The sequence below is a fragment of the Macaca fascicularis genome, chromosome 5, assembly GCF_037993035.2.
Source record: "Macaca fascicularis isolate 582-1 chromosome 5, T2T-MFA8v1.1".
NCBI lineage: Eukaryota > Metazoa > Chordata > Mammalia > Primates > Cercopithecidae > Macaca > Macaca fascicularis.
Window position 1 is genome coordinate 105,454,785 of NC_088379.1, and position 60,948 is coordinate 105,515,732.

Consider the following 60,948-nt stretch of genomic DNA (forward strand, 5'->3'; position numbering starts at 1 on the left):
GAATAACCAGAATTTGCAAAAAATGGGAATGAAATAGATACTAAAACACCAAATAAAGGGCTCTAGAAAGGGAACAGGAACTCTAGTGCACAGGCTGTTCCCCTGTCGCTGCTGTGTGCATATTCAGTATCTCCCTGGCCTGCACTGGCCTCTCTGTTTGAGTGGGCCCTGTCCTCCTCTGTGAACAAACTGTAGCCAAAAGAATTGTAAGTGCTCATTTAGTCAGTTACATATGTATTATCAGAGCTTAGTCTTCAGCAGACTCCTCTAGACACTCGGGAATTTCTCACTGGCAACCAGCGTTACCCAGGGTCTCACAGTGGTAATAGGGAGGAACATGAAGGATAGAACCGTGTGAGGTGAACAGCAGCCTCTTGCAATCATCTAGTCCTTTAGGAACAGCTCTGCTGTGCTGCTAGTCCTCAGGCCTCTGTAACTGTGAGAACAAGTTACAGAGCACCCTGGTGAGTGCTGAGTGAGTCAGGGAGTAGAGATAAGAAGAAATAGAGAGAAAGCGAGAGGGAGAGAGAGACCTGTAGGTACACAGAAAAGGCAGGAAGCAACGTATGTCCTTGACTCATTTGATACTGCACTTTGTCCTACTTCCCAAGGATTCAGTCACCGCCATTTACCTTTAGCATTGCAGGCAGATAGAATCCCCCTCTACATATGAATCTGGGCACAAAGCCATGCAGGTGTGAGTAAGCCCATGAAGAAAGTGGCGCTCAAAGACTCCAGGAGTTCAGGCCAGGCACAGTGGCTCATGCCTGTAAGCCCAGCACTTTGGGAGGGTGAGATGGGTGGATCACCTGAGGGTGAAACCCCATCTCTACAAAAATACAAAAATTAGCTGAGCATGATGGTGGGTGCCTGTAATCCCAGCTACTTGGGAGGCTGAGACAGGAGAATCACCTGAACCCCGGGAGGCGGAGGTTGTAGTGATCTCAGATCACGCCATTGCACTCCAGACTGGGTGACAGAGCGAGACTCTGTCTCAAAAAAAAAAAAAAAAAAAAAAAAAAGAAGAAAAAAAAGACTGCAAGAGTTCTAATATGCCCCATTAGGTGGGCACCAGAATGGCCCCTTGTAACTTTTTCCTACCTTCTTCTCTCCTAATTCTTCCATGGAGGAAACAATAATTATCTCTGAATCATCCCTATTCAGAGAATCGAGGATATATTAGAAGATCTGGGTAAACAAGCACAAATATTACAAAAGTACTAAAACAGCAAACTTCAGGGTTGAACTTGTGGTTTGCTTCTGTTTTTTCTACCCACTCTAAAGGTGTTCCTGATATAGAAGCTTCCTCAGTGTTCCCTGTGTTGGTGTGTAAGACAGAAAGAAGATTGGTAAAAGAGTGCACTCATCCTCCCCTACAAACCAGAGGCTGATCGCATTAGGGAAAAGCTAGGGTTTGGCCTCACACAAGCAGTTTGCACTGTTGTCCAATCCCAGGTGGGGTGACCGCCTCTTCATTTCCTTTGATAGCAACTGCCTGTTGCGTGATGCAGTGTGGGTGTCCTCAGAGGTAACTACCTAAGTTTGCATACTTCCTCACTGACAGAACACTCCTGCCAGTGCCTCCAGGCCAGGGTGGTGGTATTGGTGGGAGGAGTAAGTAACCAAGTTTCACTTCCTTGCCTTGGAGACTCAGAGCCACAGCGGGCTGCTGTCTCACAGAGGGAGAGGGTGGCAGGAGCAGCCGAGTTGTCTCTCTCTGCCTCTGTGAAGGGCGCGAATGGGCAGAGCAGAACTTCTAGAAGGGAAGATGAGCACCCAGGATCCCTCAGATCTGTGGAGCAGATCCGATGGAGAAGCTGAGCTGCTGCAGGACTTGGGGTAAGGGAGCAGATCTCCTTTCAAAGTGCCTAGTGGGTGGACATTGACTCCGCACTCCCACCTTCATGCTTTGGTTAATGACTATCTTCAGAGCCTTGTTGCCCTCTGCCACTTCAACTGTTTATTTTTTTCCACTTTATTCATTTGTATCTGTTAAGTATCTTCCTGTTTGGGGCTAATTCCATTGCAAAAGCCTGCATTATTTTTCTAGATGTGAAAACAAGTAGGTTGAGAAAATAGAGAAAAAAATCAAATGCTGGACATTCTTTGAGAAGAGGGACAGAATTGGGATATAGAGGTGACGTTGCCTGACTTCCTTGATGTTGCTCTGGTTTGTGAATAAATGTGTTGTTCAAGAGTTTCCAGCACTGACCCAGGGACAGTAAAAGGACCATGTTGCTGGTAAGATAAACAGAAAGCCTACCCTACTGTAAGGGAGGGGGACTTTTTCAAAATATAGAGAATGAGGAAGTTTCTGCAGTAGTCTCGCTTGTATGTTTCTTTCTCCTGATACTGCATTTGGGAGTTTTATATTTTATGTATGTCCAGAGGGCCAACTTTGAGCCTTTAAATACCAACAATCCACGAAGAGGATAAAATTTCTTCTTCAAACAGGTAAGCATAGGTAGGTGGAGTCATTGGAGCTCTGTCTTTGAGAAGTGACCCAGATGACAACTCATCCGGGTATTTAATAAAAGAAGCAAGTATTACACAAGAGAGGAATTGGGGGTTTCCTAGAGAAACTGAACCTTCTGCCTAATGCACTGGGAATATCCCAATGAGGGTGGCTTTGGCACCTGTGCATGAGGAGAGGTAAAACCTGTACCTTCTGCCTGAGTAAATAGCTCTAAATCTTCATAACAATCCAATGACATGGGAGCTGTTGTCATCTTCATCTTACAAAGGATGAAAACAAGCACCAAACAGGTTTGAATAACTTGCTTGCTAGTCACACATCAATTACATAGCAAAGCTGGGCATCCAACCTGCCACGGGTTATGTCCTAAACCGAAGAAAAACCAAAATAGAATTGAAACCTCTCTGTGTTAACGCTGCAGAGATTGTATCTTTTTATGTTGTATTGCTGTAAAAGTTTATCAGTAATTCCTGTCTTTAGATTATAAAACTGAGGTCTTGGAATTGAACTCTACTTTCATTTGGCGAATCAGATAAAACAACTGGAATTTTCATTAAAGAAAACTCCCCTTATTAGGAAGCCAGAGCTCTAGAATCTCTCTATCCCTCTAGAATGAATCCCCAAACAGAAGAGGCAAAGGGCCCTTCTGTGAGCATCCAGCACAGTTTTCACCAAGTCCAAATGCTGAGGCTGAACTGTGGCCCGCAGTGCCTTATTGAACCATTAAGCTACAACGCTTTACATGTTCTGTTAACTGATTCCCAGCCCACTGTAATAGAAAACCCCGAAGGAGGAGACAGAAGAATTTATTCAATTCTGATCGTTTAGTTAAACAAACAATCCTAGAACCCAGAGTCCGTGGTTGAGTACTGTGGGAACACGCTTAGATGACAAAGATGAATTAGATGCTGTCTCTGTGCCCCACCACGATGCCAATAGCAAGAAGCAACTACAGGTGAACCCCATGGGGGAAATAGGACTGTGGACTGTGTCTTTCTTCCATGTGCAAAGAATCGACATTGAATACAAAACCGAGTCACACCACTTCCCTGCAAAAAAAGGATATATTCATGTCCAGATTTCCCTATTTCAGAAGGCCTGAACAATTATTAAACATGAGGATGATTTCTATAGCAATGGGCAACCTGCAGGCATCTGGGAAAACTGCTCTACAGTCCAGGTTCTTGACCTTGGCTGTGCTCTGGAACAACCCAATGAGCTTTTTCTTTCTTTAAAAAAAAAAAAAAAAACAAAAACAAACAAACAAACAAAAAACACTCCTGACACCCAAACCACAGACTTGACAAATGATTTCAGTATCTCTGAGGGTGGGCGTTTTCTTGTCAAACTCTCCAAGTAATTCCAAAGTGAGACCCTAGGTTGATGATCACTGCATAGAATATGTATCCACCAAATGCATTAGGTAAATGTCTTATTTTTCGTTTTAAGTCTGTTGGGTATGTACTTGAATCTTAAAAGTACTAATAAATGTTGATATTTTGTTTATTGGCTTAGGGGCGTTTCGATTAGCAACTTTATTAAGGTGTATTTTACATATCATAAAATGTACCCGTTTCAAGTGTACAATTCAAGACTTTTGACTAACTTTACAGAGTGATACAACTGTCACCATAAATCAGTTTTGGTACATTTCCGTTCTCCCAAAAAGAACTCTCAGATGTAGGGCTTCTTTAAGCATACTCAATAGTGTGCTGGAAAAACACCTGGGGTGAGTTGAGGGGTGGAGAAAGCCCTGATTTCAAGAATTTGCCTAATTCCCTGGTATAAATACTCCCACTATAGAAAATTTCAAGCTGCCAACAAGTTAACATCATTGAACTGAATATTTAATAATCAACTTGTGCCAGTACTTGCCCCTGCAGCATCTCACTGATACACTTTTTATAGATAACAATTTGAGAACCCTTGACAATGACTTGTTGCCTCTGCTAGAATACTGAACGTAACTCAAACATAATACTGACTTTTTCTTTGAATCTTTAACCACTGGTGAGATAGAATCTCTACCAAACCTTCTGATTAATTTAGTTTCCAAAATCTCCTTAAAAACAAAATGATTTAATGTAACTGATAGATAAAATTTGGCTGGTTTTAATGACTTAATTTTTCAATTATTTTGAAGAGGTTATTTGAGTAGTTAGATAAATCCTTACGTCTATATTTTTGATAGACATAAACAGATAAGTTAGTGGTTAAATTACAGAAATATCAGAAGTCTTTGTTCTTGGGCATCTGTTTTTTTCAGGCTCTGGAATATGTAAATCCTGTAAATTGAGCCCTGAACTGCAGCAAATCCGTCACTTGCCTTCCTAGGACATATACAACTTGCTCAGAGTACAGGTTTATTATTTTCTAAAATACCTAAATCAAGCAACACCATTCTTTTCCATGTCTCATTTACACAGTGGCAGCCTAAAAACGTTAATTTTATTTCATCTAAAATACATTCATGTGTCCAGAAGCAAAGGAGAAATAAAACCATCTTAAATTGTTGCTCAGCTTCGCTTACACTTTGCAGGGGAGGGTACGGGCTTAGGGGGAAGAGGGGTGTGGGGAGGGCAAGAAGTGAGGGGCATGGAGAATCAGGGGAGAGGAGGGAGGTGGACCATGAACCAGGAGATGGGTCAGGCTGTTTGTTGCTTGCAAAATGAAGAGATGGCAAAATTAAACAAGTAACAAATACTGGAGATATCACCTAAGTAACAAACTGGTAAAGAATAACTGAAAATTCCAGCGATTCTTTGGGTTTAACAAAGGTTACTATACTATTTCTACATATAGCTCTATATAAGTATAAATACAAAAGAAATAACATAAAATGAAAATATTTTAGCATACTTTACAATTAAATATTCAAATGATCTAGTCAGTCGTAACTCCATGTGAGAAACATAATAAACATTCTCTTTTTTAGATATTTTCTCAAATTGGAAGTTGTATAAGAAAGTGCCAGTGTTTGGCTGGGTTGACCAGTGCCAAATAACTAGATTTCAAGCTCTGAATATTTAAATTAGTTGACAGCGAATTCTTCACATATGAGAGAAGGTTAGAGTAGATCATGGAGCAGCAAACCTTTTTTTATAAAGGTCTGCGTAGTGAACGTTTTAGGCTTTGCAGGCCTTACAGTCTCTACCTCAACTACTCACATCTGCTGTTGTGCAAAAACTACAAGAGAACACAGAAACAAATGACCGTGATGGTGTTCAAACAAAACGTTATTTATATACTGAAATGTAAATTTCATGTAATTTTTATGAGTCACAAAGTATTCTTCTATTTCCCCCAAGCATTTCAAAATGCACAGCCATTCTTGGCTCCCGGTCCACACTAAAACAGGTATCTGGCAGGAATTGACCCTCAGCTGGTGATTTGCTGACCCAAGGAATAAATTATAACAAATAAAATGAGTCCCTATTATAAGGCAGGCATTTTGTAGACACTAGCTCTCATCTTCAAAAGGCACTGGTATTCCAGTTTTACATAGGAAGTGACTCAAGAGCAGGAAAATCAGGTTGCCTACAGTCTCGGAGAGTCTGTGTTCAAAACCCATGCTGACTTCACAAACCAGGTTGTTTCCCTGCTGTGATAGTCCTGATTTAGTGACCACCTACTATGCACCAGCACCATGCCATTCACATGCATAATGCCATTCACAAGAACACTTTCAATACGATATCACCATACTCATTTCATAGATGCAAAAGGTGACTTCAATAAGCTAAGTATACAATCCAGATCACAGACTTTGTAAGTAGTGGAGCTGAGAGACACACCTAGCAACTTACCCCAGAGCTTTCCACTGCGTGGTGCTGCTTTGTAGAGCCCACTGGTCAAAGGTATATATTCTAATCATGACAATTCGTAATTATTGGATGCTTGCCATGTGCCAAGCACTAGTTTAAGCCCTTTGCCCAGATGAACTTGTGTAATTCACATATTGCTGTGAGGTGGGTATTATTACTAATGTCATCCCCATTTACAGATAAGAAAAGTAAAGAACTGAGTTTTAATCACATGCACAAGTTTCCATTCTAATATACCTTCAAATCCAAGCGTTTTGCTCCAGAGCCTTCATGCTTGATGTAAACTAATGTAACCATTAATGTAAACTGGTTTTCATCAAATTTCTCTCATCTTATTATACAAGTACATGTTCGTAGTGCTTATTATAAACTGAGAGAAGCAAAGAAAGTTCTGTGACTATAACAAAGTTTACTGTAAAAGACATTATTCTTTCTATTCCTCACATAATATACATACACATGTACACAAAGCCAGGCCAGTATCCTAGTTAATCAGATGTTATTGAATTTTGTGTAGATTTCATTTTCAGGACTAGAAAAATTTATTCAGCTAAGAAACATATAGTAAAGTCAAAATTTCAGTGGAACCTGTTTACAGAGGTGTGACACCAACTACAGCAATACAGCTTGTTCCTCTTCTGTGCACAACTTTGTAATCTTGGATTCTAAAAACGGAAGGTGGTTCTTCTGTGGTTGTATAATTAGTACGTAACTAGTGTGCAGTTCCATCTCTTCTTAACTCAAATGAATTTCCTCTTCAGTTGTGGTGTTTTTCTGTTCCTCCGAAAGGTGACTTACTTCTACTTACAAGTGGAAATCTGTCCCACAGATTGTCCATGTTGGGTGGAGTAACTTTGTTTCATTCATTCACTCTTCTACTGGGTCATAGATCTATCTGTTGAATGATGACGCCAGGCAAGGCAGCATAGTGGAGACCACAATAAAGAAGGCATGGCTGTGCAGAGATGGAGGATTCATGTGCGTGTAGAGTTAGAATGCAGTGTTGTGCGGGCTGAGGGCTGTGACAGTGTCTAGATAAAACAACCTCCTATGGAAGGCTATTTCTCCACAGTGGAAGTGGAGAAGATGGCCTTGGAGCTGATATTATTTTTGTCAGTTGAAGTTAGAAAATGTGACATTTTCTACAGAGAAAACGGTATGAGTAAAGGAGTGATGGTAGCAAAATATGCAAGGATTCGGAATCGAAAAAGCTCACATGAACTCAAACCCGCCCAGTCCCCAGGACCCATCTGGTTTGTCAGCATTCAGGTGGTCTGGTTCTGGTCTCTACCTCCATCAGTCTCGTCCTATGAGAAGCTTCCACTTGACTTTTCTCTGGTAATTCTGCTTTCATGACCATACTCTTACACATTTCGTTAAAGCCTGCATTAATTTCTGGCTCCTACCAACTCCCCTAGAGGATAAATTCCTATTCTGAGCCCACAGACTTCTGGTTTCTACTCCCTGATAGAGGCCTGCCTCTACCAGGAGCACAGTGCCCACTGCTGGGCCTTATTGGTGTTCCTTGCTCACCACCTGCTTCTCTATGCTCATGCTCCCCCTGACCCTGACCACTAGCACCTGCCCCCATTATCTGTTGTTAGACCTTCTTTGTTTAAAAAATGTTTATAACTTTAAAAAGCATAAGAGTAATCCCTTGTTTTGATAACAGTATGATGGTTATGTAAAAGAATGTAACTTTTTTAGAAATGCATGTTGAATTATTTAGGGTTAAAGTGTCAAGATATCTGTAATTTAAAACTGCTCATCAAAAGACTCAAAATTAAATGTTGTATTAAAAATGTGGCAAAAGGTTAAAAATTCTTCTGCCTAAAATATGGGTATTATTTAAATGCAGTAACATTCATGCTATTTTTCTATTTTCCAGTATATCTGAAATTATTTATAATAAATAGTTGAAAATAATAGTTATATATTAATTATTAAAAATTAGAGAAATAAAGAGAAGCATCAAAATATAAAGAAAAGCATTTAAATGTCAGTCATGTACTACCACCTAAAATAACATTGTTCATCTCGATTCCAGTTTTTAAAAAATGTTTTACTGTACACACATGCACACATATACAGAGATTAAATTGTAATCATATAATATGTATAATTTTGCTTTTGTTTTTTGGTAGGATATTTTTCCATCATCTCCTTGATCTGTCTCCAAGTAGGCTCTTGTTTCCCTCTGAAAGCATGGATATTTGGGTTGATCTAGATTCCAGAGGGCCTAAAATAGATTTGGTCAGTGAACAATGTGGACGTACTGAAGGTTTGTAGGAATGTGGAAGTACATAGTCACCATGTTTTGGTTTTAGGTAGATTAATCTGGTAGTTCAGCATGATGGGTGGCAAGGGGCTAGAGCCAAGACAATGAGTTAGTGAGGAAGTTTGCAGATTGGTGAGTAGGAAACTAGAGTGCCGACCTGGGAATAGTCAGGAAGGAACAAGGGTAGAATCCAGTCATTCCATTGAGCTAAGCAAAATAAGCGATTCATGTCCAAACAAAACTAATTCTACTGCTTTTGTGTACATTTTCAAAATGGTATCAGAGAAATTTTGAAAACCTTAATGTCTCACAAATATAACTCATTGTTTGCTTTATCATTATAAATTTCTAAATTTTCCTGGATTTCATGTTACTGCTCCTAGAGTTCTGACTTATACAAGTTGATGGTATGTTTTGGGTTGATTCACCAGATAATCTTGAAACCATTTTGCAGATGTCGGTCCTGAGGTACTAAGAGGTTTGGCCACCTGCTTTAGGCTAGAGCACAGTAAACTCCTTTTAATGGTGAACTCCTTAGGAGCAGGACAGTGGGTTATTCATCTTTGCCTTCTCCACCCGAGCATACCACTTGATAAAGAGCAGATGTTTAAATGTTTGTTGAATTGCCCCAAGTTGAGTCAAGGCCAAGACCAGAACTCAAGCCTCCTGACTTAAGCCAGTGAGCTTTCCATTGCACCAACGCTGATGATGTACTTGCATCCATCACTTTCAGACTCAGTCCTCTTATGTCCGGCGGTTTTTACTAATGGAATAAACTGACATTGGTTAGAGGTATTGCCTGAACCATGGAATAGAGAAGAGATAACTAATGAAACAAGAATCTGCCTGTATTTTTTACAGACCCCTACAAGCTCTTTCTTGTAGCTGAAGCTTCCAGAAAGTGACCCTCTCTGTCTCCTATACTAGCCCACAATGGTAGGTTGTCAATGGCAACCACAGTTCGAAGACAATTACCCTGAACCAGCACTTTATGAGGTATAAGTTACAAGAGTAACCATAGTAAGCCCAGAGTCAAGCTTGATTTTACTTGAAGGTGAGCCCTCTTAAGAGAACCTCTGATTTTAATTCCCTGCCTAGTCATTCTAGACCTTTTCAAGGTTTTTTCCAGTCCAAATAAAATGGTCCCTGAGCCTCATTTACTGGGGAGCAGTGGTGCTCTTTTGGTCTTGCAGCCATTCCTGCACTGTGAAGGCTTCCCTGGGGACCGAACAGAAGGATCTCAGCACAATGAGATGCGGTTTTCACTCCTCCCCCAAGTTGTGGCTCTGTTCCTCAGGTCTGTCCATCTGACTTCCCTGGGTATGTTGGTCCATCTCTGAGTCAGGCTCTGTGGATTTTTCTTTATCTTTAAAGACACATCTTTGTCTTTCATTGTTTTCTCTGCCCCTGTCTCCTGGATCATTCTTTGGGTCTGCATGTGTGTTCCCTAAGTCTCTGTCTCCATGTGCTTCTGGCTATCTGTGTGAGCTGGCGGGTCTATCTTGATCTCAGTTTTGTGTCTCTATCTTTCTATCTGTCTGTATGCAGCTCTTTGACTTTTTTGTCTCTGAGTCTTTGTGCCACTCTGTCTCTGAACCTCTGAGTCTCCATCTCTGTCTGTCTCTGTGTTTTCGTCTTCCAGAGCTTCTTGCCTCATTCCTCAGACTTCTTCACAAACAGGTTCATCCTGATCCCAAACTACTACAGAATTCTCTCCTCCCTTTCAGTTTTGATTTCCATTAGCTGAGCCTTGACTCCCACCAAAAAACTTGGGACCTGCCTTTAACTCACAGATCAATGAGATATTTACATGCTCTGCCTCCATCATCACTCAGTTCTGTTTTCTAAAGGCTGGGGCAGCTGATCTCACCATTTAGCTCTGCTCTTAGCTCATGTGAACATGGGCATTTAGAAAAGTAATTTTGAAAGATACAGCCCTGCTGGTTCCATCACAGAAACCTCCCTATTGGAGAGACTCTGAAGAATCTCTTTGGCCTCCCCTGTATATAACACTACACCTGTATGAAACCATGTAAGAACTTCCAAAATCCTTTATAAGGCCTCTGCTTGATTCTCTCTATTTGAACAGGTCCATTGCTATTATCAATGGAAAAATAAGCCCACACTTGTGAACATGTGACTTAACGGGCTTGTGTGAGCAACACCATCTTTCTTATATATGTCACGACCCAATTCTAATAGAAATTACAGCACTGGTAGCTCTTGAGTTACATAAGACACCCTAAACCCATGATTTCTAATGGCATAGAGGGCCAAATGCTTTACCTTCCACAAAATCAAAGTATCTAGCACCGACCCTATGAACAAATGAGCACGAATGAAATCAGCAGCCAAGCAATCCCATGGAATAGTTCAAGTGGTAAGAACAGATTAACCCTTAGAGTGTGAATACTTAACAGATTCATCTTATGTTCTACCACCATTGTGTTCAGAAAGATTGTGAGGCTAAGTATAGGCTCAGGAAGAAAGACACATCAATTAGCTGTGCCATGTATCACCTTAGAGAAGGGGTGTGGCACATATGTTATGCATTTGTCATCTTTGGTCTAGATAGTTCAGAGGGGTGTCAGTGTCATATAAAAGTGAGAACAACTTTGAAAATGAAGAAATAAGAGAAAATTTTCTAAAGAAGAATGCTTTTGTTGGCTGTTCAATTCCAGAGCATTTTGGCTGCTTTCCCAGAATCAGGAATTTTTGTTCCCACTTTGGGTTGAAATGTATGTCCTCTTTATAACTCTGATGAAACAGAATTGAGGTTCTATTTCATGTATCTTTTCCAGGCAGGGAAAAATATATCAATAAATATGTGAATAATCTATAGACATGAGTTACTAAGAAATTTTGTCATCAAGAAATGTACTATCTAAATGGATGTGTGGCATATGTTTTAAAGTGCAAGATTGCTTTCTGTGTCCACCAGTTCTTTCAGAGTTATTTTTCATCACTCCCCAGCAGGGACTCTGTGCTCCAGTTAGGCATTTGGTTGCCCGTATACACCAAGCACATGTCAACTCCGGTGCCTTTGCTTATGTCATTTCTCCTCTCAGAATGCCTCTCACTGCCTAATGAAACCTATATTCATTCTTCAAACTGCAGTTAATCATCTTCCTGCTCCATGAAGTTTTCCCTGATCATTCCAGCCCACTGTGAGCTCCCGTTCCTATGCTATAATATCTACTGTCCACATCACTAAGATAGCAGCTATTTGGTGATTCTTATACGTTAACCTGCAGATCCTTCTCTTTTCCATTCTGTTGGTACTGAAAAGTCACTTAGTACTTTGCTTTGCCCTTCTCTTCAGAGGCCAAATTCTGTGAACTTGAACTGTTCACATTATTGAAGTGAATTAAAGTTTTGAGGCCCAAGAGTCCTTCCCATGCATGCTCCTCAAACTCTAAACTGCATAGCAATCACATGAGACTTAGCAAATTGAGGGAGGGGCCTGAGGTTGTGTGTGGTCCAGGTTGGCTGCTCATTAGCATCTCTTTTCACTTGGCATTTCCCAGTAGTAAAAAGTTTCTTATTACACTTGATTTTAAAACCATCACTCTTATAAGTGCAGATGAGGAAAATGACCTAATTGGAAGTTTTAATCATCAGTAAGTCCAGTGTGAATCAGCTGCATGATGCAATTGTGAAGAAACTAATGCAATCTCAGGCTGCTTTATGTGTGCCCAGCAGCCAGAATAAGGGAGCTCCTGTGCTGCTTTGTTTTGCAGGTTAGAGCTTAATGTTAAGGTAGGTTTTTTAAGTTTGAAAGGTTTTCAGAGGAGATGAGGTCTCTGGGTGATAAGGTCCCTGGATGATAAAGGAACTGAAAGCATGTCATAAAAGGAAAAGTTGAAGATGATGGAAAGAGAAGAATGTGCATTCTAAATGCTTTCAACTCTTTCTACATGTGTCATCTATGTAACTCCAAGGAGTAGCTCTGAAACCATCTGCTGAAAGCCATACAGCAAAAAAAATGGCAATTCAATGTAGCCCAAGAGTTTTCTAACCATGAATCATGAACATATGGACTGAGCTTGCCTATACAAGTACTGAGTTCCCCATCATTAGCAATATGTAGGCAAAGATTGGATGAGTCCTAACGAGTTTAGAAATTATTCAAACACTGTGGTTGTGCATTTCTGACAAGATCCCAGGTGATGCTGATGCTGTTGGTCCATACTTTGAGTAGCAAAGCTTTGCATTGTTGTTCAAACACTAGGTACAACCCGTTAGTAGGCTTAAAGTGAATTTAATGGGTCACATGAATATTTGTTCAAAATAAAGAGAAAAGAAAATTTTCAAGTTAATAGCCTATAGAAAGATAGGTGTTATGTCCTGTAACTTTTTGTTTTGTGTGTGTGCGTTTGTGACATATGTATGTTTATATATACACAGAGTGATATAAAATGTATTTTATACTGTGAGTCAATTCAAAAAATTTAAAAGCCTCTCCTTTAAAGAACAGAACAAATGAGGTATAAAGTTAGATTAGTAAATTAAAACAATAAAACCCAATGGGATAAGAAACTATGAAAGTTCCACTATTCTGGAGGAATTTTCCAGAAGATTCTAGCTCAAAGAGGCCCCAGAATGAAAGGAAAGGAAGCTGAACTGAGGACCAGCTTTCCGGATCCAGCCTGTCTGCATTTTCTGTGGCTGAGTTTATTTTCTATATCTTACTAAAAGGCAGCTATGAAAATTCTTTGGTGGGTGGGTGTTTCCTAGTTTTTTATTGTATCATGGAAAGGATAATATCACTGTTTCCTTCAAGTTGAATTGCTGGTTTTCATAATCTTATAAACCCAGTACAAATATTCCTTTGGAGCTTGACTAGTCTTTTCTCTGTTGACTCTATCAGCCCTAGACATAATTATGGCAATGTGTGGGCCTTGGGGAAAATGGAGACTATAACATTCTTTCTAATAGTTTCTTGCTCTTTTTTGCTTCTTCAGGGAAAATGAGACTAGAAGAATTTTTTTTTTTTTTTTAGTTTCAAAAAATGAACCTATTCCCAACTTCATAACAGTGTGTTCCTACCACTTTGCACAATGTCTGGCATATTCATAATACATTGTTTAATTTAGCAAATCTAGCTCATTTTTTTTCTGTAAAAGTTAAAGAATTGCATAAAAAGTTTATAAAAGAAGAAAATTGTTCCAATACATGAAAATAAGAAGGTTTGCTGGCCAGCCGCAGAGACTCACAATTGTAATCCCAACACTTTGGGAGGCTGAGGTTGGCGGGTCACCTGAGGTCAGCAGTTTGAGACCAGCCTGGCCAATATGGTGAAACCCTGTCTCTACTAAAAATACAAAAATTAGCCAGGTGTGGTGATGCACACCTGTAGTCCCACCTACTCAGAAGGCTGAGGCAGGAGAATTGCTTGAACCTGGGAGGTGGAGGTTGCAGTGAGCCGAGATGGCACCATTGCACTCCAGCCTGGGTGACAAGAGCGAAACTTCATCTCGAAAAAAAAAAGGAAAGTTTTTTTCCTACGCATTCTTACTAGTCACCTTGATGGATGAGAAAACTCAGGTTGCTGCTTGCCAGGGGGTCACATAGTGAATAAGTTAAAAATTGTTGGAGCAGATGGACTACCTGAGGGAACGACCAGAGACAAAGGCATGGCCTCTCCTCACCAACAACTATAAAAATTTCATTACCAATCACATTGAGAAGCTGAAAATAGTTTTTCTATACTATCGAGAATTTTTTTTTAAAGTGTTCTAGATGAAAGACTTAATTATCATTCCATTCCCTCTATAGGAAATTATATTATTAAATTATTACATGAAGAGACAATCAAAGACCAGACAGCAAAACTATAGAGAAAAAAATTATAAGGTTTGATTCAACAGTTAATTAATAAAAATAAGTTATTTTCTCTGTGTTGTGATGTTTGTGATATTTTTCAGTTTTTAAAATTTGTAATCTGTGATTTCTCGTTTTAAATAAATATTCCTTTCTTTTTTGTAATTTTGTGTAATTTTTCTTAAAGAGACCTCTAGATTTTATAAGCTTCAAGACCATTCAAATCTGCCTCTTATCTCTAATAATTGGAATATTAAATTTTTTTTTAATTGAATATAGTTCTGGACCAGCACAGTGGCTCACACTTGTAATCCCAGCACTTTGGGAGGCCAAGGCGGGCAGATGACCTGAGGTGAGGAGTTCGAGACCAGCCTGGCCAACATGGTGAAACCCCATTTCTACTAAAAATACAAAAATTACCCAGGCATGGTGGCACATGCCTGTAGTCTCAGCTACTAGGGAAGCTGAGGCATGAGAACTGCTTGAACCCAGGAGGCAGAGGTTGCAGTGAGCCGAGATTGTGCCACTGCACTCCAGCCTGGGCGACAGAGCAAGAATCCATCTAGGAAAAAAAAAAAAATCTAATATAGATCTAATTATAGAAACTTTAAGGTTCATGCAATTAGATTTTATGTAATGAGCTATTGAACATGCATATTAAGCCACAGGTGGCTCTATAAACATCAAACAAGGAACTGTCAGTATCCAGTGCCACATATACAGCCTCAATGTCCTCCAGCTTCATCTCTCACCATGCCCGACTGTTGTCCTTCATCACTCACTTTGAATTCTCACATGACTGCATGATATTCTGATTCTCACATGACTGTCTGGCATTCTCTCACTTCTAGGTCTTTGCTGCTGCTATTCCCTCCCACGTTATATCTCCTTGAACAACTACTACTCCAAACCCCACCAGACTCCTAATGGGAAAAAGCCAAACTCTCTCTTCCTCTCTCTTTCTCTCTCTCAATCTTCACCTAAGTGCCTAGGCCAGTCCAAGTACTCAATAAGCAGTAGTTGAATAAATGAAGGAAAAAGACAAATTATTAACAAGGTTATCTCTGGAAGTTGGATTAAGGAAAAAATTAGCTATTTTCTTTTTTTCTAATTAAATTTGTAGTTACTCAATATAGAAATCTTTTTTTTTTTCATTAGAATAAGCTAAATTAGAAAAATCTGATCAAGCTAAAGTCCCCTTTGAACCAATTCTGGTTTCTTCTACAAAGAAAATCATACTTATGAATTTGGTATATATTTTTTTAAACTCTTATTTTATGTTTTTATATATCTTAATATGCAAGTGCATTTTTGTTGTTGATTTTTTATAGGGGAACGTGTTAAAACTAAGTGGTAGCATTTGGTGCCTGCAACTAGTTCTTCTAGCTTTACAATATATGTTGGGATCTATCAACTTTGGTGTGTGTGTGTATACACGCACATCTTCAGTGATTCTCAGTGGAAGGAGGGGGTTGTGATTGACATCATGAACAAGATAATTCTTGGTTCTTCAAGACTGTATCATTTGTAGGATGTTAAGCATCCCTGACACCCTCTCACAAAATAACAATAGCACCCCACCTCCCTGCCCTCATTGTCTGGCAACCAAAAATATGCTCACGCCTTTTCAAACACTTCTGATTAACTTTTTACATAATCTCATCCTTTTAGCACTCAGCTTTATTTATCATCTCCATGTTGATGGACATTTAGGATGACTCTAGATTTTTTACTCTTACAAACAATTCTGCAGTGAACACCCTTGTTCATATTTTCTTCTGCTCACGTGTGGGTGTTTCACTAGGTGGAAACTAGAAGAGGAATCACTGGTCATATGTGCAGGTTCAGTTACACCCTATGTGCTAAATTCCCCTCCAACTTAGACCCTTATCAACAATGGACAATAATAGCCATTGCCCAAATTCTCCAATACTTAATACTATCTAACCCTTTCATTATAACTGATCTGGTGGATAGAGAAAAATATCACATTATTCTTTTAATCTGCATTTCTCTGATTAACAGTGAGATTATTTATTTGAAACACATCTTTCCTCTTCTGAAAAACACATATACTTTCTCTTCTTTACATGTGTATGTTTTGATCTTTACTATATATCCTTTATAATCAGAATAAAAGGTAATACACACTTAAAAAAAAAACAAACAGGTTATCTTTCAAGACCTATACAGATGTTGGCTCATTCATGGAATCTGATTTTGATCCTTCTTCTCAGAACATCCCTTGGGTACTTTATTCTCTCTTGAATATCGTTTGCAATATGCTTGTCTTATCCTCCTGACTAGATTAATGGTTACTTGTCACCCAGTATGTGGCTTTTTCATTTTTGTTCCCTTTGACCTGCTTAGCACAATGCCTTGCATGGATTTGAAGCAATGATTGAAGGCAGAAAAGGTTGATTATGCGAAAACTACCAACTTAACTCTATTTTTAACTTTTATGGACACAGTCTTGAGTCATCCTTATCAAAACTGGACATATTTCTACAAAGGATACACAATGTCATTAGGATATATATTCACTCCCCTGGAAGAAATGCTCATCAGAATGTTCCTGGAAAGGAACGCTTAACTCAATTAAAAGGGGAAGTTTAGGTTTTTATGGAAAAGCTATTTGGGGAATGAAGATCCTTATTGCACCGTTGACATCATGGAATGTAGGTGGCTGCCTGGAAAGCTCTATACTGGGCTTGCCCAGGCCCTGGAGTCTGTAGAATCCTGAAAAGGCAATATTGACTCAAGCAAAGCTGCCACCAAGGAATTGCAGTCTCCAAGATTTTTCCAGACTGCAGCATAGTGTGATTCTTCCTGCATTATATTCAAGTATTTCTTATGTATTTATGGTATATAGTTATTGTTTTTTAAGTTATCATTAAAACATTATTAGTAAAAACTGTTATCAGGCTATAATTAGATGTTAGAAGAATTCTATAAATGCTTTAAACACAAGCTTCCAATTCTATTGAAAATAATCCAAAGGAATGTCCAAATCCTTTAAATGTTTTGGAATTTTACGAATCAAATATTGCTTTAAATAAACAACTGTTATCAGGCTATATAACTAGATGTCAGAAGAATTCTATAAATGCTTTAAACAAAAACTTCCAATTCTATTGAAAAGAATCCAAAGGAATGTCCAAATTCTTTAAATGTTTTGGAATTTTGCGAATCAAATATTGCTTTAAATAAACAATCTACTGGCTCAAACTGAAACATATGCTGAAATGTTTATTATAAAATTAATTATTGGCAAAATATATCTAAGTTTTAATAACTTTGTAGAAACTCCACCTATCAAAAAGAATTAGAATTTTGGCTTCAGTTGAACTTGAAGTTTATTATTGCTTCACTTACAATTCTTCCAATTGTTCTTTGAAAGCATTTTGTGGTGAACAGATTTGAACTTGTCTGGGAATCAGTTCAATGAATGGAGCTGCTTTGGGTAAATAGCTCTGTGATTATTCTTATAAAATGTGTTTCATGCCATTGCTTTCAGCTAGCAAGTATATTTCTAATATAGGATGAAAGCATCTCTGCCCCAAAGATAAAATATGCTAAGAAACATGCATTAGGAAATACAGATTTAGAAAATAGGTATCCTGGAGACTTATATAGAAACTTCCTTCCACAGATGCACTTACGTTTACTCTTTATTACTCAGGCTAAAATTTTATGCCACAGGGATGTCACAGTGGATGCCAGTGTGGTTCGTGACAGCAAGATCCCTTAATGCCAGAACAGGGCTATTCCTCAAAGCGTTTTTACACTATACATACCTCTTTAATAGCATTTAGTTCATCACACTGACACTTGTATAATTGCCTGTCTCTTTCATCTTCACTGACCTAAACTGTGGTCCCTAGCAGTCAGCAACTACCCCTGCTATCTAGCTTTCTGTTATCTAATCTAAATAAAAAGTAACAAAAATTATATTTGAGCAATAAGAAAATCATGCCACAGAGAGTAAACTGAAAGCTACGGCTTTGTGGATCTCAATGGCTTCCTGGTAGCAATTAATGCATACTAAGCACAGGCTTTATGGAGCACATCACCCGTGTTAATGTGTGCAGGACTCACAACTGGCCTATGCGGTATGCCTACTTGTCATACTATTTTATTTATTTATTTATTTATTATTATTTTTTTGAGACGGAGTCTCGCTCTGTCTCCCAGGCTGGAGTGCAGTGGCCTGATCTCGGCTCACTACAACCTCCACCTCCCAGGTTCAAGCGACTCTCCTGCCTCAGCCTCCTGAGTAGCTGGGACTACAGGCATCCGCCACCACTCCCGGCTAATTTTTGTATTTTTAGTGGAGACGGGGTTTCACCATATTGGCCAGGCTGGTCTCGAACTCCTGACCTTGTGATCTGCCCACCTCGGCCTCCCAAAGTGCTGGGATTACAGGCTTGAGCCACTGCGCCCGGCCTTGTCATACTATTTTAAACATGAGGAATCAAAGCTCAGATTTGTTAAGTAACATGTCCAAGGCCATACAGCTAGTAAGAGGTACCAACTGGATTGGAATCCAGGCAAAGCAACCCCCGGGGCCACAATCCTAATCATCACATTGCATGCCTCTATGACATCGTTTAAAAGAATGTGAATGACCTGTTATTGGAGAAAAGAAAGATGGTGCAGAGCAATATGCCTAGAAAATAAAAAGAATAAATAATGCTCTTATGTTTGTAGAATCAGGAGTGGGGGTACACACCCAATGCCTCTAGATATGTAGACAATCTTTTTTTTTTTTTTTTTTTTTGAGATAGAGTCTCACTCTGTCACCCAGGCTGGAGTGCAGGGGCGCGATCTCGGCTCACTGCAAGCTCCGCCTCCTGGGTTCATGCCATTCTCCTGCCTCAGCCTCCTGAGTAGCTGGGACTACAGGCACCTGCCACCATGCCTGGCTAAATTTTTGGTAATTTTAGTAGAGATGGGGTTTCACTGTGTTAACCAGGATAGTCTCAATCTCCTGACCTTGTGATCCTCCCACCATGTGTAGACTATCTCTTAAGAGGAAGCACAGGAAAATGGTTACCATAGTGTCCTCTAGGAAAGGAGCAGAGAGCCTGAAGGCCAAGGGTGAGGAAAACATGTTTTGCTATGTCTCCTTTTGGACAAGTTGGACTTTTTTTTTTTTTTTTTTTTTTTTTTTTTTTTTTTTTTTTTTTTACCATAGATATATATTACCTTTTCTAAAACACAAAGATCAATTTGAATCTCCTTGTGGCATTCCCTAGCTCTTCAGATGTTTGTCAGGCTGAAACAGTACTTGATGGCATTTATTTCATACTATAATTGCTTCCATCCAGCTTCGTTTCACTCATGACAATAGACTTTAGTATTATAGCTCAGAGGTTAAGCCATGAAAAAGTACCACACTTGAAAAAGAGTGTGAGAAAACAAAAAAGAAAAAAGGAAGAGGCAATTTGTCAAAGCCTATTTTGACTTGGACTTTAAACCAATTCTGATTACAAAGCAACACTGTATTAGTTTGTGAGGGCTGCTATAACGAAGAACCACAGCCTGGGCAGCTGACTATAAGAAATCCATTGCCTCATAGTTCTGAAGGCTCAAAGTTGGAAATCAAGGTGTCAACAGGATTGGTTCCTTCCAAGGGTCATGAGGGAGAATCTATTCCAGGTCTCTTCCCGTGGCTTGCAAGTGACTGTCATGTTCATGTGGTGGTCTCCCCATAGGCAAGTCTGTCTCCTGATTTTCCCTTTTACAAGAGGAAACCAATCATATTGAATTAGGGTTCACTCTAATGACCTCTTTTTTTTTTTTTTTTTGAGATGGAATTTCACTCTGTTGCCCAGGCTGGCGTGCAATGGCATGATCTTGGCTCATTGCAACCTCCGTCCGCCAGGTTCAAGTGATTCTGCTGCCTCAGCCTCCCGAGTAGCTGGGATTACAGGCGCCTGCCACCATGTCAGGCTAATTTTTGTGTTTTTAATGGAGACGGAGTGTCACCATGTTGGCCAGGCTGGTCTCAAACCCCTGACCTTAAGTGATCTGCCTGCCTCGGCCTCCCAAAGTGCTGGAATTACAGGCGTGAGCCGCCACACCCAGCCATGGCCTCATTTTAACTTGGTAAAGACCCTGTCTCCAAACAAGGTCACATTTTGAGGTACTGGGAGGTTAGCCCTTCAACATAAGAACCTTCAGGACACAATTCAACCCATGTCACACTACTACTAGTCAACTCCGTGCTCTCCTTTCAACCCCACCCAGCAATTTCCTTGTCCTGATGTTGAGAGCTGAATCTCTGGGCTACTTATCTTGAAGAATGTTGCTAGCTAATCTTTGCGAGGAAAAGCCAGTGCAGGGGAGTCATGCCATGGTTTGGCCTGAGTGAAAGCGCTGTTCCCTCTTTTCTAGGTGGTATCACGGCAACCTCACGCGCCATGCTGCCGAAGCTCTTCTCCTCTCAAATGGGTGTGACGGCAGCTACCTTCTGCGGGACAGCAATGAGACCACTGGGCTGTACTCTCTCTCCGTTAGGTAAGGTGCTTCAGGGCTCTATGACTTCAGCATGGGCTCCTCTGTCACTTACTGACTTTATCATCACTCAAACTGTCAGATAGCAAAACTTCCCAATTCCTGTTAGACCACCAAGTTAAAGGATTCCAAACTCTAAATGATAAAGGTAAAAAAAAATTCCTGCTCCATTCATTAGCAGGAAAAAAATTGTTAGAGCTGGAGGAGACATGAGGAATTATTTGATACAAACCTTTCATGGGGCTGTTGAAGAATCTGAAACCCAAAGCGGTGGAATGTCTGGTACTCCAAAAATCAACAATAGAAACAGTGCCAGAATCCAGATTCCTGACACCTGGCTGAGTGCCCTTTTCACTATTCCCTGATTTATCTGTAAATGCAGAATGGATTTATGACTGTACAGCTTTCATAGTCACAACCTCAAGCAGGTAATATGCAACTTTACAATTTTTCCTATAGTGTGCTAACTTTTCTTTTTTTTTTTTAAATTTATTTATTATTATTATACTTTAAGTTGTAGGGTACATGTGCATAACGTGCAGGTTTGTTACATATGTATACTTGTGCCATGTTGGTGTGCTGCACCCATCAACTCGTCATTTACATCAGGTATAACTCCCAATGCAATCCCTCCCCCCTCCCCACTCCCCCCTCCCCATGATAGGCCCCGGTGTGTGATGTTCCCCTTCCTGAGTCCAAGTGATCTCATTGTTCAGTTCCCACCTATGAGTGAGAACATGTGGTGTTTGGTTTTCTGTTCTTGTGATAGTTTGCTAAGAATGATGGTTTCCAGCTGCATCCATGTCCCTACAAAGGACACAAACTCATCCTTTTTTATGGCTGCATAGTATTCCATGGTGTATATGTGCCACATTTTCTTAAACCAGTCTGTCACTGATGGACATTTGGGTTGATTCCAAGTCTTTGCTATTGTGAATAGTGCTGCAATAAACATACGTGTGCATGTGTCTTTATAGCAGCATAATTTATAATCCTTTGGGTATATACCCAGTAATGGGATGGCTGGGTCATATGGTACATCTAGTTCTAGATCCTTGAGGAATCGCCATACTAAGCAACTTCAGCAAAGTCTCAGGATACAAAATTAATGTGCAAAAATCACAAGCATTCTTATACACCAGTAACAGACAAACAGAGAGCCAAATCAGGAATGAACTTCCATTCACAATTGCTTCAAAGAGAATAAAATACCTAGGAATCCAACTGACAAGGGATGTAAAGGACCTCTTCAAGGAGAACTACAAACCACTGCTCAGTGAAATCAAAGAGGACACAAACAAATGGAAGAACATACCATGCTCATGGATGGGAAGAATCAATATCATGAAAATGGCCATACTGCCCAAGGTAATTTATAGATTCAATGCCATCCCCATCAAGCTACCAATGAGTTTCTTCACAGAATTGGAAAAAACTGCTTTAAAGTTCATATGGAACCAAAAAAGAGCCCGCATCTCTAAGACAATCCTAAGTCAAAAGAACAAAGCTGGAGGCATCACGCTACCTGACTTCAAACTATACTACAAGGCTACAGTAACCAAAACAGCATGGTACTGGTACCAAAACAGAGATATAGACCAATGGAACAGAACAGAGTCCTCAGAAATAATACCACACATCTACAGCCATTTGATCTTTGACAAACCTGAGAGAAACAAGAAATGGGGAAAGGATTCCCTATTTAATAAATGGTGCTGGGAAAATTGGCTAGCCATAAGTAGAAAGCTGGAACTGGATCCTTTCCTTACTCCTTATACGAAAATTAATTCAAGATGGATTAGAGACTTAAATGTTAGACCTAATACCATAAAAATCCTAGAGGAAAACCTAGGTAGTACCATTCAGGACATAGGCATGGGCAAAGACTTCATGTCTAAAACACCAAAAGCAACGGCAGCAAAAGCCAAAATTGACAAATGGGATCTCATTAAACTAAAGAGCTTCTGCACAGCAAAAGAAACTACCATCAGAGTGAACAGGCAACCTACAGAATGGGAGAAAATTTTTGCAATCTACTCGTCTGACAAAGGGTTAATATCCAGAACCTACAAAGAACTCAAACAAATTTACAAGAAAAAAACAAACAACCCCATCAAAAAGTGGGCAAAGGATATGAACAGACATTTCTCAAAAGAAGACATTCATACAGCCAACAGACACATGAAAAAATGCTCATCATCACTGGCCATCAGAGAAATGCAAATCAAAACCACAATGAGATACCATCTCACACCAGTTAGAATGGCGATCATTAAAAAGTCAGGAAACAACAGGTGCTGGAGAGGATGTGGAGAAATAGGAACACTTTTACACTGTTGGTGGGCTAACTTTTCTTATTGAGTCTCCATTTCTCCCAAATGGTAAGAAAGTTAATCCAGTCCCCACCAGGTTCACCCAGGCAATTGCAATCATTGTCCAGACCTTTCAGGTCCTCCCCACCCCACACCCGCTTCTTCCTGGCTGGCACCCCAGATCAGAGAGGCTGACCGAGCTTCTGGTAGTCAGGGGAGGTGGCTGGTTCTCAGCCAGGATCTGACACTCTGCCTTCCACTGACATGTAGCACGTTTTCTTGGGTTCTTAGGCACTTCTCCATGGATTAGGCAGCGGATATGAGGACTCCATGAAATTTCCCTCAGCCACCCACCCATTAAGCTCAAACTGTTATTGTGTTACCGTTCTGATGGCACTTCCATATCCCATGGAGAGTCACTCTTCCCTTCATAGTGCAGTCCCTCAAGCTAATCTGGCCTCAGAGGCTCTCTCACTTCTTTTCCACTCTGCACGGTCACTACTTGTCACTAACTCAGTAGCAGCCTTCACACTCTGTCTTTGGGCTCCGGGCCTTGCCTCTATATTCATTTTCTATGCTACATAACAAATTATCAAAAACTTAGGCACTTAAAGTAACACAACTTGATTATCTCAGTTTCTGGCTGGATTCTCTGTCCAGGTCCTGCCAGGCTGGAATAAAGGTGTTGGAGAAGGTTCTGGCTCTGATCTGGCATTCAGTGTCTTCTTCCTTCATTTTCTCCTTTCCTCTTCATTCTTCTTCATCCATTCCCTTGCTGCCGTAGAACTGAGGTCCTCATTTTCCTTTTAGCTGTCAGCCAGAGGGGCATTCTTAACTCCGAGAGGCCACCCACAGTTCTTTGCCACATAGCCCCATGGCTGTTTACCACATTGGTGTTTGCTTTCTTGCATGCCAGCCAGAAAACATCTCCCTGACTTTTTCTTCGATGAGCAGTCAGAGAAAACTCTCTGTTTTACAGGGCTCATGTGATTAGTTTCAGGCCCACTCAGATAATGTCCATATCTTAACATCAACTGACTTAGGACTTTAAGGACCTGCAAAATCCCTTCCCAGTAGCATATAGACTAGCTTTTGATTGAATAATTGGCATAAAGTGTGTACTCCATGGGCTGGGACTTGGGGTCATCTTAAAATGCTGCCTGCCACAGCTCCCATTCCTGGAACAGTGAAAATCTACAGGCCTACTTGAAGTGGGTGTGCGAAACAGGTAGAGGGTGATGGGGTAAGTAGGGGTCACAGAGGAGAAAAAAGCATATTCATTAACATGTCACCCTGTTATATTTTATTTATACATTTTCTGAATAACATAGATGAAAAAATTATTAATCCAAGATGGAATTCTGTTTGAGTGGCAACAAGAATTGTGCTTTCTCTGCTCAACAGCAAATGTCGAAAGTCCATCTAATGGTTAAGTTGTAGATGCTTTATTGCATACACCAGAGGTCCCCAACATTTTTGGCACCTGGGACAATTTTTTCACAGACCGGGGCAGCAGCAGATGGTTTTGGGATGATTCAAGTGCATTACATTTATTGTGTGTTTTATTTCTGTTATTATTACACTGTAATGTATAATGAAATAATTATACAACTCACCGTCATTCAGTATCAGTGGCAGCCCTGAGCTTGTTTTCCTGAAACTAGATTGTCCCATCTGGGGGTGATGGGAGTCAGTAACAGTTCGTCAGGCATTAGATTAACATAGAGGCACACAGCCTAGATCGCTTGCATGTGCAGTTCACAACAGGGTTTGCGCTCCTATGAGAATCTATTGCCTCTACTGATCTGACAGGAGGTGGAGCTCAGTGAGAATGCAAACAATGGGGAGCAACTATAAATACAAATGAAGCTTCACTAGTTCACCCATCACTCATTTTCTTGCTGTGTGGCTGGCAGGGGGATGGATGGGGACCCCTGGCATGAATCTTCCAAAAATGAAAAGTTAATTAACTTTTCACCTATGTATGTCTCATCTGAGCAATTAGACCATAAGCTATTTATAAATCGATGACATATATTTCATATACATAAAGAATAAATTATTGATTTTCATTACAAGCACTAGAGAATGCTTATATTAAAAAAATGACCAGCAAAGGTGACAAAAACCACAGACTAATTCAGGAGAATGACTATTTTTGTTTTATGAACAAATATTCACTTATTTGTTCATTCTTTTACTGATGAATATTTGAAAGCATTGATTCTGCACCAGCCACGTTGGTAAGTGCTGTAGAACAGTGGTCCCCAACCTTTTTGGCACCATGGACTGGTTTTGTGGGAAATGGGGGTTCAGGATGAAACTGTTCCACCTCAGATCATCAGGCATTAGATTCTCATGAGGAGTGTGCAGCCTAGATCCCTCACATGTGTTCACAATAGGGTTCAGGCTCCTGAGACTCTCATGCCTGATCTGACAGGAGGCAGAGCTCAGGCGGTAATGCTCACTCACTGCTCACCTCCTGCTGTGCAGCCTCGTTCCTAACAGGTACGCGGTCTGCAGTCCCAGGATGGGGGACCCCTGCTGTAGAAGATTCAAATACCTTATTTTGGGGAATTATAGCTTCACAGAGCCAAAAAGACCACATACAAGTAACATACTACAAAGTAGAGGTTGAGAAATAACATACAAGAAAGCAAGATAAGTGTTTAGGTGGTTCAGAAGAGAAAAAGCAATTAACTTTAAGCTGGAATTATCATGTAATACTTGACAGAGGAGGTAGTACTTGAACTGCAACTTAATGAGTGGCTAGGATTTCTACCAGCAGAGACAAAGAGAAACACTGTTTCCTGAAAAAGGAACAGTGTGAACTAAGGGACAGAAGTGGAAACTCCTTGAAGAGCAGTAGGTCCAGTTGGACTAGGGCAGCAGTTCTAAAGGTGTGGTCCCCAGACCAGGTGTGTCACCTAAGAACATGCTAGGAATGCACAGTCTCAGGCCCCACCTTGGATCTACCAAATCTGAATCTGCAGGGGTGGAGGTGGAGGTGGCAGCAAGCTGGGTTCTCACAAGCCCGTCAGATGATTCTGATGCATGCTAACGTTGTAGCATGGGCTGCACTGAGAGGAATAGCAGGAAGTGAGGCTAGAAAGATAGAATGGGGTCAAATAAAGTGGAGAGGCAGATATATATATATATATATTATTTAATACTCTGCTCATTTCAAAAATGAAGTGGAAAATGACAACGTAGGAAATTTGATATTTTATTCAGGAGGCAGTGGAACATGCATGGGAGGAAAAGAGCTGGGCTCACATAACTAATCAAGCGACAGAGCTGAATTCTGATTGACTCCCAGACAAGCAAGGGAGAAAAGCCCAAGATGGAGGAGAGTGTGGTGAGGGTGTCATACGTCATTTCTGTCATTCCTATTCTCTGCCCTTCTTAAACTCATGCCCCATTAGCAGCATAATGTTCAAGGACTCTTTTGGTAAGTCTAGGAGTAGATAGGGAGAACAGTCTCTTGTCTTCCATTAGAGTAAAAAGTTGAGGCAGGGCGTGGTGGCTAACACCTGTAATCTCAGCTCTTTGGGAAGCCGAGGCGGGAGGATCACCTGAGGTCAGGAGTTCAAGACAAGCTGGGCCAACATGGCAAAACCCAGTCTTTACTAAATATGCAAAAATTAGCTGGACATCAAGGCAGACACCTCTAATCCCAGCTACTCAGGAGGCTGAGGCCAGAGAATCACTTGAATCCAGGAGGCGGAGGTTGCAGTGAGCTGAGATCATGCCACTGCACTCCAGCCTGGGCGACAGAGCAAGACTCTGTCTCAAAATAATAAATAAATAAATAAAACTCGAAAAGAGCACACTCTGCCAAAAGAAACTGGTGATGCTCTTTAAAATTGTCAGTGGTTTCAATGATTGTCTAATTCTCAGCTCTTAGAAAGGGTTAATAGTGATGCTAACATCTAAGATCATATTTCCCTTCAACAAGGTATTTATTTGTTAAATAACATTAATTACTTATTTTTCCCTTTTAGGGCCAAAGATTCTGTTAAACACTTTCACGTTGAATATACTGGATATTCATTTAAATTTGGCTTTAATGAATTCTCATCTTTGAAGGATTTTGTCAAGCATTTTGCAAATCAGCCTTTGATTGGAAGCGAGACAGGTAAGCTATGAGCAGACATTTGACCTATGAAATATTGTTTCGGGATGGAGGAGAAACAAGGCAGATTTCAGTTGAAGAATGTCATAGTTGTCATTTATATTTCAACATTATCTTGAGGAGAAAACAATGTACTTTGTATAAAGTAGATATTTTCTCAGAATGTGTTACTTAATGGATTGATTAAAAGCATTTCTTTTTTTTTAAATTTATTTATTATTATTATACTTTAAGTTGTAGGGTACATGTGCATAACGTGCAGGTTTGTTACATATGTATACTTGTGCCTTGTTGGTGTGCTGCACCCATCAACTCGTCATTTACATCAGGTATAACTCCCAATGCAATCCCTCCCCCCTCCCCACTCCCCCCTCCCCATGATAGGCCCCGGTGTGTGATGTTCCCCTTCCTGAGTCCAAGTGATCTCATTGTTCAGTTCCCACCTATGAGTGAGAACATGCGGTGTTTGGTTTTCTGTTCTTGTGATAGTTTGCTAAGAATGATGGTTTCCAGCTGCATCCATGTCCCTACAAAGGACACAAACTCATCCTTTTTTATGGCTGCATAGTATTCCATGGTGTATATGTGCCACATTTTCTTAATCCAATCTGTCACTGATGGACATTGGGGTTGATTCCAAGTCTTTGCTATTGTGAATAGTGCCGCAATAAACATACGTGTGCATGTGTCTTTATAGCTGCATAATTTATAATCCTTTGGGTATATACCCAGTAATGGGATGGCTGGGTCATATGGTACATCTAGTTCTAGATCCTTGAGGAATCGCCATACTGTTTTCTCAAAAGAAGACATTCATACAGCCAAGAGACACATGAAAAAATGCTCATCATCACTGGCCATCAGAGAAATGCAAATCAAAACCACAATGAGATACCATCTCACACCCGTTAGAATGGCAATCATTAAAAAGTCAGGAAACAACAGGTGCTGGAGAGGATGTGGAGAAATAGGAACACTTTTACACTGTTGGTGGGATTGTAAACTAGTTCAACCATTATGGAAAAGCATTTCTTTAAAATGGGCTGTCCATTTAAAAATAACATACACAATACACACAAAAAGAAGAAAGGTAAAAATGACGTTTTGATTACCCATAATTTCACGTATGGGCAGTTTGCACATGAGTGAGACCCACAGAAGTAAATTTTAAGCATTTTAAAAAGTGAAAATTCCCACTTAAATGTTCACAGGGATCGCTGAATATTGAAAATATTGACTAGGAAGTGCTCTCCTGAGTTATAAAATTCTGTTTCTATTGTCACAGTTTTTTAAATAAGATTTTAAGCTAGACTTAATTATGGCTGGAAAAGTTTGAATTGTCCTGTTTGAATGGTAAGAGAATTAAAGCAGAAAATTCGTGTTTAAAGAATAAACACAAAAAACAGTCTATCTTGGCACTTGAATTATCTAAGATTGAATATCTTGTTTATTTATATTATTTTAAAGAAGTAAATGTCATACCTGTATTTGTGATATAGAATCACAACACTTTTGTCCTAAATAATGATAAATCTCAGTTAATCAAAGACTAGGAAATTCCAAGAACCTGTGGCACAAGAGGAACTGAAGACTTAATAACACAACCGGTTACCATGAGTTTGAACATATGTGTTTTCTTGGCAAACTTGCCAGTGGGCTTTCTGTTAACTTCAGTGTGGTGGGAAGAGGGGGCATCATTGGCTTCTGTCTTTTCTGCTATTTATATGGCATGGATAGTCTCTGATGTGACTCAGACAGTGTCTAGTATACATGAAGTGCACAGTGGAAAACTGGAAAATCGTTGCTCTGCTTTATACTGACCACACCAAGCCTAAGACAGAATAATCCAAACTACAAACTGAAGCTATAACCTTTTTTCCCTTCTTTCTTCTGGTATATATTCTCCCAATCAACCTTGAAAATTACTTCACCATTTAACAAGCAGTTGTTCTCATGAACAAATGGCCAGTGGAGGTATATTTATTTCCATTGCTACCTTGGCCTTGGCAAGCATTTCAGTTTCTCAAATCCCTTCACTTCAGTCTCCTTTCCTACTTGCATCCAATTCTATACTGGATTTTGTTCAGTTATTGGTCACAGGCAATGGAGAGGAGATTTTTAAAGCCAGGGCTTTGTTTTGTGTACCTCTAATTTTTGTCTTTCATATCTGCCAGGTCCTGGCCCATTGCAGGGCATTTTGGGTAAATAAATAAATGAATAAATGGATAACTCTAAGTAAGAACTCTTTGTAGCCTTCGAAGCCACTAGCGTTGCCATTTTTCTGCTTTCTCTTTTTCCTCCAACCAAAGACAGCTCCCTTCTTTTAAACGCTTCTCCTAGGCTCTATTTTCAACTTCTTTGATCATTCCCTGTGCTCCTTCCTGACCCTCTCCAAGTTAGGGAAAAGATACATATTCTGCCTATTGGCAGATTTCAAAACATTTAAGATCAAAGTGAATGCAATGTTTTCTGGTTGAACCTTTCTGGCACTGATCCAATCACTAGGCAAGAGGATCACCTAAGGATGCTCCAAAATAAAGATGTTTTGATATTGCATTTGGGACAATGATAAGCTTCCTTGTAACTAACATGTTCTGAGTAAAGAAGCCTTATGATTAATGCATTAGGGATTGTAAGGATTTGTAATCCAGACTTCTACAGTAATTACTCTAAAACTCAAACTTGCTATATTATTATCTTGACTATAATTATCATTTTATTTATTACAATATAACTCAGGAACCTAATATTTTTATCCTCTCCACTGCCTCTCCTCTGTTCTACTCATTACCCAATGAAGAATTTGCTGCTGTTTGAATTCCTGCTTCCAGCCCCTGGTGCTGATGGATATGCACTTGACTTGCTAGCTTCCTGCCCTTGAGTTAGAGTCCGCTAGCTTTATTCCTCTTATCTGTCCCAGCCAGATGAAGGGAAAGCCATCAGGGCTAGGAACAACAGGCAAAACCCATGACAGATAAGTGTTCAAATCTTGCCCCTCTGGGAGTAATAGGCCTTGGGAAACAAGATAATGTGTTCAAGTCATGATGACTTGTAAGCCCAGAAAGTCCTCGAGGTTACAGAGTCAGCATTGCAGACTATAAAGAATGGTGAATGGAACCTGAGATGCCACCTTCTAAAAATAGGCCTTTTCTTCTTGTTCCTTTAAGCATGGGCTCCTAGTATTGGCTCCCAGTGATCAGCAGATCTTCAGGCTAATGATTTCATGTTCACCATTAGATGAAGTACGAATACTTCTTATAGTTTATGTTTGATTAACATCACCAGGAAAAGCATTTGTCCACACAATGGACAAGCCCCTCCCAGGGCTCTCAACTTCAGATTACCAGAATGAGAAGGACTAGAATTGGATATTTCAGGCCACTCCTGTCAGTCAGACCCCATGCAGGCCCAGCCTCACCCTGCAGGGCCTAGAGGGTAAGTTTATTAAAGAGAGACTTTCTTATAATACATTTATCTACTGGCACAAGTGGCATTACCTTTGAGGGCAACATAAATGATATCCAAATAACCAAAACTTTACACTTTTGCCTTGCAGTTATATATAATGCCTTCAGTAGAGTGAAACCCAGAATATTTGATTCTGGGTCATAAGAAAATCTTTGCACTCAAAATAGATAAAAGTGTTGACCTAAGGGGATTAATGCTATTTTAAGATATCTTTTTTTTCCTATTCCCTACTCTTTACACTTTTAGGATTTCTGTTTGCTAATCTGAAAAGCAAGGATTTCCTAAGCAACATCTAAGCCTCTTGCCAACTTTAAGAGTATGTTATGATAATTTCCCTTTCCCTTGTCATAATCTCTATTTCATCTCTCTAATCTCCATTAAAGTTTCTGTTCACTCTAATTTATTTTTATCAATACTCATAAACACTCTTAAGATACTTCCAATTGTCAAAACCTAATAATTTCCTGAGTACATGATAGAGATATACAATGTACTCTCTTGCTTTATTTTTCTCAATGGCCCTTTTACCTTCTGACGTATATAATTCGCTTATTTTTAAAAAAATACTTTTTTTTCCACACTAGTCTGGAAACTCCATGAAGAAAGGGATTTTTGTCAGCTTTGCTTCCTACTGTGTCCCAGGACCTGAAAAAATAAATACTAATCATTTCCACAATATGTCAGATGCCCCATTTCCAATGCCTGCATTGCAGTTTTTTATGGCAACACCAAAACTAGCAAACTTGTTACAATTTTAACTTTCAAAGTTTATAAAAGCATAATTTGAAATGATGTTTTGTGTTGCATGTATGCTCAGTGATGATTAAATTCAGAATTTGCCTTTCATTTGTGATAGTGTTGCAGGACTTTTCCTTAGTTCAGCTAAAGATTGGGTCCCTCTCCATCCCCCAGACACAAAAATTTAGGCTTGCAGATGGTTTGAAGGGTGAGTGAAGCAGGGTTTTATTGGATGAAAAGAAAGAAAAGAGGGCCTAGCCAGGGTCCCTGCTAGAGCGCTGCCTGCCGAACAGTTTGAATTCTATGTTCCTCACAGGAAGAGGAAGGGCCAGGCTCCTCCCCGCTGCAAAGGGCACGGACTTCCTAAGGCTCCACCTCAGTGGGCAGGCAGGTTGGAGTTTTTCTGTCTTAATAGTAGGATATCAAATAAAACATATTCATGTCTGTGCACGAACTCTAAACTAAACTCAAATAGATTTGAAAATTTGAGAAACTTTTTTATTAGTATAAATATGTTTGGTCTATTGTTAATTTTGTCATATCCTCTTATAATTAGCTAAGTTTCATATATATAGTCTTGAAAATGTGGATGGCATTTATCTTTATGCTTAAATGTCTAAATATGATTAGAACAAAAAAATTACTTTTACCATTACCTTTTGTTTATATTTCAATAATTCTTAACATGAAATTGCCATGTACAATTTATTATATTGTGTTGTGACTGTAATCACCTAACTGGCATGCAAAAGTATAATACAAGTTAGGTTCTATGTTTGTGCTTATCCTTTATAATAATTGGTTCTCAGTGTTAAAGATGTCATCTTATTTTTTTTGTAAATGTCAACTCTCCATTTCTCTTTTTGTTTTGATATGGGGATTCCCAATCTTTTGACGACTGCTACTGCTATTATTATTTAATTTTGTGACACTACCCAGGTGGCATTTTAAAATAATGCGGTTAAAATTAATTTTAATTTGAGAACTGGGTGATTCTTCAGAAAACAACTAGTGACAGCTTAGAATTTTGCCAAACTTCTTTAGTTTATGTTTGCCAAAAATACAAAATGTTCTCAGTTGATAGATGAGTTTTGTTTGAAAAAGGAAAAAGCAGCTGAGAAGGGAATTAAGGCCAACATTTTTAGTGTTTGCTAGTTTCCAGGCATTCACCTACATCAACTTATTTCATCTCAACCACCCACAATAATGCATACAACGGTCTATTTGCAGATGAGGAAATGAAAACTCAGAGGTTATAAGTTACTTGCCCAAGTTTTTACTGCTGGTAAACATTAGGGCTGAGATTGGAATCTGGGCTAATCTGGTTCTAAAGCATAGATGCTTTCCATGCACCTTGCTATCTTCTGAAACTGGTCCCACAGTAGCAGTACATTGTTGCCATGGTACAGCATGGCCTTAAATGGATTTAGAAGAATTCAGAGCTGATATTGGAATCTGGGCTAACCTGGTCCTGAAGCATAGATGCTTTCCACGCACCTTGCTATCTCTTGAAACTCGTCCCACAGTGGCACTGCAATACATTGCTGCCATGGCACAGCGTGGCCTTAAATGAATTTAGAAGAAGTCTTGCCACAATAATATAATAGAATGATTGTAGGATATGGTCGGGCTATAACACGTGTCTTAGCCCTATCCCTCAGTTTCTTCTTTATCTCTTCTTTAAAGTCTATAATAATGTGTTTGGTACATGAAGTCAACCTATTGTTCTAAAGAGTGTGAATCAACTTTAACCTCTGCCTTTGTATTTATTGTTATTCCCATTTTATTTACGCTAATTGCTATTTCAGAAATTATACTAGAGGAAATTTTAAAACATAAAAAGGCTGACAAGAAAATATCCCCCCAAATATTCAGGTTCATCTTAGTCATGTCTCTCCGGCAAGGATATCAAACAGCCTATCTAAGTATAACAAGGTAAAATAAAAGTTAAAGTTTGAATGAGAAACTGAAAGAAAGGGAAAACGAGAGGTAAGATCAAATGACAGCAGGAACAAAGTATTTCAAATGAATATTGTACATTTACAGGAAGCAGTACAAGCATTTGGTAACTAAGCTTCTCGATGTTTTTTTCCCCTTATTTGGGCCTGTCTGCTTAACTAGATTTACAGGATGTTAGAGTTGAAAGGAAGCTCAGGGACTTTTGCATTTTTCCTTTATAAATGAAGAAACTGAGGCCTGGTTAGAAATGGGGAAGCAAAAACTCACATCTCCTTTCCTCAAGCTGCCTCCTAAAGAACCCATTTCTTCAAACTTTGATTTATACGTGTCAACTCTTGCCCACAAGAGAGCACAGTAGTTCACATGCCCTAGAGGTTTCCATGGTGACTACATTGAGCCTGAGAATAATTATGGTATAATGAGTAAACACACGAATTCTAAGTTTCAACTCCAGCCTCTGCCATTTGCCGGCTCTGCGTGTCTCCTCAGGCAAGTTATATAATCTCTCTGAGCTTCAGTTTCATCATCTTACGAAACTGATTTGGTGGTCGTAGCTCATACTTTTATGACTTATTGTGAAGATTGAGTGAAATTAGGCACATAGGATATTTGGAATGATTCTTAGCATAGTATAAGTATTTAATAATTATTATTTATATTTAATAAAACCCTTTTATGGTTTTTAATTCCATCAGATTCTATGCAAAAGCTGTACGTTCTTTGATAAATCATGAAGAGTTAGTTTAGGGACAATTGAATTTGCATTTGTCAAATATTTGTGATGTTCTCTTCAAACTTTAATCCAGTTCCATAGTGGACTTACATAAGTGGTAGAATCAAGTGAGCACTCCAGAAAGAGTGACTTGACTTGGATATTTGAACAGAATTTTCTCCTACACTGACTAACTGCTATGCCTCTCCTAGTTCAATGCACTTCACCCTATTAGAGTGGAAATTAAATATTAAAGCCGCTTCACATGTAAATGAACATGGCTTAAAGTCCATTTGCAAAGCAGGTGGCAAAGAAGGAAGGAAAAAGATCTTGAATAACCCTATTCTCTCCTGCCAACCCCAAGAAATCTACTTCTTATTGGAAGGAGAGGAGAGAGGAACTCATTATGCCCGTTTCAGAGCTTGTTTTCTGAACCTGAGGGCAGTAATGAAACATGAATGGACATGATCTGATTTTAATTTAATTCAACAAAGTGTTTTGAGTGAAATGGCACTGTGAGCCACTGATAATATAGAAAGATAAATCAGATATTATTCTTGCCTTCAAACACCTTACAGGATAGCTGGGGTACCTGATGAATAAGCACTGACCTCCTTGCATAAAATAAATACTCTAAACAAAAGTCTTTCTTTAAGAGTTTTGTGTGCCCTGTGCTACACTCTATTTCAGATACCAAACCAATGCCTAAGAATTGAGACTGTTTTTACTCTCTTTCTGAATTTCTGCTGGAATACAAGATAAAGGGTCCTTCAATGTAATTTCATATTATTGCATATAGTTATGTATGTAACTCTTACACAGAGTTACCATTCAGTCAAAGTAAACGGAAATGCCTGCTGCGGTCCAGCTCTGATCATCTCAAAAATGTACCTCCACTAAGCATGGCTGAAACCAGGTTTCATGTCAAAGGCAGGAAAAAATAGTCACCTTTACGTAGTTCAGAAACTGAAGTGAAACTTACAGCCAAGTTTCCAAGGCCTGTGGTTACTGGTCTTCCTCCCTCTTCTTGCTCTGCTACCCCTGCCTCCTGTTGCCTTTTTCTAAATCTCCCAGTTGAGTCCTGGAGTTCATTTGGTCTGAATCTCAGTAAATCAGAGTCCCTTTCATCCCAAGCTGAGACACTATCTTGGACCTTGGATGCAGAGTATTAAGAGTCTGTGGTAGCCACAGTAGTTAAGTTTGTTTGTTTGTAGTTTGTTTGTAGTAGTTAAGTTTGTTTGTTTGTTTTGAGACAGAGTCTCACTCTGTTGCCACGCTGCAGTGCAGTGGTGCCATCTCGGCTCACTGCAACCTCTGACTCCCTGGTTCAAGCGATTCTCCTGCCTCAGCCTCCCAAGTAGCTGGGATACAGGCACGCGCCACCATTGTCCAGCTAATTTTTGTATTTGTAGTAGAGATGGGGTTTCATCATGTTGGCCGGGATGGTCTTGATCTCCTGACCTCGTGATCCGCCTCCCTCGTCCTCCGAAAGTGCTGGGATTACAGGCATGAGCCATCGCACCCGGCTAAGTTTCTTTTGATTGGAAATGACAGAAATCAACTCTGGCTAGCTGGTTTTTTTTTTTTTTTTTTTGTCTTTTGTCTTGTTTTTGATTTTGTTTTTAAGTGAGTAGGGTACAAGAACAGGAGAACAGGAGCAGAATTTTTTTTCTTTTTGTGATAGAGTCTCACTCTGTCGCCCAGGCTGGAGTGCAGTGGCATGATTTTGGCTCACTGCAACCTCTGCCTTCCAGGTTCAAGCAATTCTCCTGCCTCAGCCTCCCGAGTAGCTGGGACTACAGATGTGTGCCTCCACGCCCGACTAATTTTTTATATTTTCTTTTTTAGTAAAGACGGGGTTTCACCATGTTAGTCAGGATGGTCTCGATCTCCTGAACTTGTGATCCGCCCGCCTTGGCCTCCCAAAGTGCTGGGATTACAGGCGTGAGCCACTGTGCCTGGCCCAGAAGCAGAATTTTTGAAAAGAATATTAACAATATACCCTCCCAGAATTTAAGGGCAAGTTGAACAACCAAGAGACAACAAGGAATCTGCTTAGTAATCATGGCAACTCTGAGGCTTTCAGTCAATTGATATGTCAGTCTTAATTCAGCTGTGATCGTCTCAGAAGTGTACCTCCACCCAGTCTTTCTGAAATCAGGTTTCATGTCAAAGGCAGGAAACAATAGTCTACTTCGTGTAGTTCAGAAACTGAAGTTGGTGGACCTTCTCTCTAGAGAAGTAATTAAGTGGATACCCAAGAATTGAATCCAGTTAGTGTGACCAGATCAGGTGTTCGAAGGCAGGGCCAGGTCTGGGGGTATTACATGGTTGTAGGGAATCTATCTCTGTACACTGGGAGGTATAATCTCTGCAGAAGGGGAAATCATTAAGCCTCACAGCCATGCCAAGAAGTCTGTATATTGGCTTTTCCTTGGGCAAGAATAGTCAGCTAAGGAGAACTGTCTTTTAGGACACCAGATTTGTATCCATATAAGTTGCTATTTTATAAGTACATTGTCATCTTCTTCATCTCACAATTTAGTTTAGCCTCATTTGTGGGGTTACTAGTTAAAATCAATCTACAGTCAGATCTACTCTCCTGGTTGACTCAATACCATTTTCCTTTGTTTTACTCTTGTTGAATTAAACTTTAGAGGAGATTTTCAAAATAGAATTTGGGTTCCTCCACTAGAGATTTGAAGAGCTGTGCCTGCGATTGTTGTCCTTTCTTGCCCTAGGTCTGGAGAATTGTGGACCTGGGAGGCTGGTTCATCCTAGGCTCTTTCCTGGCTCAAGTCTGCATTACTGTAACGTTCATTCATTAATTCATTTACTCATCTGCCTTCATTATGTCAGAAACTGTATCAGGTGGTATGGATACAAAGATAAATTTGACCCATATGTGGGCTGAAGAGGCTCACAGAGGTTGAAAATGCACACATTGGAAAGGCAGTGGCTCTCTAATACCAAGAGGTAACAGCACTGCAGGCTCAGGCAGTAGCCCAGCCCAGAGATCCTTACCCTGCAGCACAACTGGCCCCGGCAGCCATTTCTCCTACAGGGACTGATACTGTGGTAGCAGAATAATGCCCCCACAAAGATGTGCACATGTCTCCCTGGACCTGTAATATATTGTTACATGGCAAGAGGGAATTAAGTTTGCAGATGGTATAAAAGCAGCTGATCAGATAACTTTGGGGTGGGGAGATTATCCTAGATTGTCTAAGTGAGACCATTGTAATTGACAGGGTCCTTATAAGTAGTAGGGAGCCAGAAGAGGGAGAACCAGAAAGATGGCAGCAGGAGAAGGATCTGACTGGCTGTTACTGATTTTGAAGACAGAGGAATATGGCCATAAGTCAAGACATGAGGGCACCTTTCAAAGCTGGAAAATGCAAAGGAATGAATCCTCCCTAGAGCCTCCACTAGGAAAGCAGCCTTGCCAGTTTTAGACTAGTGAGACCCATTTCAAACTTCTGACTTCCAGAACTGTAAGATGATAAATTTGAGTTGTTTTAAGCTATTATGTTTGTGGGAATTTGCTACAATAGCAATAAAAAATTAGGCCAGGCACGGTGGCTCACGCCTGTAATCCCAACACTTTGGGAGGCCGAGGTGGGTGGATCACCTGAGGTCAGGAGTTCGAGACCAGTCTGGCCAAAACATGGCGAAACCCCATCTCTACTGAAAATACAAAAATTAGCCAGGTGTGGTGGTAGATGCCTGTAATACCAGCTACTCGGGAGGCAGAGGCAGGAGAATTGCTTGAAGCCAGGAGGCAGAGGTTGCAGTGAGCCGAGATCGTGACACTGCACTCCAGCCTGGGTGACAGAGCAAGATTCCACCTCAAAAAAAAAAAAAAAAAAAAAAAAAAAAATTAACACAGGTATTATTATGTGAAGTGTGTGTCTGGTCATATCAAGTGAGTACATCTTTCTGGAGTGTCATTTAAAGCATTGTTTTCATATTAAGTATTAAATATATGAAGTAGAATGAAAATTAAGCATCAACTTTGAAGATAAAGCATATGAGTTCAAAATGTATCTAATTTGGGAGCTGCTTTGATCCCTAGGCTTCAATTCCCCTCTCCTCTTCTGCAGGGTGAAAGTGTTTAAGAGGCACCAATTTAACTCTAGTAATCACAAGTAGTGATTACTGACTACCACCATTTTTATTCCTAGTAGAATGTTGCATCTAGGTCTTTTTTAAGATTTCAAAATTCATGTCCCCAAAGATGCGATCATTCAAATTTTATTTAAGGATTTAAAAATATTCTGTCAAAGAATAATAATATCTAATATGTTATAATTTTCCCACCAACATTTATTTGGTGCCTTCTGAAAGAAGCATAGTTATTCTCACTAGTCAGAAAAGGAGCAGAAGCTTGTAATGGTTGTCCAAGGCCAATAGGTACTGAATGGCAGTAGTGACAATTGAACCCTGTTCCTCTGCCTGTGCATCCAGTGCTCTTTCCAAGGGTCCAGAGTGACTATGAGGCACATCACTGGGAGTGTTTCTTAGGGGTAGGAGCCAGCGCTGAATTTACCATGCATCTGCAATGTGAGCACTGTGTTCACAGAGCCCCTGAGTCTGCACAGCGGCTACTCTTGATATAGGTACTGCTTTTTTCATTCTGACTGTAAAACTGTAGTCCACCCCTTCTCTTCATATGACTGGCTCTGTTCTTATGGGAAGATCACATCGACAAAAGAGAGCACAGACACTGTACAAGAATGGGACCGTTCTGATAATGGCGAAATCCATTTTTCATTGTGATCCCCATGCTGCAATGCCAATGAGAGGCAGAAAGAGGAAGGGCCGGAGGCTTTCATTCTTCTCTGAGGTCGAGATCAGACACCCTCTTCTGGCTTTTCTCAACAGCTTTTCATTTTACAGCAGCACCTTATCTGGGCCCAAGTGTCAAAAGCCACAGTTCTGTGTTTGCAGTTAGATATTGCATGTACTCAAGTATCACAGAAGGATTTTGTTTTGTGTAGATTTTTCTTTTTTTTTTTGAGACAGAGTCTCTCTGTCGCCCAGGCTGGAGTGTAGTGCTGTGATCTCGGCTCACTGCAACCCCCGCCTCCCAGGTTCAAGCAGTTTCCCTGCCTCAGCCTCCCGAGTAGCTGAGACTACAGGTGCCTGCCACCACGCCCAACTCTTTCTTTCTTTCTTTCTTTCTTTCTTTCTTTCTTTCTTTCTTTCTTTCTTTCTTTCTTTCTTTCTTTCTTTCTTTCTTTCTTTCTTTCTTTATTTTGTATTTTAGTAGAGAGAGGGTTTCACTACATTAGCTAGGATGCTCTCGATCTCCTGACCTCGTGATACACCCGCCTTTGTCTTCCAAGGTGCTGGGATTACAGGCCTGAGCCACTGTGCCCGGCCTGTTTTGTGTAGATTTATCATTAACATTAGGGTGTTTTTTAACCACAGAGGAGATATTTTTCATTTTCTTTCTCTTACTCTAATTCAGGTTCTCTACTTTCCAGAATCTTTCAAATATTTTCAGACGCCCTTCCTTATGACTCTTGGAAAATGTCACCCTCTCCCAACCCCACCTTTTTTATTCTCTATCCCTTTACCATGCCCTATTCATTTTTTCCATAGCACTTCTCACACATAAAATATTTTTTTAAATTTTTTTCTGTCTCCTCTACCTAGAACATAAGCTCCATAAGAGCATTTAAACTCCTTTGTTTGCTGTTGTATTCCCAGTACCTAGACAAGTGCCTGGCACAGTGCAAAGCTCTGTAAATATTCGTTGAATGAATTGCTGAATTCTTTACATCTCTTCCATCTCTGGTACAATCTTAGGACTGCTGTAGAAAAGACCCTAGTAAAATTAAAAGCAAGAAACCATAGCAAGGAAGAAAAAAAAAATCCCCTTAAGTTGCCTCTTTTTGTAGTTAGTTTCTGATTGACTGATTGATTGAGGGAAGGATTTCAAGAAGGAAATGTCAGAAGCATAGACTCAGAACTGCTCTGAGCCCTTGGAACAAAGTTCCCCAGCCCCCTATTCCTGGCCCCCTGGGCTGAGCCCTTTTTCTGCCTGAAGGCTCCCCCTCCAGGTGGAAGGGGAGGCAATCACTTGTGAGCACCAGCTTGTTCAGGTCATGTTCACTTAGTAATGCGAAGACTTTGCTTGGTTACTCTCATTAATTGGGTAGTATCAGAGAGTAGGGAGAATGCTCACTTTTTTGAAATCCACTAATTTGTTACAAGTTTATTCTGAAACTGGCAAAAATAAGGGCAATAGAATAGATCTTCCTCTATCCCAGTGCATTTGTTTAGTCTTGTTTTCATGGCTTTCATAAAGCCTTCCTGGGAAACTTCCAGTTACTACTTAAGATCTAAGTCAAACGTCACCTCCTTTATGAAAGCTGTCCTGAATCCTTTCATGGAAAGGTTCTTCAGGCAGTCTGGGGACCATCATCATGCTTCACTCACATGGCTGCCATTGGTCTCATCACCCTGTTCATTTAAACGACCATATCTGTTACCAGTTCTGAGCACCAGGAGGCCAAGGAGCATCTCCATCAAGCTTTATATCTCAGTGTCCAGCTTAAGTGCCTGACACCTAATTGATGTTTGATAATGTTGAGAAAATGAGTGAGGGAATACATGAAGAAAATAAAAGACTTTCCAATCGAGCCACAGTTATCCAATTAGCGTTTGGACCTTCCTTCTGAGAACACTGTTCGATTATATACTTTTTGTCTTCATTCAGGCACTCTGATGGTTCTAAAACATCCCTACCCAAGAAAAGTGGAAGAACCCTCCATTTATGAGTCTGTTCGGGTTCACACAGCAATGCAGACAGGAAGAACAGAAAATGACCTTGTGCCCACAGCACCTTCTGTAAGTGACCTTCAATGTCACCACAAGCTCTCTCACTGTCTAAAATCAATCGAGTTCAATAAAAGTTAATAAGAGTGTATTTGTTCACATAAAAATTCTAGCTTGGAATATAAAACTTGGAAAGGAATGTAAGATTTGAAGCCTATGACTCAGATCATCTGGTCCTGGGTAGATCATAAAAATTACAATGCAGCTGGACATGGTGGTTCATGCCTATAAACCCAACACTTTGAGAGGCTGAGGTAAGAGAATTGCTTCAGCCCAGGTGTTGGAGACCAGCCTGAGCAACATAAACATCTCTACAACAAACTTTTAAAAATATTAACTGGGCATGGTGGCATGAACCTGTAGTCCCAGCTACTCAGGAGGCTAAGGTGGAAGGATTACTTGAGTCAAGGAGGCTGAGGCTGCAGAGAGCTGTGATTGCGCCACCGCACTCCAGTCTGGGTTACAGAGTGATACCTTGTCTCAAAACGAACAAATGAAAGCAATACAATAGTAATAGGATTTTAAATACTTAGAAAATGGAACTTAAATCTCTGTCCTTAGTTAATCAAACCACTTCATAGTAGAATGGGAAAGAGAAGTTTGCATTCACATAGTTTACTAAACTGTTTTCTTCTACAATTTTCTTATATTAAGAAAATATATATTTTTAATATTTCAACTACCTATGGAAGACAAATATTCTCCACCTTTACTATAAAAACTCAGTGTATTATTTTGTCTAGCTTTTTTCCTTTACTGACTAAGGTTTACAGACAGAAAACACTTGTGCTTCTTTGCAACGTGAGCCATTGTTCAGTTTCAGTGCAACTGGGGCACTCATTGTTTGTCCAAGAGTCTGTTTACATTTGTTTTGTGAACTGTGACTCTGCAGAGATTCCTCTCCAACACCCCTTTCCCTTCATTATTCTGAAGGCTCTTCTATTTGTTGTCTCTTCCTTGTTTGCTGAATACTACTGGTATTAGAAACCTCGATTTGGGCAGATGATGAAGAAGATAATACCCAAATAAATATCAAGAACTAATTCTGGATAGTAATCATGACACTTGAAAAATAATCACTTGAAGACATTCGGCTACAAATTACATTAAAATAAGTGTGACTTTCTATATCTGCAGTACTTTTCTCTACCCTTGACCAGAGAGATCTTTCCTAAAAAGAAGCCTTGCCACGTGACCTCTGCTTTATATCCTTTGGTGGTGTTGTTTGTCTTCATGGCCCACCTGGACCCTGCTTGGCTCTCTGTCTTCATCTCATGCTACTCCCACACTCGCACTGTGAAACCTGTCTCTCTCCTGTCCCTGCATCTGAAATGCTGCCAACACCATTGCTATCTACTCATCCCTCAAGACTGCTATCAGGGATCAGTATCTTCCAGGAAGGCTTTCTTCACCCCGTCTAGCTTCTTTTACAACGCTCCTCTTCTGTGCTCCAGAGCACCCTCTGTTTGCCTTTATTCTAAAATTACCATGCTGTGGGCTAATTACCTTCACATCTCTCTGCCCTCCCCACCAGCCAGAAACATCTAAGGACATGAATCATTGCTTGTCCTTGCAGCTTTACAGCCTAGTCTGGCTCATGGCACATCTTACATTTTCATTGCAGTGCTACATCTCCTCAGAAATAAAAATCCTGAAAATTGACTGAGAAAGTTATTTTGGCTTTGTTAGAAGTGGGGGAAAAGGCATCATAACTCAGAACTTGAGAAATTTAGGAGCACAAGACAATAAATAGTCCAAAGGCAGAAAAGAGCAAAGAACAAATCAAGATCTACTCTGCAACCAATTCTTGTTTTCCAGTTGACAAGTCCCTTCATAATTTCCTCTTTACCCATCCTTACCCTTAATGTAGGTCACCAGTCACTTCAACATCTATTTCATTTGCACTGTTAGTTTAACTTCACATTCTCTTCTGCTACACTTCCCCTAAAGGTCTCCACTCAAGGTCAATCAAACCATATCCTACTAAGTGTGTTCTTTATCAGCAATAAAATACAGATAATACCTAATTTGTGAGATTGGTGTGAGCAGAAGATATAGTATCCTTATGCAGAAATAAGCCTCTTTAAAGCACATTCTGGAAACCTTGTTACTTACCTTCTTTGCTCACTCCAGCTATCAGATGGATTCACCTCTTTTAAAATGGAGTTTTTAAAATAGTGGTGAGTGATTGATTGACAATGACTTGAACTCACACTGTATAATGACAAGCTTATGAAGTTGATTGTACATCACTATGGACAAAAAAACCTGTAAAGGTTTCCTAGAGGATCTGAAATGTTTCTCATTACTTCTTATTGAGAAATCATTGGTGACTGGACCAGCATAACTGGGGAAAGAGTTCTGGTCTGATCAGAATGCTCTTGTCCCTTATCAAACACAAGTTCTAAGCCTTCATTTGCTACCCGAAATGGCTACATGATGCTGCACCTCCATCTCCAGTCTGAGAGCCCTGAGGGTTTTCAGACTTCTGCATTTTCCTTTTGGGGTGTAGTTCTGGCTCAAGGTTTAGCAGTGGAGGAAGAGAATTAAAAGAACTTCTTGTTTGAAGTGAAAGTGAAAGATGCCCCACTGCCCAGAAATGCAGATGATTGTGTAAAACTGTTTAACATCTTTTAGTAACTGCATTTGGGGAAATTGCTATTTATGTCTCATAAACAACATAGCATTGAGTTCCCATGATAGTATTAAATTTAATTAATTCATTTATTAAACAAACTTTTTTTTAAAAGTTTTTCCAATACACTCACAACTGTTTTAAGCACTGGGAGTTTGGCAGTGATTTTGACAACGGTCCTCCTCCCCTCACTGAGCTCACATTCTAGTGAAGATCACAGACAATAATCAATGCAGTAATCTAATACCAGATGGTAATACATCATGAAAAGAAAAAGTAGGATAAGGGGAGAAGAGGGAAGCAGGGGAGGCCTCTGTGAGGAAGAACCATTAGTAAGAGATTTCATTGAAGGGAAGGAGTGATTCATGTCAAGATGTGGAAAGAGTGCTGCAGGCAGAGGAAATGGTACCAAAGCCCTGGAGTGGGAACTAAATTGAGGTGTTTCAAAGGCTAGAAAGGTCAGAATTATGGGATGAAGTGAGCTAGAGGAAAAGTTGTAGAAGGTGAGATTATTGAGGTAATGAGGGGTCAGATCACATAAGGCAATGGAGTTTTCAAAGAGCAGCACCTCCCAGCTGAACATTTAGAAATATGAGTGTTTCTGCTGGTGCAATGCTTTGCAGCACTACTATCATGAGTGAGTGTCAAGAGCCATGAAGAGTCTGACTTTACCCTGCTTGCAAGCTAACAAGTTAGCCTGCTACAGTTTCATGGATGCTGATGGATGACACAAGACTTCTAGGTAAGAGATGAAAAATAGTTTGTTATTCACAGGAAGAGCAAGAGCTAGGATATCAGTATTTGTGCTAGTTCCCTGTGCTGAGTCGAAGTTCCCAAAGGGCAACATTGAAAGGGCCAGTTGATATCCATAATGGGTTGCCCTACAGGAGAGGAATCCTGAGCCTTGGGAACCCAAATCTTTTCTAATGATCAGTAGACATGTCTTTTGCTCTGAAGGGAAATATTTCTATATTCCAAGGCTGCTTGTATAAGCATGCTTTAAATATCAGTCTGCAACAAAGAGCTGTTAATGCCTTGCCCATAAGACATTTGGAAACACAAGAGACCCGTAGAGAATTGTTTCCCAACAGTGATCAGAGGCCAACTATTCTTCAAAGAGTGGTAAAGAATTATCTTGCCCAAAAATCTCAATAGTACTTTTTGTGCACAACATAAAAATTCTTTACCTTCTGAGCTTGTTTAAAAAAGATTATTGCACATGGATTGAATGTGATACATGAAAGAAAGAGTAGCAGAGTCATGGCAGAGAAGCCCTGCTATTTACTGAGAAGACCGACTCTGCTGGAGGGGTGGGTTAAGGGGATGAGAAAGAAGAGCTCTATTTTGGACATGTTAAATGTGAAATACCAATTAGTTGATTGGTAGAGATCGAAATTAATATAGTTCAAGTTCCTGACATAATAGGTCCTATCTAAAATGTTAGTTTCCTTAGCTTCCCTTTTGTGGTATTTGACATTTTTAACAACTCCCTCCTTCTAAAAATTCTGTTTCCTTAGCTTTGGCAATATCTTTCTCTTTTTATTCTGTAATCTTTGACACATTTTGTAGTTCCTCTTCTTGGACACTTTCCTTGCATATTGCCCTTTTCCAGTATTTCGTTTTTGAAACTCTTCTCAGGTTTAATATTTTGTTGTTTATCCTTCCAGTCTTTTGTGTATACACACACACACACACACACACATAAAATAATGAGCTCTTCATTGTAGAGTTGTAATATTCTTGTTTAATTAACTATATATTTAGCATTTTTTTCATGTAATTACTTAGTTTTCTAAAACACCATTAAACAAATTCCATAATATCCCATTATTTGGGTATATCAGTTTATTCAGTTAATCCGTTATTACGTTTTTACATGCTTTTTTATTTGAAATAATGTCAAAGTTACAGAATAATTGCTAGAATAGTACACAGAACTTGGTTTTCCCCAAGCCATTTGAGAGTAAATTGCCTACATGATGCCCTATCACCCTGAATAATTCAGTGTGTGTTTCCAAAAATAACGGCATTTGCCTACATGACCACATAGAGCCTTTCAAACTAGAAAATTAACATTGAGGCCGTGCCACTGTTTCATCCACTGATCTCATTCAAGCTTCACTAGTTTTCTCAGTAAGGTCCTTCAGAGTAAAAGGATCCAGTTCTCAAGCACAAGTTGCACTTATCTGTCCTGTCTCTGGAATATTTTTCACTTTGGAACACATCCTCAGTTTTTCCTTAATTTGGTGACTTTGACACATCTGAAACTTAAAGGCCAGTTATTTTGTAAATTGTTCCCCAACTTTGGTTTATATGATATTGAATCATGATTAGATATAGGTTTTTTCACGTTGGGTACAAATACCACAAAAGTATGCTTTGTTTGTGCTCCTCACTGCATCCTCTCAGACGTAACACAATTGCAATCTGTCCCACTATGGTGTGTTTGATTCCTTAAGTGGTGTCCACCAGGTTTCTTCACTCTAAAGTCACCATATTCCCTTTGTTATTAAAAAATATTTGGGGAGAGGTTGTTTGAGACTATAAGAATATTCTGTTGCTTATTAAATTTTTACTCGCCAATTTTAGCATTTACTGATGTTTCTTGGCTGTTTTAATCATTACTGTGATTGTTATCAAATGGTGACTCTCTGATTCTCTTATTCCTTTTTACATTTATTGGTTGTCATTCTACCGTAAGGAAAAGCTTTTTATTCTTCAAAATTTTCAATCATTTTATATCAAATGGTTATAATCCTAACTATCATTATTTATTTTGATCCTTCAAAATTTCTCCGATTTGGTCAGTTGGGGAAAGAGCCCTTTCAATGGTGTCTGTGTTCATACGACCTCAAAATTCCTTTTTTTTTTTTTTTTTTGTTGCTGTGCACTCTGTCTCCCAGGCTGGAGTACAGTGGTGTGATCACGGCTCATGAAGCCTCGACCTCCTGGGTTCAGGTGACTCTCCCTCCTCAGCCACCTGAGTAGCAGGGACTACGGGTGTGCACCACCACTCCTAGCTAATATTTGTTTTTGTTTTGTTTTGTTTTGTTTTTTGTAGAGTCAAGGTTTCACCATTTTTAACCAGGCTGGTATCGAACTGCTGGGCTCAAGCAATCCTTATGCTTCGGCCTCCCAAAGTGCTGGATTATAGTTGTGAGCCTCTGTGCCTGGCCTAGCCTCAAAATTCTTTAAGAACTTTCTTACTTTCTGAATAGCAGGATGATTCAGACTTATCTTGTTCTTTCTTTGTACGCTGCTCTAGAACCAGCTATTTCTCCAAGAAACCCTGCTCTGTTTCCTCAGAATAGCACTTTGGAAATCGACATCTAGGTACTATGTGCTTATTGTTATTGGGATGTCGCTCTCCCAGCCCACTCAGTGAGCAGAGCTGGGAAGATATGTATGTATACACACATGTACACATACATACTTTTACATCTGTATTTATCTATCGATTCATTCATCCATCCATGAGTTCACAACAATACTTCCAATACCACAAAGTTCATTGTAGTTTTTTCCCTTCTCCACAGTGAGAAAATATGGATCTTATCATCGTCAGTACACTTACTTATGGGATGATCAATTGACTATAAGCAATCTCCCATCACTATTTCTACTACCCAACCCCTACCCCGACACTCCAATCACCCAGTCATGCTTCAATGCCCAGTTCCAGGCCACTGCTGCTCCCACCCTAACTACAGATGCCTACCTAGCCCAACTTGGCTCTGAAACTGTGCAGTAGCTGCCCAATCCACCCCTTCAGGCAGAAGCCCTTCACACCCTGCCAGGCTTCAATGCCTCGCACACAGCTGCTGCTGCCACCGTCACCGCCATTGTCCATACAGAGGCTCCCTGTGCCCTGCTTGGGCTCCACTACCTTGTACTAAGGTGCTTGAAAGCCCTCCACACACACATCAATGCCTGCCTTGCTTTACCTGACCTGTTGGCTTCTGACTACATTTAAGGCTGGGAGACAAGTAGGGAGGTAGGATGGCAGAAAGGATAGTCCTTTGTTTTTGAACATTTAGATGGTACCCCAATGGGGGCTCTTATAAACAGTTTTTCTGTTACAGATCATAGATTTTTAAAGATAAATCTGCTCTATAATTATTTACTTTCTTATCATCTTGAGACCCTGAATAAAATTAATAGTCTCAGTGCTTTCCCATGCAGCCTTCCACTTATCAAAACCTTAGAAAAATACTACACTTATATCATATTGTTTGGGTGGAGGTAAGATGGGATTATTCCCTAGCTTGATTTCAGTAAATAATTCTATCAGGATCTTTTATGTAACCATTTACTGCTAGTTATTTTGCCTCTACAGGTTTTAACCTGTAGAAGCCCCAAATAATTACTTTTTGCCCTTCCATAACACCTAAACTCAATTGTGTCAATTCAATTTCTTTAATGTCAAAATAAATCACACTGATTATGAGATATCAAATTCACTAATATTGATTAATATTATTTAAGTGAACATTTGGGTAGTTTATCCTTAATTTTATATCTTAAGATTTTAAATGAAGTATTTGCTTATTTCCTGCTTTAACTCTTTTTATTGTGGTAGAGATGGTTGTTCCTCTTTTTATTTGGTAGGGAGAATTCACCCCAGAAAAAAATATTCTGGAAATTACCATAGAAAGAACCTTGGTGTCAACCAAATCACTTCCCAATTTTTGTTAATTTTGTTTCTTACTAAGACATATGATGACATCACATTTGAACAAAATATTCTACTAGGAATTGAATTTCTTCTGGAATTTATGAAATGATAGATTTTTTGATGTTAGGCTACTTGTCGTATGCAAATTTCTGTTCACACAATTCTCCACCCTTCCTTGTAATTCATTGGTGCTAGCTAAGTGTGTGCTGTTGTTTTTACCTTTAAATTAATGACAACATAAGTTAAAATAACTGGCTCATTCTTATTTCAAAGTCATTTTGGATAAATCAGGTGTAAATAAATCTATACTCCTGACAGTCTGTTTCTCGGAACATGGATCTCAAGAGAGTGTGGGAGCTGGGGAAGAGGATTATGTGATAAAATAAATGGTAAAAATGCTGTTTCTAAGGTTCCCTCTTAAAAATTTACAAAGTGTATTAGCATAATACAGACTCTGGGAAGCCCTGAAGTAAAAACATCCTTGTTTTCTTAATCCAGTCTCCCAAACGTATTGACAATAGATGTGTGCGTGTTTATGTGCTAATAACCCTGTAACAATCCAAACAGCTGGATTTCACATGACACACTGACAAATACGGACTTTTATAAGTGAAACAATGTGGTTTACTGTTTGCAAATTGCTATAGAGTTAGTAGCTACCGAATGACGCGGGTAGATCCAATCTGAAAACAATCTCTCTCAGCACATGGAAGCTTTTCAAGTGCCTAGGTGAAAAATAGACAGTAATTTAAAGATCAAATGCAAACATTCTTCATTTAAAAATAGGACAGGAAAGGAAGGAGAAACGTCCTGTTGTGACAGTTCTGGGCTTCATTCAGTGCTTTTCTTTTTCAGCTGGGCACCAAAGAAGGTTACCTCACCAAACAGGGAGGCCTGGTCAAGGTAAGGAAGTATGGTTTTGCTCATGCCAGCCACAGAAAAAGAAAACACGTCATGTAGATTCAATTCGCATCTTGATAGTTTTTCTTGGAAGCATAATTGCCTGCTCATTTTAACCCACTTATAATATTTACCTGACTCAAGAGTCCATTTTATGGCTCATTAGTCGAAATTCTGGAAAATGACTTGACTATTCTTCGACAAAGCCCTGCATAGGTATAGCCTATAGTTAAAAGTCAATAAAATACAGTCCTCTTAATGGAATGATTGAGGATGAAGATAGCAAGTTAACCTAGAACATCTTTCGTTCTTTTTCTAAAACAAGAAGTCAAAATTGTATAAAATGTTTGCTTAAAGATAGGCCCAAAACATCACTGATGCTACTGAAACTATGTTATAAAATCCAAAGAAAAACATAATTTAGGTTTTTACAAGTTCAGAGTATCCAAATGTTCCCCATTTATGAGATTGTGCTTTTAGAATTCCTTTGTTTCATCTGGATGTGCCAAGAAGACCTTCATAGAATGTGCCTGTTCCTTCTTATTTTAAGATTCACAGTATTTAACCTCTCACAGGTACTGGCGTGCTTGGAATTAGCCTAAATAATTTCGTTATTTGTGTCCCTTCTAGATCAAATGCTCCCTGAGGACAGAGAGTATTCATATTCATAGCATACTTATGTTTAAATCCTCTGTTACTTCTTTTAACTGGGCACATTGCCACACAGGATAGAGTAGGATGCTGTTTGCATGTAAGAGGGTAACAGTGGGCTGCGACGGTTTTTACCACTGATACCTTGGAGTTCTTAGGCAAGGTTTAGAATAGCATGTGAGTCAGGGTTCCTAAACCTCAGTTTTCTTATCTGTAAGACAAGAATAATAACACTGGCATTGTATGTGAGGATTGAGTATAATATATAAAGCCTCCAACGATAGTGTATCGTCCATATTAGGTACTCAAAGAACAATATTTATCTTTATTATAGGGTTAATAAAATGGAAATTGTAGTGGTTTGTTATAAATCACATGAATATTTATGATAGACTTAATTCTTTTTGTATTTAAAAATATACTAATGATATATCTGCTTTCATTTTTGTTATAAATCATATTCAATATTTACGATAGACTAATTCTTTTTGTATTTAAAAATATACTAATGATATATCTGCCTTCATTATGAGCTTAATGCAAGAAATTATTTTAATTTTTATAGATATTTTGAAACTTTTTTTCTCAGAAATGACACACAAGAATTTTTTCGGGGTTATAGTATTTAATTTTTTAGATACTTTTAAAATGAAAGTAAATCATCTGGTTCAAATATTGCATTCCTGCATTCAAAACTTTGTGTGTGTGTTTCTGTGTGTGTGTTTTTTTCTCAGACCTGGAAAACAAGATGGTTTACTCTGCACAGGAATGAACTGAAATACTACAAAGACCAGATGGTGAGAAACGTGATAATATATTTTTCCTTTAAAAATCAATTCTCTAGATGAAAGAAACTTATGTCTTTAAAATCTCTGAAATTATTTTTATATCCACCTGAAACACCTAATAAATGATTGGAGATATGAAATCTTGATTCCTGAAATGAACAGAGTTATTTTGCAAAGATGAGATGTGTATCCCAGAAATTGCTCTCTTGGATTGGCTATAGTTCCCCAGAGCACATAATTCCCTCTGTTTAGGGCAATGTAATTATTCTTTTGCCGCAATTTATTAACTGTCTCTCTGCAGCAATTTGTCCCTTTATTAAAAATACAGTCTGTCCATTTCCCATGCCCATTTCATTAAGCCAATTTAAAATTATTTTTTCTCACTTTTCTAAAATTTCTAAGAAAGTAGAAGTTTTTAAAAAATGAGAGAAAAATATGCCTCTCTTCCATGTGTTAAAATCCATCTTCATCAGTAAATTGATAAAGGCAGTATCTTAACGTCCAGTTTTATGAAAGGCTCATTCCAAAACCAAGGATTTCCCGTGGTAGGGCTTTTCTATTGTCAGTCTTGTTAGTGAAATTTGACAATTGCACATAGTGGAAGACTTGTGAGTGGAATAAGTGAGGGACAGATTTGTCTGTTTTCTGTTTTGTTTTGTTTTGTTTTTGTTTTTGTTTTAAGATGATATATGTTGCTTTTTATTTTATTTAGTCACCAGAACCAATTCGGATCCTAGACCTAACAGAATGTTCAGCTGTACAATTTGATTATTCACAAGAAAGAGTAAACTGTTTTTGGTAAGTCGTTTTATTAAGAAAACATTTTTTAATGTCTTCTTGCCAGACACTTATTTTGGCTAAGGAATAGAAAGCTGTATATCTCAATGTCTACAAAGTTCAGATCTGAGGGGCATGCCTACATATTAGGAGTATTTTCAGCTGAGCGTGACATAACACCTCATTTAAAGTAGCTTAAACAAACAGGCAGGCCAGTTCAGCTTACATTGTGTACTGGAGAAGTATGACTCACATAGAGGATGCCATTTACATCTTAGACAATTTAATTTCTTTGAGGCTCTCTCCCCCATTTTAATTATAACTTTGTTGACTCTAATGATAGGTGATTTGTATTTTTATGACGATATCTGGCAGAAGGCACAAAAATATTTTTTTCTAACATAATCAGTATATTATAAAAATGTTCTAACTGGGAGAAGAGTCTTGAGAAAGGCATGTCTTATTTCCCACTACCTTTTATTTTAAAGTTTTTCAAGCACACACAAGTTGAAAGACATACGTTTATATACCCTCCATCAGCAGTTATTAATATATCTTGCCATATTTGCTTTATCCCAGTCTATCCACTTTTTTTTTTTCCTGAATCAATTGAAAGTAATTTGCAGACATCATGGCACTTTACCCCTAAAGACTTGAGTATGTGTCTCCTAAGAATAAAATATCACCTATACGACTACAATATCATTATTACACCTGAGGAAATTAATGTTAATTCTATAATATCAACTGAGAATGGGTGTCTTGTTTAAAATTTGCACAGACATGCCCTATGAGCTAGCAGAGCTTTATTTTTCTCATATATCCAAAAACCAGGAGGCAAGCAGCTATGGTGACAAGGTCAGGTCCAGGGTCTCTACAGTTCTCCTGGCCTTTTCTCATGCTGGCTACTTCAGGATTCAAGTGTCTACTACACCTGTAGGTCTCATGTTTTCAACAAAGTACAAAGAAAGATGTAGGGATGGTATCAGCCATGTGTGTCCCTTTTTATCAGGAAAACCAATGTTTCTCCAGAATCTCCCCTATGAGATTTTCTCTTATATCTCATTGGCCAAGACCAGGTGTCATGGCCATCCCCAGCAGCTGGTGATAATTGGCTTAAACAAATTAGGATTTATTGCTTGGGGTTCTGTTAGCAAGAGAAAGGAAAAAGTATCTGTATTAATTGGCAGTTAATAATGTCTCCCATAGGGAGTACCAAACAATGACAATTACAGAAACCAGTTTTCGAGTATATGCACTCTATCACTCCTCCCCACCACTGTCCACTCACCCTCCACTAGACCTCACATCAAGGTATTACCTTCTATGCACAAGGACTTACCTCTTACCTATTCAATATTAATTGCTGGCATCAACAAAATATACAGCGTAGGCTTTAAGAAACCCTCCTGAAGGCTTTTTTTCACAAAAAGAGAAAAGATTTTTAGTATTTTGCATCTCAACTGTAAGTACAGGAAGTATGTTCAATGTGTAATTTAGGGCTGACCTTATTATCACTTGCATAATTTTAACTAGGTAATCAGACACAGTCAAATGAAAAATTACTCTATATCTAGGAAAAGTATTTTGTGCCAGTAGGAAAGTTCATATCCCTGAAGCAGAGATTGACTCTTGTTCAGAGATGGGAGAAATAACTGATTGAGTTTTGTTGTCTCTTTTTACTGTCTCGATAGTTGAAATTGCCAACAACCACAGAAGGCAGAGTTATCCTCATTGAAGCAAGCTAACACAAATGAGTTCTTTTTAGCAAACTTTCCTGTCTTGCTTATTCTTTGAATCATAGCACAAGGTTTTGAGAGATCTTTGAGAGAACAGCTGAATAAATACAGAAGTATTAGAGTTAGCCTAAGACATAAACCACAAAAGGATCTGGGGGTGTCCTGAACATGCTTCTTTCTTCTTCAAAGTCTTATTCGAGTATATACATCTGACCTGGAGTAGTAATATGAATCTACAACTTCCTTAACATTTCTGCAGTTTGCTAGCAGTAATAGGTCCATATATACCAGCTCTTCAAGGTACTTACCTGGATCCTTTATCAATTCATTTTTCCCTTGCAATACTCTAATTAGTGTTCAACATATATATATATAGCTAATCAACCTATATATATATAGTGAGAGAGAGAGAGAGCTAATCATCTGCAATATCTTATGTTCTTTCTTTTGTCCTATTAGTTTGGTATTTCCATTCAGGACATTTTATCTCTGTGCAAAGACCGGAGTAGAAGCTGATGAGTGGATCAAGATATTACGCTGGAAACTGGTGAGAGTTTTAAGCCTTCAGATGTCGAGTCTTGAGAAATAACATGTTGATGATTTCAAACATATTTCTATCAAAAGAATCACACTATCCCCGAGAATCAAAGAGGTGTCTGGGTGCCTACTTCCAGGCTTGCGGAACAGTCTGTTAATTCTTCTGGGACATGAGAAGAGATGAAGACAGGGTTGTAAAAAAGGAAGAATTAAGCTGTATTTGGGTCTTAGACATAGAGCCTTAGCCTAATAACCACCTATCAGACTTCCTTTAAGGTGTGTCAGTTAGTTCAGCTTTATCTGGAGGGGGACATTTAGGACTAGAAGGTCTGACAGAGGAAAGCCGACCTATTTCTCTAGTTGAAAAGCCTCTTAAATTGTTAGAGAAGAAAGTTTGCCAGAGGAACTTAGCTTAGTTTCCAGTGTAAGCATCACTTTGTACAGGTCAAGGACAAAAGCTGGTTTATTTTGTCTGCTCTCTATATATCTCCCGGGGAGAAGACTGAGTGAGTACTTACAAAACTTCACCAATCTTCTACGTGTTTTTCACGTGCTTGCAAATTAGTGAGTTGTTAGCCAAGAACTTGTCCTTAAAGCTGACTAAAATTTCCTATAAATACCATCTTGAAAGCTTTGATTATTTCTTTTTTTTTTGTTTGAGACAGAGTCTCGTTCTGTTGCCCAGGCTGGAGTGCAGTGGTGTGATCTTGGCTCACTACAACTTCTGCCTCTCGGGTTCAAGCGACTTTCGTGCCTCAGCCTCCCTAATAGCTGGGATTATAGAGCCCGCCACCATGCCCAGTTAATTTTTATATTTTTAGCAGAGACGGGGTTTCACCATTTTGGCCAGGCTGGTCTCGAACTCCTGACCTCAAATGATCCATGGCCTCAGCCTCCCAAAGTGCTGGGATTACAGGTGTGAGCCACCATGCCCAGCCAGATGATTTCAAACATAAAACATTTTTCTTAACTAGTTTTTGTAAAATTGTCTCATATGTGAAAATTCCTTTCTAGATACTGAGACTTTTGCTTTCAATTATCTTTTCAGTTTGAAATTCAAATAAGTATACCATTCATTTTTAAATTGTTCCAATGTATTTATTATTCAGTGAGGGATAATTTGCCTTGTGAAACTTTTGCTCAGATATGAATTAATTTCTTATTCTTTCTATTTTTAATTATCAAAGTAACACAGAATCATTATACAAGAATTATAGAACAATATATCAAGTATACACACTTTTAGACTTCTCTCTGTACAAATAAATATTTAAAAACAAAATTTAATCACTTGCTAGCAGTAAAAACTACAATGATGTACCACTACACACCCTTCAGAATGGATAAACTGAAGACTGTCAATATCAAGTATTAACATGAATGCAAAGGAACTAGAACTCTCCTACATTGCTAGAGGGAATGAAAATGTGTATGACTACTTTGAAAAATTGCTTGGCAGTTTCTTTTAAAACTATACGTATGCTTACACTATAATTCAGCATTTTCACGCTGAGGTGTATAAGAGAAATGAGTGCATGTATCCACTAAAAAACGTTACGATAATGTTCATAGCATCTTTATTGATAATATACAAACTACAAACAAAACAAATCACTTGCTGGTGTTCTATATCTGCTCACTTCACTTAGCAATATATTGTGAACATTTTTTCATATTAATTTTAGATCTATATTTTTCTTTTGACTCATTGAATACTATTGCATTTTATAGATTACTATAAGTATTAGACCAATTCCCAATTTGTACATGTTTTAGCAATCACTTTACAATATGTGTCCTAAAAAAAATGCAGAAAATTTTTCTGGACACACGATAATTAGCTTGTAGTTGGGGGTGGGCACATGATAATTAACTTATAGTTGTATGACATCCTTACTAATCAAATGTCTTATTTAATATTTGTTAGAATCCAGGGTTCATTACAATCACTCAATAATGGATACACGTGTGTGTGCTTTATTACAGTCACAAATAAGAAAACAGCTCAACCGAGGGGAAGGTACGATCCGATCTCGGTCGTTCATCTTTGAATAGATCTTTCTTGCCAAAGACTGCTCTGGCCCAGGAGCAAGGTGGAATGTTCCCTGATGCTGTGATGTGCAGCAGGCTTCAAATGAAAACCAGCTAAGGATTTTCCTTTAAAAACAAATCAGAAGCAGTTGCTGATTGGGACCCATATACCACGTTGCTGATTCACGTTGCTGCCCCTCCATGATGTTGCCATCTCCTTGAGAATGCTGAAGCAATCACCATTCTGATAGAAAGTGCTTAAACCACCACTCTTAGGTCTGCTCACTCGTAGAACACACAATGGAGGAGGAAGGGTTTTTGTTTTCACTCATTGTGGTCCCCAAGCCTATTGACACTAGTTGCCTAGAGTCCCACTCTGAGTCATGGTCAGCCTGTCTGACATCCAGGTTGTGCTATTAACCAGGAAGGAAACCGATACTTAGAAGCTTAGATGACTTCTGCAGGATTTGTACTGAGACAGCAAACATCATTTATTTTCAGGGAAGAGGTTTTTTTTTTTTTTATTTTATTTTAATTTAATTTTCCCTCTTTATACAAAAAAAAAGAACATTTCCAAAACTAAAATGGAAAATGCTTGTGGCATTTATTTTCTCTTTTTAAAAGGTTCAGAAATTTGGTGAGTCCTTTGCTTCTAATGATAAAACTGTGAGAGCTAGATGTCCTATGGGCAATTAAGTAGTGTAATAAAGGTAAATGAAGGTACAATTTTTAAGGCATTATTTTCACCCTTTGGGGGTAAACGTTTTAAAGAGTGAGAAAGCATAAATTGAGGAAGGGTGATAAAGCAGTAGGTAACTTTTAGTTTAATAATAGTTATTGTCATGAGGGTAATCATAATAGACACTTGTAAGCACTGAGCTATCTTTAACCATTTCTCCAAATGGACCAAAAGACACTTCTCAAGGACAGTGTATTTTAACAATTCCTTTCCCAGAATTAGTTGTATAGGGTTGACCCAAGAGATGTAAGAAAAATCTTGCATTGCTCCCTAAGCACCCCGGGCCTTACTAAAGAGCAACTTCTATTTCCAGTTGGGGGAGTAACACTAAAGCTACATGAAATATGTAATAATGATAGGTAATAATATGTTCCAAAGCTTTTTCAAACTAGAATAAGGAGACAAACAGAAGAATGAGATACTGATGTCCACAGTTCATTGGTAGACTCTAACCCCTTCTGTTATTTTTTTAATACTATTTTTGTTTAGATAGAAGTTTCAAAGAAGATAAAAACGCTTGAAGAGCCTGAGAGTAAAAAGATTATGATGCAAAGTTATCATATAAACTGCTCTTGCAGTCCAAAGGGATACCTGGTTAAAGAAGTTTCTTATTTAAACATCTAAGACTCAGAAATTACATTAAATTTTTGTATATTTCAACACCATTTTAAATGTATTTTGTTATGTTTGTATTATATGGGATAAAGCAAATGTTGAGTTAAAATGCATTGTGTCATTTGTAAAGTAAGAAGTTACTGGCCGGGCGTGGCGGCTCAAGCCTGTAATCCCAGCACTTTGTGAGGCCAAGACAGGCAGACCACTTGAGGTCAGGAGTTCGAGACCAGTCTGGCCAACATGATGAAACCTTGTCTTTACTAAAAATACAAAAATTAGCTGGGCACGGTGGCAGGTGCCTGTAATCCCAGATACTCAGGAGGCTGAGGCAGGAGAATTGCTTGAAACCAGGAGGTGGAGGTTGCAGTGAACCAATATCGTGGCACTGCACTCCAGCCTGGGTGACAAAGTGAGACTCCGTCTCAAAAACAACAACAACAACAAACAAACCAGAAGTTACAAATGAATCCTCAAGGATGTGTATGGTTCTATGTTTGTTTTCTTAGAAACAAATGTGTTTCTTTGTGTGTAATACTGTGTTTTACTATGTTTACCTTTTATAAAACATAACCTGTTTATTTATATTCTTTGACTCTGTTTATTAAAAAGAGCATGATTTTGCTGTGTATGTACTATTTTGCTATTAAATATATTTTAATATTTGTAACTTGAAAGAAATATACAACTGATTAATATAATAAATAGCAATGAAGAATTCACTTCAGTTAGACTATTAACCACAAAGGATTGGAAGTTGAAGAAATAGTCCAAGACCTCAAGGAGTTCTTGGTTGAATATGGACAAAACGATAAACATATATATATATATATATATATATATATATATATAGCAGTAAATAAGACAATTACTGTAAGAGAAGTACATAAAGCTATATGATGGAACAGGTGCTTCAGCAGGGGATAAAACAATTTGTTGGAGAGTTTTGACATGAAAAGGGTGCGCTAACATGTATCTGCTATGTAATTAGTACTAGGCTAGGTGTTTTGCCTGCCCTCAGCATTCCTGCAAAGAAATGATTCTAACTCCTAAGTGGAGCCTGTGAGGGTTCCTCAGCTATTTCTCCAAGTCCAAAAAGAGGGAGGATGTTTTGTGCCAATGGCAGATCAGAGCGGGGGAATATGGGAGAAAAGAGAGTCGGATATCTGCATTATGACCTGTCTGCTAACAGGTATGAACTTATTAAGACAGAGTATTAGCAGTTATTCTCAGAATTCCCTCTGGGAAGATCTTGGCCCACAGGAGCAGTTTTCTCTGGACGAATGGAGACACCAGCATGGTGAGAGAAGGCTAATACAGATGGTCCCTGACTTATCATGATTTGATTTAGGATTGTTCAACTTCACAAAGGGTCTATTGGGGTATTAAATACATTTCCTCCTTTGATATCTTTGATTTAATTTGACCTTATTGGGATGGAACCCCACCATAAGTCAAGGAGCATCTGTACTATTTCTGGGGGAAACCTTCACCCTATGCCAGAACAGCTGGACATCAGAGAACTCAGTAGGGCAGGACCCTTCTTTTCCCAACCACATGGCATGCAAGAGAGTGGTTTCCTCTCTCCTTATTTCTCACAAGTGCTTGGCATGCAGGTCAGGGCATTATGCTCTGTCCCTGTTTCAGGCAGAAAGCAAGAGAACTATTATACGGAGAAGGTCAGTTCTACTTCCTTCCTTTTCCACTACTTCAGATCCTCTGCAGCAAATCCATGTTTCTACCAAACTCTTCCTAGTCAAGTATACTACATAGCAGAGTGCCAGGCTGAGCCTACGTTCTGCTCACTATGAATTCAGGCTGTCTGACCATAATGTCAAGCAGAGTTTCTTAAACCATCTGCGGCAAAGCATCTGATTTTCTTTCTTTCTTTCTTTCTTTTTTTCAATTTATAATCTATCACAGACTGAGATCTCATAAAATTCAATAAATTACTAGAAAAATCAAGCAAAAAATACAAATATCACAATCCCAGTTTACTATTATCAGATTCAACAGACACAAAGTTACTATGTTAAATTGTTGTAAGTTTTTCAACACTTAAAACAGGCATTTCTGTACTTATCTTGCTAGCAAAGAGTGTGCACAACAGCCCAGTCTGTGGACCACGTTTGAGTAGCATAGGTCTAGCTGACTGGCAGGTAAAAGGAAATAGCCTTCTTGAGAAAGAATTCACCTGAAGACAGAAAGGGTTGAAGTGCACATGTTTTGTTGATGGAATATGGGCATCATTAGAGGGGAAAGGTGATTCAGAGCACATTCTTGACTGTTACTCAGTCCTTCCTTAGCAAAATCTAAAGGAGCTATTTCACCAGAGTCTCCAGTGCACAGACAATGAGATAGTAAGTTGTGTCACATTTTCAGCTGTGAACAAAGATGGCACCCTTGGCCTTAAGCAAGGGTTGTGTGCCCTTGTAGACAACAGCAGCCATAACCTAACTTAGCAGTAGCAACAATGGCCAGGGTTGTGGGGCATAATCATCCCAGACAGCAAGAACAAAGAAAATAAAATAATGGCAGATGCCATGTGGTTTCAGGAGTACATGTGAAGGGTCCATGAGGACTTCCAGAAATATCTGGGAGGCATTTGAGAATGACCATATTTTCCACAGAAAAAGCAAGATTGGAGCCAGAGAAGTTAGCCCAGCAGGTCCCTGATCCCATCTTATGATTATTTCCCCTGTTCCAGATGCATCATTGGTATAGCCATCCAGGAATACCTTGAAGATATTGCAGGTTTGGATCCACACCACTACAATAAAGAAAATACTGCAATAAAGTAAGTCCCACCATTTTTTGTTTCCCAATTCATACTAAAGTTATTACTAAAAAAATTATAATGATCATCTGAGCTTTCAGCAAGTTGCAGTCGTTTTGCTGGTGGAGAGTCTTGCCTGGAAGGTGATGACTGTTCACTGATCAGGTGATGCTTGCTAAGGGTTGGGGTGGCTGCAGCAATTTCTGAAAATAAGACAAAAATGAAGTTTGCCACATCAATTGATTCTTCCTTTCCTGAAAGCTTTCATTGTAGCATAAGATGCTGATTGATAGCATTTTACTAACAGTAGAATTTCTTTCAAAATTGCAGTCATTCCTCTCAAACTCTGCAACTGCTTTATCAACTAAGTTTATGTAACATTCTAAATCTTTTATTGTCGTTTCAACAAGTTCACAGCATCTTCAGCAGAAGTAGATTTTATCTCAAGAAATGACTTTATTTGCTCATCCATGAGAAACAACTCATCATCCATTGAATTTTAATCATGAGATTGCAGCAATTCAGACCCATCTTCAGGCTTCACTCTTAATTCTAGTTCTCTTACTATTTCCGTCACATCTGCTACTTCATCCAGTAAGTCTTGAACCTCTCATAGTCATTCATAAGGGCTGAAATCAAGTTCTTCTCAACTCCTGCTAATGTTGATATTTTGACCTCCTCCTGTAATCACAAATATTCTTATCTTTGTTTGTTCTTTGGGTTCTGGGTGTTTTTTTTTTTTTTTGAGATGAGGTCTCACTCTGTCACTCAGGCGGGAGTGTAGTGGTGTGATCTCAGCTCACTGCAATCTCCGCCTCCTGGGTTCAAGCGATTCTCCTGGCTCAGCCTCCCAAGTAGCTGGGACTACAAGTGTGCACCACCACACCCTGCTAATTTTTGTATTTTCGGTAAAGACAGGATTTCACCATGTTGGCCAGGCTGGTCTTGAACTCCTGACCTCCTCTTGGGAGGCCTTGGCCTCCCAAAGTGTTGGAATT

General features: G+C 39.1%; 1 protein-coding gene across 2 annotated transcripts; it reads left to right on the forward strand.

Annotated features, from left to right (window-relative positions):
• Positions 1-1,671: 1,671 nt before the first annotated feature.
• DAPP1 (dual adaptor of phosphotyrosine and 3-phosphoinositides 1) lies at positions 1,672-60,738 on the forward strand. Of its 2 annotated transcripts, XM_015450684.4 has the most exons (10): positions 1,672-1,839; positions 20,801-20,923; positions 27,237-27,370; positions 40,972-41,102; positions 49,256-49,303; positions 50,686-50,748; positions 51,452-51,537; positions 53,715-53,802; positions 55,779-55,812; positions 59,882-60,738. In XM_015450684.4, exons 1-10 carry the CDS (start codon positions 1,739-1,741, stop codon positions 59,896-59,898), a joined length of 825 nt encoding a protein of 274 aa, XP_015306170.1. In that variant the 5' UTR covers positions 1,672-1,738; the 3' UTR covers positions 59,899-60,738. The 2 variants fall into 2 exon arrangements, with proteins under 2 accessions (XP_015306170.1, XP_005555589.1); XM_005555532.5 differs by lacking the exon at positions 59,882-60,738 and having other exon boundaries at positions 55,779-57,810.
• The last annotated feature ends 210 nt before the right edge of the window (positions 60,739-60,948 follow it).

Coding starts and splice junctions, on each gene's coding strand:
- DAPP1 (XM_005555532.5), top strand. CDS start 1,739: ATGGGCAGAGCAGAACTTCTAGAAGGGAAGATGAGCACCCAGGATCCC. Junction 1,840..20,800: donor GAGCTGCTGCAGGACTTGGG/GTAAGGGAGCAG, acceptor CCTCTTTTCTAG/GTGGTATCACGGCAACCTCA. Junction 20,924..27,236: donor CTGTACTCTCTCTCCGTTAG/GTAAGGTGCTTC, acceptor TTTCCCTTTTAG/GGCCAAAGATTCTGTTAAAC.